This window comes from Rhinolophus ferrumequinum, chromosome X (genome assembly GCF_004115265.2).
Source record: "Rhinolophus ferrumequinum isolate MPI-CBG mRhiFer1 chromosome X, mRhiFer1_v1.p, whole genome shotgun sequence".
Lineage (NCBI taxonomy): Eukaryota > Metazoa > Chordata > Mammalia > Chiroptera > Rhinolophidae > Rhinolophus > Rhinolophus ferrumequinum.
In genome coordinates this window covers 13,474,438-13,546,526 of record NC_046284.1, presented here as the reverse complement: position 1 = coordinate 13,546,526, position 72,089 = coordinate 13,474,438, and the positions used below count along the sequence as shown (strand labels likewise).

The window sequence follows — 72,089 nt, the reverse complement described above, 5'->3', positions numbered from 1 at the left end:
TCATGGCTGAGATGAAGGGTGCACCTTTTCTCAATAATACCAGATTTCCATGCCATTTATGAGGGTAAATTAATTTGAAGATGTCCAATCACTATTTGTTGAGTTTTAGAGAGTGATGTTTTCAGATTTCGTTCCAAAGTTCTAGGGATAAGTTTTTGTTTGCAGGCATTCTATGTCCTATATACTGATAACCATCTTCAAGGGTGCTGCCAATAATTTGTGATATAATTTTGTGGTTTCTGTTCTTGTAAAGCTAAGATAAGAAATAAGAACATTTAAATCATAGAAGGAAAGAATCTAGTAAATAAGTGTATTGATTTTCATCCCATGTTAGCTCCAATGAGGTCACACTTGAGATGATGTCTGCTTCAGTGATAGCGAGGAAGTGATTATAATGATGAGGAGATCTCAAGGCAGAAATTATTCCACATCTCCATTATGCCATAAAACGGAGAAATGATATTTTGGGATAGAACTAACCTTGGAGAAACTACAGGAAGGTACAACCTCTCCCCCTAATTATAAGTAAATGTAAGAATGTATTATGCACCAGAAAAGAATGAGCTGAAATATAAATGCTTTCTTTTCCTCGGGGAAGTCATTAGGAATAAAAGCTAATAGTCAGGTCATTGTGACTTGGCACCAAATTTCATGGCTGTTTGGGAAAAAAGCAGAACCTTTATTTTCTTATAAAGACCAACTGAGATGGAACTGAGCATGATCCATATAGAGTGGATATGGCTTAGGCCTAGAAAAAAGGAAAATAAAAAATACACACACACACACACACACACACACACACACACACACACCAATTTTGCACTTGGGTTCTACAGCATGTCACAAAATCAGGAAATCATAGAATACAAGAGTTGGAAGACTAGGCTGACTTGTATCAATACCATCTATAAGAACTTCCGTAAGTGATTATTAAATATTTTCATGAATGAACTAATGAGATAATGAGATACTCTCTTTCATCACTATAGAACTTATATTGGACATTTTGGAGGCTTCATATTATGATAAAAAGAGTACAGATTTTGGAAGCAGAATAGACTAGGTTCAACTCTGACTCTTCTACTTATAGCTGTATCAGCCAGGATTGGCTGAGGTATGCTACAGTAACAAGTAACTCCAAAGTCCCAGTGACAAAAAACAATTTATATAACAAAAAACTTACAGCTTAAACCAACAATATAGAATAAGGAGATATATACCTAGGATGCCAAAAAATGCATACACATGACTTGTAATCATCTTTTGTTATCTGTATATATAGTGCATATTATAATTTTAATACAGTTTTATCCTTTCTTTAAATGTGTATACATATTTTTGGCACCTTCTGTATATCAGTCCTCTCTTGAGTCTTCATGGCCAGTGCGAAAGGTTTATTTCTCACTTATGTCACATATCCAATCCAGATTGGCAGGGGACCTCTGATTCAGCTTGTCATATGTTTCTCTTATCACCACTACAGGGAGGAGGGAATATGGTGAATCACATAGAGACTTTTAAAAATTCCACCAAGAGGTCACATATCCACCCTTAGCTTCAAGTAAGGTTGAAACCTACCTACACTGTGTCTAGAAGGAGGTGAAATGGAATATTTGTGAACAGCCTTAATCACTAGCACAGTATCCATATGACAAGGGAAAATTTCCCCTTTCTGGGCCTATTTCTTCACCTGTAAAATGGGTCAATAATACCTATTTTGCCTAGAACAGTCCCTGGTGTCATAGGTGCTCAAGCACCTCTGTGTATTATACATTTCTTCCTTTTCCTAGCATCCTAAACAACAAGCTTGATATGCCTTCCACAGGACAGCCTTTTGAATATTTAAAGATAACATTCCTGCCTGAACACAATTTTTCTCTCCAAGCGAAACATTCTCAGTTCCTTCAACCATTCTTTATATGGTATGTTTCAATATTTTTGTCATCTTGGTATCTCCCCTCTGACCTTGTTCCAGTTTGTCTCTGCTTCCTCTTACAGTAATGGTCATACTGAGCACAGTGTCACACTCAATTCTAGTCTCATAGCATAGCCCTTAGCTGAGATCATAACCGGCCTCATCCTGGATACCATGCTTCTCTTCATGCAGAAAGGACAGCTTGAGAAGTCATGTCACACTCATGAAATCAAAGGGTATCATGGCTGGAAAGAATTAAAATCGTTTAAACCAGTGGTCCCTAAGTATATAACAGTGTCAGAACATCAGATTCACTTGTAGAGCTTTCCATAAGGAGACATTTACAAGCCCCATTCCTCTAGATTCCAAGGTCTTGGGTAGAACTCTCAAAACTGGTACACGGACAAGTTTGAGAACTCCTCTTTAGTACCCCCCAGGCTTTTTTTTTCTTCAATTTATTTATTTTGTTTTAGAAATGGGTTTATCTTTTTATTATTATTATTATTATTATTAGTTTTAGGTGTACAAAGTAACATAGTGATTAGACATTTATGCACCTCACAAAGTGATCACCCCAAGTCTACTATCCATCATACATATCGTTATTACAATACCATTGACGATATTACCTATGTTGTACTTTATATCCCCTAACTACATATATATTTTCAATTATAGTTGACATTGAATGCAGGCTTTCTTGACTCTATATGTTATGTTCTTTCCAAATGTTCACATGTAGGCCAAACATACACTTCAGAACACCTGCAGCACTTGTTAAAAATTGTTTCCAGAGCCTTCCCCCAAAATATAGAATCAGAATTCCTGGGTGTTGGGTGCAGAAATTTGCATTTATAAGAAGCACCTTAGTTGAAGCTGGTGGTCAGCTAGATTTGGGAACCTATGGTCCAGTTCAACCTTCCAGCTAACGCTTGAATTATCAATAATCCTGTCAAGAAGTTTTACAGCAAATATCACCTTGAGCTCAATTAATGTCTTACACAGTAGAACACTTACAGATTAATTAGGCCAAGAACATAGGATTAAATATGTATACACATAGCAGCCTTCTGTTGGGTCTTCACGGCCCGTAATAGAATCATGAAATCATACATCCTCAGTTAGAAGGCACTTGAGATTCCCATTCGTCAGGATTTCTCAAAGTATGTTTCATGGTATATGACGTTTAAAGAGGAAATTGCAAGTTAAATTAGATTGAGAAACACAGAACACTACCACATGTCTTAGAGTGTTAAAATGCACATTAGCCCAATAAACACACTGAGAAGTACTGCACTAAACAAACCTGTTCAGCTTCAATAAAATCAACATTCTCCAAAATTATTTGAGCATAGTCTTTGAAAAAAAACAAACCACCCATTAGCCTAAATAATCAGTGTCCTGTGGAACAATTTTGGAAAACACTTACCTAGGGCATTGTTCATCTAATGTATGAATGTCCTATCCAACTTAGTAGCAGGAACTCACTAAAATTGGAGGCTAGTAATTCTATTTCTGACATCTTTAATTGTTCACACATGCATTAGCATATTGTCTTCTGTCTCTTTGAAACCTAAGCTCGGACTATATCCTTCATATCTAGAGACAACATAACATAATAAAATGCACGTGAAATTTACTGTCAGAAGTCCTGGATTTGAATCTCAGGTCTACCAGCTACTAATTATTTGACGTTGGGCACTATTTAGGCTTTCTGAACACCAGTTTTGTCTCATATACAAAACAATAATACTCACCTTACAAAGTGTTGTGAGAATTAAATGAGATAATGCATGTGAAAATTATAGCACAGTGCCCGGAACAGAGTAAGCACTCAAATAATAGTAGTATCCATCCCGTGTGGTATGTTGAGTGACTAAAGTGCTTAGTTTCAATACAAAAGGAAGGAAATTCCGTCGTGGTCTCACCTCTATTACTCCACCCCATATACAAATCTCCTTTCCTCAGTGCTCTCCCTCCAGATTTGTGTGACCTATAGAGTCATATCAGTCTGCAATTAACATCCTGATCAATTTCATTGTAATAAAAACAATAATCAATAATGTTGTAAAGATTATGTAGGGTGCCAGATGGGCACTGGATTTATTAGGGAGACCACTTCATAGGCTGTGTAGATGCCTGACCACTGCACTGTACACCTGAAGCTGAATAATATTGAATGTCAACTCTAGTTATATATATATATGTATATATATACACACACACACATATATATATACACACACATACATATATACATATATATATGTATATATATGTATATATGTGTATATATATATATTATATATATATATATGGAGAGAGAGAGAGAGAGAGAGAGAGAGAGTTATGGTGCGTGGAGTACAGCATATGGAACGTAGTCATGGACTTGTAACAGCTACGTACATACAATGTCAGATGGGTAGTAGATTGGGGGGACTTTCACTTTGTGAAGGGTTTACATGTCTAATTATTACATTGTTTTGTACACCTGAAACTAATAAAAAAAATAACCAATTCTATTGACGCCATTATTCCCTAGTATGTTCTTTTCAGAACCCCAACTAATGGAATACAATGTGAGCATATTAATCTGCCAAGAAGCCATGCTAGATGAAGAAACACTGGGACAAAATTAACTTTGTGCGACTAGTGGGGAGGTGATGAAGATGCTATTATAGGAAACAGTGTGTTCGGTGAAGAGACTTTCCTTGGAATTATTTCGTGGTGACTCCAGTGGGATTACTTACTCATTAACACACTACAAATTTATAGGAAAGCCAAGTTAATAGGACATTCCACATACTAAAGCATATGACTGCCTTACGATGAAGTAAAGAGTGTGGTAGGCATTTTATGGCTGGATCTATATATTAGCAAAGCAAAGATAAAAATGGCTATTGTTGAAAAAACAGTGCAGCTGCTTCCGTTAAAAAAAAAACCAAGGAGATGTTAAAATTCCAGCTCTTGTCATTACCAGCTCAAACATGACTTAAGTTATTTAAATTCTTTGAGACTTGATTTCCTCCTCCATAAAATGGACAATGCAGGACATTTGGGTTTTTTATTTTTTATTTTAATCTGGAGTCAAAATTCTGAAAGCTTCCAAACAATGGGATTGATTTCAGATACTTTTAAAAATGATAACGAATTTTAAAAACCACTCAATTGGCAAGAACATGAACAGGCAGTTAATATAAGAGGAAGTATAAATAGCTTATAAGCATAGGAAGAGATGCTTAGCTTTAATCATAATTAAACATATGCAAATTAAAACAGTAATAAAATACTATTTTTCACATATTGGAATGGTAAATATGTAAAACAAAATGAATCGTTCACAGAGTTTGTGGGTTTGGGAAACTGGCACTTTCATACAATGCCGATGGGAGAATAAATTGGTATGACTTACTGGAGGTCAATTCGCCATTATAGAGCTTTATTTTAGGTGCATATCCCCTTTAACCTAGCAATTCCTCTTTTCAAAAATTATCATAATAGGTTCATGTGTGTGCAAATGTAGTACGGGCAAGGATTTTCCTTGCAGTAATGTTTTTATAGTAAAAACTTGGAAACAACATCAATGTTCATAAGTAGGGGACTGATTATATAAATTTTGGTTCAAAGTAATAATATATGGCCACTAAAGAATGGTGGTAGATAGGGAAGCTGCTCACAGGGCTAGATCCTCTATATACCTTACATGCAAAGAAATAAAGAAGAGGTTGACTAACTTGCATTTAATGATCACTTACTGAGTGACTGATGCTGGCCCTTTATTAACTCACTCAGTCTTTACATCAAACTCTATGAAGTAGTGTCTATTATCATCCCAATATTATAGATGAGGAACTGGAACAGAAGAACGGTCAAGTTCAAATAGCTGGTATGTGACAGAACCCAGATGGAAATCCAGGTAGTCTGGCTTCCAAGACCTCACTGTATTAATCCGCTGTGCTTTTCTGCCTCTCCCTATATAGAGTCCTCTGTATTTTTCCATTTGAAGAAAACACAAAAGAAACTAGGTACAGATGCCTGGATATGACTAAAACAGTCGTGGAAAGATACCCAAGAAACTCTTAGCTGCAATTGACTATGGGGCAGGGAGAGGCTGAGGTTCCTGATAAGATGAAGACTTGCTCTGGGTCATATGAATCCCTTTGTTTTTGTTTGTTGGTGTTTGTTTTATCTTTTGCATGAATTACTTTTTATTGAGTGATAACTACAAAAGCAACTATCTTTTTAGGGTAAAGAAAAAAAAGAATACCTTCATTCAACAGATTGGGAAACTAAGACTGAAAGAGGAGAAGGGACCCACTGAGTTCATGGAGCTAATTAATACATGAGGAAGAACTACAATCCACGTCTGAGTTTCCTTTCTTTCTTATCCCTTTTATCCATACCCTTAGAGATTCTGTGGGTCAGAGATAAGAGAGAGTTCGGTTGCATTGTTAATCTTTTTTTTATTTTTTAAAACATTGTATATATTTTAATTAAATAAATCCTTTGTTTAAAATGTCATCGTAATACTAGCAAACAGAATTCAACAGCACATTAAAAGGATCAGTTATACTATGACCCAGTGGGATTTATTCCAGGGATGCAAAGATGATTCAACATACGAAAATCAATTAATGTGATATACCACATTAACTGAAGGATAAAAATCACACGATCATCTTAACAGATGTAGAAAAAGTGCTTTGAATAAATCCAATGCCCTTTCATGATAAAAACTCTCAATAAACTAGAAATAGAAGGAAATTTCCTCAACATAATAATGCTATATATGGCAAGCCTCAGCCAGCATCATTCTCAACTGTGAAAAGCAGAAAATTTTTCCTCTAACATAAGAAATGAGGGAAGGATGTCAACTATTACCACTGCCACTCCTATTCAACGTAGTACTGGAAGTCTTAGCCAGAGCAATTAGGCAAGAAAAAGACATAAAAGGCAACCAAATAGGAAAGGAAGAAGGAAAAATGTCTTTGTTTGCAGATCAGATGATTTTATATGTAATAAACCCTAAAGACTGCACCACAAAACTGTTAGAACTAATAAACAAATTCAGTAAAGTTGCAGGATAAAAAATCGACATACAAAAATTTATAGCATTTCTATATACTAACAATGAACTATCTGAAAAGGAAATTTGGAAAACAACCCCATTTACAATAACATAAAAAAGAATAAAATACTTAGGAATAAACTTAACTAAGAAGATAAAAGACTTATATACTGAAAACTACAAAACACTGATGGAGGAAATTAAAGAAGACACGAACAAATGGAAAGCCATCCTGTGTTCATGGATTGGAAGACTTAATATTGTTAAAATGTCCATACTACCCAAGGTATGGATTAAATGCAATCTCTATGAAAATCCCAATGGTACTTCTTACAGAAATAGAAAAAAACAATTCTAAAAGTCATATGGCATCACAAAAGACCCCAAATAGCCAAAATAATCTTGAGAAAGAAGAATAAAGCTGGAAGCATCACACGTCCTTATTTCAAAATATATTACAAAGCTACAATAATTAAAACAATATGGTACTGGCCTAAAGACAGACATAGACCAATGCAGCTGAATACAGAGCTCAGAAATAAATCCATGCATTTGCGATCAACTGATCTTTAACAAGGGTACCAAGACTAGTGTTAGGAAAACTGGTACCCACATGCAAAAGAATGAAATTGGACCCTTATCTTAACATAAACCATAAACAAAAAATCAACTAAAAATGATTAAAGGTAAGACCTGAAAGTATAAAACCCCTAGGAGAAAAAATGGGGGAAAAGCTTCATGATATTAGTCTTGGCAATGATTTCATGGGTATAATACCAAAGGCACAGGCAACCAAAACAAAAATAGACAAATGGGACTACATCAAACTGAAAAGTTTCTGTAAAGTAAAGGATCCAATCAACAGAATAAAAAGGCATCCTATCAAATGGGAGAAAGTATTTGCAAACCATACATCTAATACGGGGTCGATTTCCAAAAAATATGAGGAATTCTTAGAACTCAATAGCACAAAAACTAGTAACCACGTTAAAAAATGGGCTAAGGACTTGAACAGACATTTCTCCAAAGACAAATAGCCAACAGGTACACAAAAAGATTCTCTATGTCAGTAATCATCAGGGAAATGCAAATCAAAACTACAATGAGATATTACCTCACACATGTTAGGATGGCTATTATTTAAAAAACATAAGACAACAAGTGTTGGTGAGGAGGTAGAAAAATTGGAACCCTATACACTACTGGTGGAAATGCATAATGATATAACCACTTTGGAAAAAAGTATTGAGGTTCCTCAAAAAATTTGAACTTGAACTACCATTTGCTACAGCAGTCCTACTTCTGAATATTTATCCAAATGAATTGAAATCAAGATATTGAAGAGATATTTGCACTCCCATGTTCATTGCAGTATTATTCACAATAGCCAAGAGGTGGATACAACCAAAATGTCCATGATCAGATGAATGGATAAGGAAAATGTGGTCTATCCATACAACAAAATATTACTCAGCCTTAAAAACGAAGGAAATCCTGTCACGTGCTATACCATGGACGAACCTTGAGGACATTATGGTAAGTGAAATAGGCCAGTCACAGAAACACGAATATTACATGATTTCTCTCATATGAAGCATGTAAAATAGAGTGAAACTCAGAAGCAGAGAGGAAAATGGTGGTTGCCATGGGCTGCGAGAAAATGCGGAGGGGCTATTCGACATGTATAAAGTTCAGTTATACAAGATCAGTAAGTTCTAGAGATCCGCTGTACAACCTAGTGCCGACTTGGCTTCTAGTGTCACGGAATTTATAGAATCCTTGGTGCCAGAGCTACGTAGCTTCTGCAAAGTATCCCAATAGACTAGACTTTTCTAAAGTTGCTGATATTCTCTTCCACCTTGAACTATCAGCGCTGATAAGATTGCTTATTTTGCTCAGGCATGGGAATTTGCCAAGAAATGATTAGCCACTTTGATATGCAGGGATTTCCTTGAGTTGGACAGTGTAGAGTATTTAATCTCCCTTGTTTTTCAGCAGCACTCCTATGGAGAGACAGCAAAAAGGAGGGGAATAAAAGATACATCACCAGATGGAGAAAGACATTAGCCACACTTGACCTTTCAAAGGTTGTGTTATTGTCTTCCAGGCCCACATCGGGAATATCTCCATTAAGTAGACGACAGCAGCTCTGGGTGAAGACAGACTGCATGTATCCAATAGTGAAAGCTAAAAGAGAACCCAAATAAACAAGCAACAGCGTCTGAGCATATTAGGTCACAAAGAAAACATGAAGTGGTTTTTAGTGTATTTATATGGAAGCTGAGGGCAGAAGATGAGAAAAGAAGAGGAGAAAAAAAATCAGTTCCATTTTAAAAATAAAAACAAAGCAGAGGAAAGGTCCTCTTAAAATTCTTACTCAACTATTCTATGACGATGAGTCCTTTGACTTTGTTTAATTCAACTCATTTATAGTCAGTCTCTTTCCAAATTAATTTTGCTCCCTTTTCTAACCTTTCCACTGGAGGAAAAACTAAATTCAGCGCCCCATGAAATGTCTCAATCTTTGCTATATAAATGAGTAATGATGTCCAATGCTGGAAAATGCCATTAGGTCTCATCTTTCTACCTGCTCCAAAAAGTTTGCAGCCCCATTCTGGGCTGCTATGTAGGAGATCACTGTGACTGTAAAATAATTTTTAGCCCTGCCATTAGTGACAGGCAAATCGACATATACAAGGAAGTAAGAAGGAGGGACCATCATGGCTGACCATAACATGACAATTGATGGAATGCTTTTAAAAAGTTTTCGTTGACAATTATGCAACTCTTTTTAAATTCACATGACGAAAGGCAAAGCGATGATTTCTCATCCCTCCATTCCAAAAGAGAAAAAAAAAGAGAAAATAAATATAGAACTTCAGAGGAGTGAAACCATGGAGCTTCAACAAACGTGCCCAGAGCTCCCCCACTCACTTATCATGACAGTCTGAGATCCTAGACCAGGCGGCTTCCTTACCTCCACTTGGCGAATGGAAGCACCATGGAAAGGAAGAAGAATGGGGTAGATAGTGAGTGTTCTTTAACAAAAGCGGCTGTTTGGGCCAGCTTTATTTTGGTACCACTGGAGACAGAAATGGAAACTCAGCTTCAAGTTAGAGAGAGTGGGCTCCTCTTCAAGCTGTTGATATTTGATCCCCGGGGTTCTAATTATTGAGACCCTAGTGCAACTGAGTAGACTACCCAGCCTGCTGCTTTATTTCCAAGACGAACAATGGAGTCACACTCCAAATGTGAGCTCTGCTCGCAGAAAGGTGACAGCTCACCCAGACTCTCCTCCCTCAAACAGCAGAGTAGACACACACACCAAAAGAAAATGAAAACTGACTTTTCCTTACATCGAACAAGGAAAAACCAGAGGGGTTATCACTTTGTGAGGGCTATATATGTCTAATCATTATGTTGTTTTGAAACCGATAATAAAATTACATTAAATTTTTTAGAAAAGGAAGTTGCTATGAGAGTAGATCTTAAATGTTCTCAACTCCAAAAAAGAAATGGGAATTATGTGAGAGGATGGAGATGTTAACTAATTCTATTGCGATAATCATTTTGCAATATATAAATATATCATATGATCACATCGCACACCTTAAATTCACATAATGTTATATGCGAATTATATCTCGATAAAGCTGGAAAAATGAAGAAACAAAAAAAAGAAAAAGGAAAAACAAGAAAGGTAGGCAAAGAAAGAAAAGAAACAACACCCTCTCCTATCACCTGAAACCAGAGACTAGGGCAAACTGGAAAACATAAAGACCCCATGTAGAAATTGCTAGGAGGGTGCGGACTTTACCTTGAATGGAATAGTTGAGAGCTGTTTATGAAAATCTGCAACACTCATTTCTTTCATCGCTGAGATGCCTGCAAAGAATTAGAACAACACAAATCCCAGCCACAAAAGCTTCGGTGGAGCTCAGCAGAGCACACCCAACAATAGAAGTAGGAGTAACGCACCCCCTGCCCAGCTTTCAAGGTTTTAAAAACAATAACCCACAAACTCCCTCAAGGGCTTTGCTGAGCTAAAAGGAAATACAAACTCCTGCACTCTATTGAGAAAACACCTTGACTTCAGTCCTTTCTTATTGAGATTGGAGATAAATAGCCAGGAATCCAGGCGAATATGTGATTTGGCCTAATTCTGTAACATAACTACAAAGTGAGATTTTTGCCTAAACAATGCCAAATTTCTGTGTTAAAAGAAACACTGCTGGAGGGAACTATCTGAGCTGCAGGATCTTTGAAGGAAGGAATACGTCTTATTCTCCTTTGTCTTTCCAAGCATATGCCTCAGCACCTGGCATGTATTATTTATTCATTCTTGTGTTCATTCAGCTAATATATAACAATGCCTACCCAGGCGAGCCTGGTGCTGGGTACTGGGGGTACAGCGCTAGCTGAGTCATACGTGGTCCTGTCCTTAAGAAAAGTGAAATCTAGTGGAGCATACCCAACAAAACAACAAATCTGAACTTAGGTAAGGAGAGAATTTATTAGAAATAATGATTGCATGTAGGGGCAAAGGGACAATTACAATAAAGAAAGGGAAACTATTGCAATAGAGTGAAGGCTTTGATCATGAGATCTGCAAGTGTCTCAGTGGTCAAGCATGGAAGGGCTTTGCTTTTACAGGGGAAGGTAAACAAGGGTGGCATGATGGGAAGGGAGGTCAGAGAATGCTTTACCTTCAAGAGCAGGATTTAGAGGATCTGTGTGCTGCTTCCGGCTGAAGGTGAGTCCAAATTCAGAGGCCTGAGGAAAGAAGAGAAGGCTGACAAAATTCGGTCAAGTCCAGTTAGTTAGTGGGCATTTTGTTCTGATTTTTCAGTGGGGACAAACATTTCAGCTAATCATTTATGAGACTAAGATGGGAATTTGGAGGATCCGTGTCTGGCCTTGTCATGGGTATGCAAGGGGCTCACGAGACTGAGCTAAGTCTTATGGGGAAGAGTGGTTCTTTGTAGTAAGTCATTTCAGGGAACACAAAAAGTGTTGGGGAGTTATTTCTTAACCATCACTCTTTTCCAGGAGCACATGGCTCAGGAAGTTCAACACTGTCAAAGGATAAGACCTGTATGCAGACAATTGACACTGAACCCAAATCCATGCTCTCATGAAGGACTCTTCACAGGAACTTTCCAATAGGAAGAAGAACGCCACTAACTGGCAATCGGGCAGGTAACGCAGGGGAGGTGACAGCGGAGCTGAGCCTTGGGAAATGACTGTTTTGTCTGCCAGAGGAGCACCTCCTTTCTCCTAGCTCTTTTTCTTCCCCTATCCCAAGGCCCTTATCCACATAGCCTTCAACCATGAAGTTCAAGTGAGAAGTGTCATCTTTTTATAGTTGCATTCACTCATTCAACAAAATTATTAAATACCTACTTCGTGCCAGGTACTGATCTAGGTACTAGGAATAGACAGTAAACAAGACACATGAACATTCCCGCTCTTGTGGACTTTATGTCCTAGAGGGGGAAGATGTGCAATATTAAACATAATAAATTCTGCAGTGTACTAGAAGGTGATAGATACACGAGGTCAGACAGTTAAGTTCGCAAACTCACGTTAGAAAAAGTGCTACATACCTCATTGCTGAATATCACTACGATCACCTTTGAAGTACTCCCCTTGGGAAGCTATGCACCGACACCAGTGCCTAGTCCACCCTTCAAAGCAATTTTGAAACTCTTTCTCTGGAATGGCCATCAGAGCTGTCGTCGTACTACCCTGGATATCCTGAATGTCATCCAAATGTCTTCCTTTCAATATTTCCTTTATCTTCCGGTAAAGAAAGAAGTCATTGGGGGCCAGATCAGGTGAGTAGGGAGAGCATTCCAATACAGTTATTTGTTTACTGGCTAAAAACTCCCTCACAGACAGTGCCGTGTGAGCTGGTGCATTGTTGTGATGCAAGAGCCATGAATTGTTGGAGAAAAGTTCAGGTCATTTTCATCTAACTTTTTCACGCAGCCTTTTCAGCACTTCCAAATGGTAAACTTGGTGAACTGTTTGTCCAGTTGGTACAAATTCATAACGAATAATCCCTCTGATATCAAAAAAGGTTAGCAACATCGTTCCTACAAGTTCGCGAACTTCATTGTTAGACCAACTCGTATATCACTGCGGTTGGTGGGGTGTGCAGATCAGGGTAGGGAAGAGATACAGAGTGCAGGGGTCAGGTTGCAATTTCAAATTGGGTGGTCATGGTAGGCTTCATTGAGAAGGTAACTTTTCAGTTAAGACCTCAGGAAGTTAAGGAGAGAGTTATGTATGAGGCTCTCTGGAGAAGAGTGTGTCAAGAAAAAGAAATGACAAAGACCAGAAAGTGAGACTGTATCTGCCAGGTTAGGAGAACAAGGAGGCCGGTATAACCACAACAGAATGAGAGAGAAAGTAATAGGTGATGAGGTCAGAACAGTAATTGAGGTGAAATTGTGTTAGACTTTACAGCCCATTATAAGAACTTTTGTCTTTTCTTTTTCATTCTGAGAGAAATGGGGAACCAAGGAGAGTTTTGAAAAGAAAAGTGACATGATCTGGTATACACTGTTTTAAAGGATCTCTTTGCCTATCACGTTGATAACAGACTGAAGGGGTACAGGGGGAGAAGCAGGGAGACCAGTTTGAAAGGTATTGCAGTATCTAGGTGAGAGATAATGACGACCTTGTTTATAGCTGTGGGATGCTGGGAAGGCGAGAGATATACGTTGAAGGTAGCATCAACAGAATTTGTGAAGAGATTGCTTTGAGAGAGAAGGGGAGCAACAGAGGAAAAACTTAGAGACAAGTAGAGATGTGAGTTGCAGAGAAATACCTGTAGCATCCTGTGGTTAGTTACCTCATGGAGAGCTGTACTTTATCCCTGCCCTTCTCATGGTTTTCTGAGATATCTTAGAATCCGTCCTAGAAATCTCCTTTTGGTCTAAGCTAATTCAGGCTGGTTTTCTGTCTTTTGCTATCAAAAGAGGCCTGAAGAATATACCTATATGCCCAATAACCCTTCATGTATGGTGCTGCATGTGCTTTCCAGATACTTCTACCTCTGTGGCTTTGCTTAGGCTTTACCCTCTCCACCATTTACCCAAATCCCACCTACTCTTTAGGGGTCAGATTTGTCACTACCTCCTCCATGATTGCTCTCTACAGGTGGAATTAAGCTCTCACCATTTCTTCTTCTCTCTATGTCACTTACCTTTCTCCACCCTATAGTACTTATTTGGATGCATGTTGCATGTGTACAAGTCTTGTGTTCATGAGACTGTAAGATCTGTGTGGACAGGAATCACATCTTATTCATTTCTGTGATGAAGGCACTTAAACACACTAGATGTGTCCTGAGTACATCTTGAATGAATGAATTCCTTCCTCCCACACTCTATCTTCATTTAAGCTATCACTTAAATGTTATTGATCATTTGGTCTCTAATACTTTGGGTCATTACTCTTCTTTCTCCCTGCTCTGCATTCAATTACCCGTCTTTCTGTGTGTTCCTCCTCTCATCTTCTAGCCCCATCCATCATGCACAGCCATGCTTCTCAAGCTTTTGTTCCATCCCACTCGACCTCTAGGTTATGATACTTCTATTAATAACACTAGCTCATATTAGTAATGGTTCTGAATGCAGGGGTGGAGAAGTAAGCTTTTGAAAAAAAATACATGTGATTACCCTTCCTTAAAATTTTGTTTCAGATTTCAAGGCAGGGCATGCCTCCTGACTCCCCAGTTGAAAACCACTGATGTAGACTACAGCCAGGGTAGCGGTGGTAGGTTATTATATTGTTCAGCAAATAGTCACTCCCTCCCTTCCAACCTCCATGGGAGGAGCGTTTTCCCATGCCTCTTTGATGTTGGGCTCGCCTTGTGTACTTGCTTTGGTCAACGACATGATGTAAGTACAGCTTTAATATGTACTTTGTGTGGCTGGGCTTGCTGTTTGTGCTTCTGACACTGCTGTGACAAGAGCTTCTCCTGGGTGGCCAGCCAGGCCCAGAAGAATGAGAGCCACATGAAGAAGATAGAACTGAACCTGCAGACTGGAGAGAAGCCAGCCTAGATCAGCCAATCCACACGCCTGCCACCATCGCCAACCCGTGATGTACACTGCTGAGTGTCGAGGTAGTTCTTTTACGCAGCAAAAACTGACTGATATCTTCAGTTTCTTAGTAACGCCCTCATTATCTTCTGGCCTTCCAAATGACCTCTTCAATCTCCAGAGCATCAAAGTCCTCCTCCTAGAATAAGAAGTTCGGATCATGTCTCTCTCTTTTCAAAAATCTTCAACGGCTCCCCATTGCCTGTAGAATAAAAGAAAAGTGTTTTTGCATGGAATCCAAAGCCCTTAATAATCTGACTCCAAATGACCTCTTTCAGACTTCATCTGCTGTCATACCAGTTACTATAGATATTGATTCAATAAATATCTGTTCCCCACCTACTAGGTACCAGCTACTACACGAGGCACTGAGGGTAGAAGATGAACAGAGTATGGATCCCACACTCCAGGAGCCTACATGTTAATTGGAGAGACAGATAAGAAAACATGCCGTTTTGATTCCAGGTGCAAGTGTTAATACAGGGGTTAGCACAGGGCACTATGGGGATGTATAGGAAGGGCTTCCTGACGGAAGCAGTGAGTAAGCTGAGATCTAAGATGAGAATAGAAGTCAACATAGCAAAGAGAGGAGTAGAGGATGGTTTAGGCAGAGGAATGCAGCTGTACATTCAAAGGTCTGAGAATAAGAGAGCACAGCACGTTCACATAATTGCAGACATTTAGTTCAGCATAGAATATTGAGGGAGAGAAGGTAACAACGGCATGAGGTGATGCTAGAGAAAACAAGCAGAGGTCCAGCCATGCTGGGTACATAGACCACGCATGGTAAAGACTTTCCATGTTGTAGGAGCCATGCATTATAGACAAAAGTCTGAGATCTATAACCAGAATGCCTGGGTCTTTTCTCCAGTGCTGGTACTTCCTAGTGTGTAACCTTGGGCAAGTTTTAAAAATCTCTCATTGTCTGCATTTCTTCATCTGTAAATTGGGGACAGGTCGGGGGAATTCTCCAAGACTTCCCTATTTGTTCCTCATCTTGATGGGGCAAAACCACTTCGCATAAAGCCTCTCAAAAAGTGCTGGCGTTTGGTGACCTTCCATCACAGCCCACCCTGATGCCCTCTGGTGCTGGCTCTCGATGCTCACTGTGAACTCCTGCCCCGGATATGACCCTACTGATGGCTTGGCTTTTTCCATGCCTCTTCTCTAAAGTCCCGAACGCTTCCTTGAATTGACTTTTTGCTTCCAATCCAATGTGTCCAGTATTCTGGTCTTGGTTCTTCATTTTTTTTTTCTAATTTGATATTACCATTAGCTTCTGATGTATAAAACAACATAGACATTTACACCCCTCACAAAATGATAACTCCCCCAATCTACTACCCCTCTGACATCGTACATAGCTATCACAATACCACTGACTCTATTACCCAGGCTATACTTTACCTCCCGTGACTATATACATATATATTTAATTATAGTTGACATTCAATATTATTTTATTTGAATAAATAAAGTGGTGCAGTGGTTAGGCTTCTGGTCCTGATTCTCGTCTCATTTCTTAGACCATCTTCATCTGTGGAGTTTCTGTCTGCGATTCTGTCTTCTGTTAGGGTATGGAGTCCCACAGCTATTCCGACGTGTGTCTTGAATGCAATCCAAGTAGGACTGGTACCAAAAAAGTCTGGTGAGATAGCACTGATGTCTCGCAGTAGCACCCTCCATCCTTCTCGTAGCACTTTTTTCTCATTGCTCCCCGGATCCCACAGCCTCTTGGTTTTCCCTCCGTCTGGTTTTGATTTCTCGTTTTTGCGGGCGCTTTGTCTTCTAAGTTACTTCAACAGCAGAGAGTCTCACAATGTAACATAAATAATAAGCTGGGGAGCTATAAAATGCCCATTCCTGGGCCTTGCCCACAGATATTCTGATTCGGAAGGGGCCTGAGAGTCTGGATTTGAACAAGTACCTTAGCTGATTCTGATACAAAGGGTGCACAGATAACACTGAGAAACAAAGCTCAGACACACCTGCACTTACTGCTAGGCCTTGCTTTCTCATTCGGTGATCTCCTCCCATGGCCTTCAGTGTCAAGGATGATGATTCGCAATTCTGTCTCTGGCCTAAGCTGCTCCTCAGAGCTCCTGTTGGACAAAGTAAGCCACCTATCTGGAAGACTTCCAGCCATTTCAAATTGAACATTTCCAACATGGAATTCTATTCTCTTGAGGTCTATCCACAACCTCCTCTCCCCTAGGGTTCCCCATTTCAGTGAATGGTATCTTCATCAGCCCATTGGCTCGAGGCAGGGGATTCTGAGAATCCTCCTTGACTTCCTGTCACCCTTGACCTTCATATCCAGTCCACTGGCAAGGCCTGCAGAGTGCACCTTCAAAATATAGCTCAGAATCCTATCTGTCCTTCATCTTTGACAGCTTAGATAACCTTCGTTTTTTCCCAGGACTAATGCAAGAGCTTCCTTTCTGGGTTCCCCCACTTATACTCTGCTCTTCTTTCCCTCTACTTCAACCTCAGTATAACAGTCAGAAGTCTGTCCTAAATAATCCTGTCCGCTAGCTGCTTCCTAAAACCTTCATTGACTTCTCAACGCACCTGGAAGTCAGAATCCTACCAAGCCCTTCACGATCTAGCCTAGAGGTCACTCAGCACTGATGGCGTATGGGCCAAATCCATCTCACTGTTTTGTTAATAAAGTTTTATAGAAACACAGCCACAGCCATTGGTTTACTTCTTGTCTATGGCTACTTTCATGCTACAATGGCAGAACTGACCAGTTGTAACAAGGACCCTATGGCCCACAGAGCCTCAAGTATTTGCTATGTGGTCCTTTGCAGAACAAGTCAGCCAGTCCCTGTTCTAGCCCCTGCAGACCTCACCAGTAGTACATAATGAGCTCATTCCCACTTTGGGGCCTTAGCCCGTGTTGTTTCCTGAACTTCACATGCCCTTCTCCAACCTCATTCGTTAACACCTGATTTGAACTCACCCTTCAGGGCTTTCATCTTAATGTCATTTCCACAGGGAGCCTTAGCTACCAGATCCCCCTTCTTCCCTGCTCCAATACGAATAAGGTTGAGTGAAGGAAAGCCAGAGGAACTAATGTGGGTCTTTAGGAGAGTAGGTTTCAGTCAGTCTCCTAGTTCCAATTGATCTGAGCTGCGCCAGCTTTATACATGGCATGACCGAAGGCTACCAGGGCGGCCTCCTAGTCGACTGTTTATTACACGCCTGAAATGCCACCATTTGTTCTACTAAGTGTCCTCCTCTACCCCTGGAGATTCTCTCTTAAAAATGCAAATACCTCTGAGAGTACTGACATACTAATGCGTATGTGAACGAACTACGTGGGAATTTGATATCTGAATGCAAGTCAGGGAGAAAGAACAGAATCAGCATTTTCGTGGGGGTGAGGGGGTCATTCTTGGAGCATATGGCTCCAAGAGAGGATGTCATGAGGAATTAAGGGGCTGCACAGGCAGCAGGTAGGGCGGTGTGGCAGCCAGCGGTGGGCACACAGAGGAAGAGAGAGGGGAGGACAGACGGTCAATATGCCTTGCTCTAACAGACATCTTCACATGTCAGCAACAAGTCAAACTATTTTTCTTTCTTTCTATTCTTCTCTACTTAAACATAAAAGTAATTAGGCTGAGGTTATTTATACATTTAACACTGGGACTATTTAGAAGTGAAGTATGATTCCGAAGTGTAAAACTGCTAATTTTGAATGAGTTACTAAGTAGTACCTAAAGGAATACTCTTTTTGATTAAATGGGTCAGTGAATGCACAGTAGTCACTTTTGAGAGGGCTCTAGGTAATGGTATTGAATGAAGACAAACTGACAATTGCATTTCAGAGTGATCTTGGATGTATTTGGAACCTTTAAAAACTAACCACACCCGAAATGAACAACCCAAAACCCTTGGAGTCTGAAGGCTTTTTTTTTTTTTTTTAATTGGGGAAGGGGAACAGGACTTTATTGGGGAACACTGTGTACTTCCAGGACTTTATTCCAAGTCAAGTTGTTGTCCTTTCAATCTTAGTTGTGGAGGGTGCCGTTCAGCTTCAAGTTGTTGTCCTTTCAGTCTTAGTTGTGGAGGGCGCAGCTCAGCTCCAGGTCCAGTTGCCGTTGCTAGTTGCAGGGGGCACAGCCCACCATCCCTTGCGGGAGTCAAACCGGCAACCTTGTGGTTGAGAGGATGCGCTCCAACCAACTGAGCCATCCGGGAGCTCAGCGGCAGCTCAGCTCAAGGTGCCGTGTTCAGTCTTAGTTGCAGGGGGCGGAGCCCACCATCCCTTGCGGGACTCGAGGAGTTGAACTGGCAACCTTGTGGTTGAGAGCCCACTGGCCCATGTGGGAATCGAACCGGCAGCCTTCGGAGTTAGGAGCATGGAGCTCTAACCGCCTGAGCCACCGGGCCAGCCCCTGAAGGCTTTTTTTAATTTTCTTTTTCTTAACAGAAACTTCTGTCCCCATGGGATACAATTCAAATAAGAATTTCTGAGAGTATTTTTTAACAGTTCAAATAATTTGTAGTTGCTATTGTTAATATAGTCTGTTGAGCTATAACCTGAACAAAAATTCTTTGGAATAAATTCTAATTATATCTAATTGAGGGTAAATAATAAAAAAATAGACCCAATTCCAATTAGAGAAGATGATATAACAATAAACTAACCTTTTTGTTCCGTTAGCCTATATCAAGAAGTAACCTCCAAATTGAAATGTAGGATTAAAATAATAAATATAAGCACGCCTTATCATTTCTAGTGTGAGTTTGTTACTACAGTGCCATCTTCAGTGCAATGTACAAAGGAAGTTGTTTTTTTTCCTTTGTACAAAATTAAACATTAGAGACTATTCTTTTTGGAATGCTGACACAAAATGTAAACTCTAAATACTAGAGAGAACTGTATGTCTCTTCTAAAACGATGCTTAATATGTAACTGGTACTTTGGATTATTGCTTTGTTATTCTAGTATCTAGTAGGTATCATCTATTAGTAATTAAACTACTATAGATTGAGTATTTGAATGTTTGGGACAAAATACATATATGATAGTTCTGACTTGCTTGATAAAAGAATTTAGTGTATCAACCAGAGACTCATAGGAGCTTAGAGTTAAAAGTATCCTCCAAGCTCATCTAGTCCAAGCTTGCAGGCAAATACATTTTCCTGAATAACATCCATCCTCCTTGTCGGAACCATTGTAACTTTGGACACTGTATGTTTTATCTAGCTCATTCCAGTTACAAGCTGCTATACAACCTTATGGGAAAATGTTCTTATGCTACACTGAAATGTCTCCCTGAAGTCTCACCCACAGATCCTCACTCTTCCCTCTAGAACTTCCAAATAGAACAGTGTAATGGAAATTGCATTATCCTGTGAGTCAGGAGAATCAGGTTGTGGACCAGACTAGCCATAATATGTTATTTGACCTTGGGCAAGTCACCTGCATTCTCTAGCCCTAGTTGCTCTTCCAAAAGAAAAGGAATTGGGACCAAATGATGTAATTTGGAAATTCAGTGAGTATGTATACTGTCTTCCGTTGATGGTTCTTAAACATCGCGGATGACTATGCACCAACAGGCCCTTGGTTTAACACTGCTCTGATAAGCATGAAGATGGAATAAAGTTCAGTCTCACTTGGCTACAGTAAGAACGTTATGTTAGAAACCGGCCTTCTCCGATGTGTTTATATTCAAATGAGCAGCTGAAATCAGATATGCATTTGGGATTAAATCACCCAGTTAGTGCTCCCACATTCTACCCTGCAGCACAGTCTGGGCAACGAAGATGACTGCGCACAGAACAGCAATGTCTACGAACTGAGTCCTACTTCTCTTACAATGCACATATTGAAGCCTAGAAAAAGTCGACAAATTCAAAGGAAGGTGATCTACCATGATGTAATTTTAATAAAATGCCTGCATTTTGTTTCTCTTAAAAGTCCTCTTTCCCTAAGGACATGCGTTCTCTTCTTTATCCTGACGGTTTTATCCAGTTTCCAATACACATTTCTGTGTAACAGCTTAGGTACATACAGAAAAAAATGCTTTGTGAATTTTCGGGGTGAGAATTGATATGGCAGCATTTCAGCAGCTGTAGCAAATTTGAGCAAATGAATATTTCTGAAATAGAATGCGAGGAGAAAATAACAGCCATGTTTACGATAACACACGGCCAACCTGCCCACATGTCAGCAAGAATCCACTTCTTTAGCTATTGCGGGATTCTAGAGTGAAATCTCATTTCTCTGAGTTCAGTTCAGAAGGTAAAGCATAGCACTCCAATTCCAATGCAAGGGCACCTAAAACACAAGAAAAATCTTCCTAAAGTTGACTTTTTCCCTGATAACTCACTCTATCTTCCTGTAATTATTTTTGTGTCAGCAGGACTTCCTTTTAAATCAATCACTTAATGTACGAACGTTTCTATATTTGTAGGAGTTACAGCAAAAAATGGGCAGATAGAAGTGTGGTCATTCTTTTTATAAAGAATTGTGAATTTCCAGGGTGGCGGCTGCCTTCCACTTTGAAAGAGAGCTATGAATAAAACAACTAGTAGCTGTTGTGCACTGGGAGATAACTGGCAAAAAAAACCAAATACAGCAGCACAGAAAATATACACAACCGGAATGCCCTCTAGTTGCGATATTACAGTGGTAAATATATGCTTGGACATAGGATCCTAGATTTTTCGTGTGTACTGCCACCAAAGACCAAACAACAGTGGAAAATAATCTCCCAAAGCTAGCCTGTGCCATAGATGAAGTGGGCTGTTCATACCAGCAGAAGAGAAGAATTTCCAGCAGGGAGGACTTGGCAAATGTGATACATCCTGCTATGGAACAAGGGGACCCATGGCAGAGACATGGCTTCCCAGGAGTTCTTGCAGGAAATGGCTTCTGAAATATGCACTTAGTCATTTGTATTGAAATACCAGTTCTGAAAACAAACCAAGACACCTAGCAGCTTTTTACCACATTAGAAACCAAAATGTTTGTATTCATTTATTTCGCTCCCTATCAAAATTCATTATATGTAATATGCATGTTTCATCTCTTGTTCTCATTAAACACAAATACTACCATGTTTCCCCGAAAATAAGACCTAGCCGGACCATCAGCTCTAATGCGTCTTTTGGAGCAAAAATTAATATAAAACTCGGTCTTATTTTACTATAAGACCGGGTCTATAATATAATATAATATAGTATAATATAATATAATAAATATAATACCGGGACTTATATTAATTTTTGCTCCAAAAGACGCATTAGAGCTGACTGCCCGGCTAGGTCTTATTTTCGAGGAAACACGGTGCTTATTGGGTTTTTACAGCTAGAACTCCATCGGGGGCCCTGACAATCAGTCACTCTTTGATGTCTGTCATCTCAGGAAAAAATTCCCTGGGGGCCGCAAAGGTAACTAGTTGTTTTAATTGACCACTGAATTCTTAAACACATAGGAATTACTAGTATTGTGTTGATATAGCCTAGGTTTCATATAGCATATTTATGTTAAAAGAAATAAAGCAGAGAGAGAGCAAGGAAAAAGAAGTCTAAGATTTGACATACAAGTATTTTCCCATGATTCTTATTCTGTACTCAGATTCTGAGTTCTATCTGATAAGCAAATACTGTTTTCCTCTTAATACTCTTTTGCCCTTATCCTCCCCAAGCTTAACTTAGGTACAGAGCTGCTTAGTCAGCATTTTTCGATCTACATTTTCTTCTTCCCTTTCTTAACCTCTATGTTCTAATAATTTCTAATTAAATCCTCACCCCGGGGTTCTTTATTTTGGATGTAGATAACCCCTCCGTGGTTCTCTGAATAATATCTGTGAAAGGCCGCAGCAGCATTGATTTGCCTCATGGCTGGTTCCCTGGGAATTACATACTGCACGATCCATTAAGTAAGCTTATAGACTGAGGATGATGATGATGACAAATTTAACAAATAAGGAAAATTAAAACCAAATCTCAAGACAATAGACATGACTGAAATCCAAGGAAGTCCTGGGAGACAGACGGAGCCTACTTCCTACCGTGCATGAAACAGTGGTCAGGTTTCAATTTCAGGCGAAACAAAAAGCAGAACAATTATCATTTGGGGCCACAATACCTACTTTGATTTGAAAAATCGAGGTAGTCAAGGCAGGAACATTTTATTTGTTTACATCAACTAAATAATTTAACTTTGTGTATTCCTGTGTGTGTGTGTGTATGTGTGTGTGTGTGTAAGTACGTAGGTAAAGCTGGCCATTCCTGTAAACTAATAAACAACTGCATCAGCTAAAAAACAGATGATTTGCATTTCTTTCTGATGTTGAGCTTCACTCATGTGACACTAATAAACACACGGAATGGCTACAAATATGACCTATAAGAAAAGACTTTTATTAGTGAAAACAGCATTAAAATGACTGAATATTGAGTCCAGAATTTTGCCACAATGGTTCAGTTTACATGGAACAATGATTGAAATATACATTGCAATTCTTATTAGGGAGAACAGAGCTTCCTATGATTTTCAAAGGCTTCTGTGAGCAGTACCCACTGAGCTACATGGTTTCTTTAGGCTGTTAACCAGCATCACATGAAACTATCTAGTATTTGTGAAGTGGTGAGTAAGAGAAATATATTGTTCAGGAACTTCAGAAGACTATTTCCTTCCTATAGCTAATTTCAAAGTGATATTTTATATTTTTTTCATTACATATTCATATCATTTCTCTGAAGGCCTTATTCGTGAGCTTTTTAACTTAAACAAGTAATTTCTCATTTTTGATGTATTATTGAAATCCCCAGAACTTCTATTTAGCACATGTCTACAGAAGCAAACTAAGGTGGAGGGCTGAGTAATTCTTTCCTGGTTCTGGGTTCTATAGTCAGTGGATCTGGTAATTGTGATTTAATGAAAAATTTGAATCATTTTATTCTCCATAGCCACTATTTGGCTCAAAGTATTCAAGGAGTTGTCTCAGAGCCCCACTTCACTTTCCCTTTGTAGACATAGGAACAAGTAATCTTTAAAAGTTAAGAAGTCACAGTGTTTCATGGAAGATAGGCAATGCAGTTCACTTTCCACGATTTTCCCTTTCCAAATGCAATCTTATCAACCAGTGGAAACTAAAACAAAATGAAATTCAAAATTAGATTAAGGGCAGTTTTGTACAAAATAAGCTATTAAAAGTCATTTAACCCCCCATTTGCTTTTAATTTAACAAAGGACAGCTCCCCAGCAAATCCCAAATTGAGGGTTAACAATTATCAGGTGAACTTGAGGTATGTCAGCAGTTATTATTCCCAGTAAGTGAAGCCACAAACAGGATATTTTAGTTCAGTCCATCTGACTACCGTGACTAATTAAATGAGCACTGGAGATGAAGCCAAACTTTCATTTGATGCCACTTGTTTACATAATTGAATGGCTGGGACCCAAAGCCCTCTGCTCAATACTCATAAAGAACTAAAGTAAGTCACACAATCATGGGATGTATATCCTGTGTGATACATAAATCATTTAGACCAACAGTATTTGTATACGCTGCCTAGTATACTGTTCACATCTTCAGCATAGCTACAACAATCTTAATTTATTCTCTTTCCCTCGCTTCCCATAAGGAAATGCACCTCAAATCCACCTTATTGGGCAACACAGTCTGTTTATCATCTTTGCTAGCCTCAAATGAACCATAATGCAATTGGCTCATTTTTCTCAACCATACTAACCCTGGTAAAGTGATGGATTGGTGACTTTGGTCATTTCTGAAAGAAACAAATAAAAATCACAATCCAGCCCATGAGTAAGTAGGTAACCCATAACCCGTCACGCTGGCCATAGACTATGGGGGTCCTGAAATGTTTCTAAAAATATTTGAATACACAGTTAAGGTTGAAATGTTAGTATTTGCTTATCTGCAGCGTTGTCAGATTCCAACTGATTAATGGGAATGAACAAGATTCAAAGCATATTGATCCTGGCAGTCAGACTCTTCTCCAAAGAGGCTGCCAGTGGAAAGGAACATAGATTGCAAAGATGTTTGAAAAGAAAGCATCTCTTAACATAGATTTAGCAATTAAGTTGAATACAAACAGTATTCTAAAACTCTGTCTTACCCTCAAATCTAGGTGAAAAGACCAGTTTGGTTACTGCTTTATTTCTTCTGAAAAATAATGGAAAGATAAATATATTTAACAAACTGTGGCTTCAGAAATACCATTGTAGCAAACAATTTTATTAATACTTTCATAAAAATGGCATTTAATAAAGTCTCTCTAATACTTGGTGTTATTAAAAGCAAACAAAAGTCATTAAAACAGTTCCTTTGTGTGATTTACATTAGCTTTTATAGCATTACTTGATTTTTTGTCTTATAAACTAAACTAAAATACTAATAATTGAATCAGGGTAAAAACAATACAATGTGTTTTCTTTACTTTATTTCAAAATAGTGATTATAAATACATTCTTAATATATTTTTCTCCCCAGCTCTTTGGATGCGACAACAATAACAAAAAAAAATAACTCACTGTGCTCATTTCATACAATGTCAATGTACAAATCATGCAAAAGATATTATAGATTAATATTACTGCCATACATTTCTAGATGTGTTCTATTTCCGCAGTACCTGTTGACATGACTCATGAGGCCATGCCCTGTATAATTTATGCATCCTTATGGCTTAAAGAAATGAAATGTTTTTAAAGAGCAACAAATGAAAGCTGGTCTTAAATGATTTTCTAATTAATATATTTATTCAGTTTATTACGCAGAATGGAAAACTAAATATAGAATATAAATTGCCTTACAGACTTCAATCACTGTATTTTAATAGCCGCTTTCTCATAAAATTACACAAAGATTTACTTTTAAAGAATCGACTCATCTTTATTGATTTCATAAAAAAATAATTTAAAACTTGATTTATATTACACAGACATAATATATTAGCTCACCCCCTTCACTGATTTCATATGCTCTAATTTTCTTTGCTACCATTCTAACAGAGTCCAAGCACACGATACAGTGCCAAGAAGGCCATTGATGCGTCAGACCACATTAGAAATGAGCACTTCTTGGATTTTCTAGATCGGAATCAAATTCTACCAAAAATGCTATACTGACAGATATACCATTCCTCAAGGGGTTAAACTAACATCAAGGCTATAGTTGAAGCCAACGAAATGTAGATACAGTATTTTAACTGCTCTTGTACTCAACTCAAAACTTATGTCTAACTACATTATCATAAAATATACAAGTAGAACTAATGAGATACGGGTGCAAAATACTATACACTGTATAATGTAGGCACAATGACTTTAGTTAAGGAAAATATGTCAGCCTTAACCAAGGATTTGTTACTGTCTTTCACTTACAATTACATCTTCCAAATAACCACATACATTTCAATTACTTTTTAAAAAAGGTTGAAGATTTATACCTTTCAGCAGGAGAGTTTGAGATAGCCAATTTGTTACGGCAAGCTTTGAGATGGTGGCAGGTAGTCTTGCCATTGACAACTGCAGAAACCTTGAAACATCTTCAAAGCATCACCACACTGAATAAAAGGCATCATCCCAATGACCTATGATGCCCAGATCATGGGTGGAGCTTTCTGGTTCCTTCTGAAAGTATCTACTCAAGATTTTTCAATCCATCCATACTTTACTGACAGGATAAACTAAAACACTTTCTTTGAAGCCTTTCCATCTTTATCCTGTCAGTATGCATTAGAAGCCCTTTAATCCATGGATGCATGCAAGCATGGTAATGAAAAATTCTTATGATCTTGTAGAATGAAAACGAGCTATTGGGCACACATCTTCATGTCCTTTCTTTGAAGATTAGAAAGCAAGTATTTGTTTGTATTTCCTAAATATTCATATAAAGTTTTCACATTGTCATGAAAATTAAAATTACACATTAAAGTTTTAAGAGCACCAGCACATACATATGGAGACAATTTTTTTGCTATTTAAAAAAAAAAATCTCCAAATTATCGGTATGTATACATACACACAGACACACACACACACACACACACACACACACCCCTCCAAGAATGCCAAGTTTTTTGTTTGTTTGTTTGATCTTGGAACAAACATAGAAAGCCCTGAAATTACTAATCAATAAAGGGACTGCTATTACAACTTTTACCATAATATCATTTTGGAAGCTGCACCAAAACATCCGCCACTTTAAATTCATGAAGAATGTCAATGTTGTTTACCTTCTTGGTCATCTTACTGATGAATCACAGGAGTTATAAGAGATGGAGCATAAAAAAATATACATATGTAGGCAGGCCAAGAAGGCAATGTGTTTCGGGGTGTCACTTTGCTAATCAGGAGCTCCTAAAATTCTTCAAATATCCCCCATTATCAAGCACTTCCTTCCTCTGACCAAGTGTGACGGACAAGTTAACAGCACAGGCAAACACAGTGGCATACCATTTGTAGTTGCAGACTAGTGAACTCTCTGAGACCAATGAAAGCATTTTACAGTGTGGCTTTGATAGCTGAGATAACCATCATGTTTACTGTTCTACTTGATTATCTGACAGTAGTCAGAAGATGAAAGAACAGGATACTGATGCATACGACATATAACTATTAACCTTACTCATTACTTTTTAAAAATATTTGTCATGAAAACGGTTTGAATTAAGCTCATAGAATCCTGAAAAGCGAGACAACTGATGGCGAATAACACTGCCCCAGACACAATACTATAAAACTAAGGGACCTATTTTAAAATGCACAGTTGGTAACAAATCTGAAGATAATAGGCTAAATTTTCAAAAATAGCACAGAACTGGTTTTTTTTTTTTTTTGTATTTTTGTTTCTTTTTTGGTTTTTTTGTTTTGTTTTGTTTTTACATTATACCTGATCACAATGTCCAGAATATTTCTGTACACAGAAGCTTCAGTTTCAGTTTGGTATATTTTTCTCTGTCTAACTTTATACTTATTGATAAATTCCCTGTGATCAGGAAAACAAGTCAGGCATATTAAATACATATTAAGGAGTACATATTTTCCTATTTAGTATACAAAGTACTTCATAAATATGAATTATGTTACAAAAATAGCTTTGGGTGCGCTCACACGGTAAGCACTTTGCTAATTTTGGACAACCTTTAAGGATTGTGGGTATTTCACATAACTGAGAACAAACGCTAATGTTAGTTTAATTTGAGCCATGTTTAATTCTGATAAACGTCACGTATTTCTTCAGATCACAAATGCTATGGAACTCACGTTGATTTTTTTTTTCCTCTTTTAGGTTTTATGTATAGACAGGTAACGCTTAAAGTGTTCAAATTTATTTTATAGTTATGTAATGCATGGTATATTTTAAACAAATATTTGCACAATTTAACATTATAAATCCAGCGGTTTCAAGATGCAGGCCATAAAGGTTTACCGATTTACAAATACTATCGATTGTTCTCTCTTTGCATGCTTTTTTTTTTTTTTTTTTTTTTACTTTTCAGATAATCTTTACACAGAGTTGTTACAATGCCACAAATCAAAAGGATTATTCCAGTTCCACCAACTTAATCTACGTGCAAGATGAAGGACCCAGCTGAGGTGCGAACACTGGTACCAGTTTTCTTGAGTTTGCTTTACAAAGCACAAAGAGACGAAGGTTTTGCGTTGGGGTACAAAACAGATTTGCCTCTTGAGGTCAAATTCAGCGTATTATGTATATAAAGCATCCCTTTGGCAACAGAGTTTGCAGTATCCCCACAGGACTCCACAGTATAGATTTTGCAACAGAGTTTGCAGTATCCCCACAGGACTCCACAGTATAGGTTTTTTTTGTAGTAAAATCTATTAAGGAAATTCTCTTCTACGGGACACATCTTTGCAGCTACAGTTAATGAGACACCCTTGGAAACACCTGCCTCTATGCCTATTGATAATATACTATTTGGAAGTTACAAGTCAACAAAAGGCACTTTCATCATTAAATAAATGTCCTCTGTATGAAGTAAGAATGCATGACCTAGATCTTGTTCAAAGCTGTCTGCTCCTCAAGGACCTGTAGGTAGTCAGGGGAACTCTGGAGTTTTGCCTTCAGTTCAAAATACTCACTGCTCTTCCTTTGCTCCACCACAATTTTACTGTGGTTGCCGCCTATCAGTGACTTCTTGTTTTTTTTGTCTTGTTGTTTTTCTGGATAACGGATCTCAAAGCCACTGACACCTATGCTATTGTACTCCTTTTTGCTTTCCAGAAAATTCTGAATAAACACATTGGAATCCCTGCTTGGGAATAATTCATCCAGCTCATCAATTGTGCTCAGTCTCTTCCTGGTATCCACGTGTAATAAATCTTTCTCCTTGTCGGCAGCATTTCTCATGACGACTTTCTGTCCCGGGGGATCTGAAAACATGAATCCGGTTTCCGACTCTTTCAAGCCACAGGTGTGGCTCTTGCTCATCTGTTCTATGGTTTGTGGAATGAAAGCTTCTGTGCTCAGTCCGTCTTTTTTATTGGTTTTGTGGTCATGCTTCCTCAGCTGCAGCTGCATGGAGCTACACTCTGTATTCCCCAGGCCTTCGTGCTTCACGGTGGGTTTCTTGTTTCGTCGCAGCACAAAAACAAGAAGGCAAAAAGCGACAAACACAGTTAAAATGAGGACCACTAAGATACTTAAGATCAAAATCGACAGAGGCACGGGGCCACCAGGGGGACTACGAATGGGACCCAGCGGGGTGGCGAACGTGATGGCAGGTGCAGGGCTCGTGAATGGTGCCGATGGCTTGTTCAAAAGTTTGGGACATAAGATTTCATTTTTGAGGGACTTCAGTTCAATGTTGGCAAACTGAACAGGCGTCTCACATTTCAGTTCTTTCACAACAATCCCGTCGTTCAACTTCTCCAGCCACAGCTTTAGTGACACCAAGTCACAAGTGCAGTCCCACGGGTTGCCCTCCAAGTCAATCTGTGTAAGAGACTGCAGCTGATCGAGGACCCCACTGACAGGTAGGTACATGAATTTGTTGTTCCTCAGGTTCAGTCTCGCAAGAGGTGCTCCAGAAAAAATGTAAACGGGCAGGCTCTTTAAGAGATTGTTATTTAAGTACAGTAACTGCAAATTTGGCATCGAGTCAAAGGTGCCTGCTAAGATTTCTTTAATCAAATTATATTCCAAGTACAGATACTGCAGGTTATGGAGGCCTGAAAATATTTCGGGATAGAGTCTCTCAATCTGATTGCCATTGAGATACAGCCTGCGCAAATTAGTCAGATTGTGGAACACGTCTCCCTTGATCACTGTAATCTGATTGCTGCCTAAATGGAGCAAATCCAGTCCTTCAAACTCGGTGAAGTCTGAGATGTCCACATCTTTGATGCTATTGCCATTGACGTGCAACTTCTTGGCATTTAAAGGTTTCGGTATCAGTTCAGACATGGACTGTATGTTTTTCTCTTGGCAGTTGACACTCAGTCCCAAATCCGAAGGGTGTGTTTTGCAAAAGCAAGGCATTGGACAAGGGGTAAGAGGAGGCACCCTTGTTTGGTAAGACACAATCTGACTGAGACTGCGGTTGGAGAGAGCTTTGCCTGCCACGATTCCAGAGATCTTGGAAGGATTTGTAGTTTTCGGTGGTTTGGTCACTAATCTGTGTAAGGATGTTTGGGTAGTGTGACCATTGGGAGTGGTGTAGCCATTTTCCAGCTGAGATGGAGGCAGGATTCGCACATCAAAATCACTGCCTGTGCCCATGGGGCATAATTCTTGTTTGTTGGTTTCTTTTAAAAGCCTTCCATATAAGTCACTCGGAGTTTCACAGATAGCTTCTCCTATGTAAATGTTATATGGCATATTCTCCAGCCAAGCTTTTAAAGGCAACAAATCACAGCTACAGTTCCAAGGGTTATCCTCCAGTTGCAAGTCGACCACGCGACCTATGTGTTCCAGAACTCCGATATAGGGGAGCTTCTGGATCCTGTTCCCTCGTATATCCAGATGGGTCAAAGATGCGAATCGGAAAATATTATCAGGAAGGAATGAAATCAGATTGTCATTAAGAATGAGAACTTTCAGTTTGTGGAGCTTATTGAAGGCTCCTCGTTCAATATACTTGATTAAATTGTAGTCAGCCTGGAGATACTCCAAGTTCTCTATGCCAAGGAAAGTGTCAGCTCGGAGAATCTTTAATTCATTGTTGTTCAAGTGCAACTGCTTTAATGCACCGAGCCCAAGAAAAGCTCCTCCCTCAATGTTCTGCAGTTTATTATTTCCCAGCTGCAGGGATACTGCATGTGAAAAATTCAAGAATGTATTTGGATAGAGGATATTTAAAAAATTGTTTTGGAAATTGAGGTGATAAAAATTTGACCAAGGTGGTTTCAGCTGATTTGGTCTGTAGACTGAAACCTTCTCACAGTTGACATAGAGCACATTCTCCACGGACACGCAGGAGCACACATTGCAAATTTCCACCGTTATGTCAGAATCTGCATTTGTCGAAGAAATCAGGGCTGACAAGATCAGAAAGAGCCAAAGAAACATCTTCTTGCAATCAGCAAACAACTTTATGCTTCTGAATAAAGAGAAATAATCTAAAAAATAAAAAGAAAACATTTTTTCAATGATCATTACTTGAAAATTATGTGCTTATTAGTAACTGGAAATTTGGCATGCCATAGTGAACACATGGCTATAATTATTAGCTTTGTAATTTTAAGGCACCAGGAGCTCCAAGTATTCTCACTCAGTCGAACAATAACCACCAAAAATGCCATACATTTTATTTCCATACCTGTAGTTTGTACACAATTTACATGTGCAGAATACACCACAAACAACAGGAAAAAAGACTGCTGATGATGCTTAAACTTTAACAATCTGAAACGTTTTCTCTACGTGGACCACCAAACTGCACCCTGGAACAAACACAGACCTTAAGCTTCCTATTTGCAACTCTAAGGATTGATCCCAGCCCATTACGTCCACTATGTCATTAACACCACAAAGTCATTTGAATTTGTAGACGTCTACTCTCTAGGCTTCAGCTTGCTAAGAGGCTGAGCAGAGACGATATTAGACCCTGTGCTCAGTGGAGGAGGGCTGTGGGAGGATTGGGTTGCTGTGAAAGGGGACAGTCCAAAGGCCAAGGTGGAAGGAGCCCTGGAAAAAGATTTGCCCGAGCTTCAGTGCACACGAAAACACATTGCTATGAAGCAGTTCACCCCTGTACACTGCTGCCTTAAAAACAAACAAACAAACAAAAATAACCACACAGATGACCCTGTGAGGTTCTAGAAAAATAACCAAGTAGGGGATGGCCAAGTTTTAGTTGCAGGTAAACAAACGGTCCCCAGTCTCCTGTCAGTCATCTTCCAAACAGGGAAAAAAATGCATCTTGTCTTTGGGTCCCTGAAAGCAGGAGAGAAACCTGCTTGCTCCTTCCTGCATTGCCTAGCTGATGTCCAGACAGCTTTCCCACCCCCCTAAGAACTGGCTCTCCTGCCGACCTGGCCCTCTTCCATTCCTTTGTGTGCCATTTTGAACCCAGGTCCAACTGACACTTGGCTCAAATGCTTACCCTTCACTTTGACCACAGACTGCCACTGCTGAGGAAGAGTTCACACACTACATTTGTTGAGTGGCTTTATTTGCAGCGCCAAATACATGTAGTACAGAAAATGTTTGTCCTAAAATCATTTCCCAAACATTCCCTTCCCAATATCACTACCCCATGTCCCTGTCTTGAAACAAATCAAAAATCACTTTAGTGGAGTTTAATGCTTAGCAAATTAACCCATTGTAGCCAATTCCTTAAATACTGCATGCATACACAAATATATGCAATGCTTCATGGAAAAGATTAAAAGGAAGAACAGCATTGTGCATTTTATTGATGCCATTTTAGCCACGTGAGTCTTTTCCATCTTGAATGGAAAGCTGGCTGCAATTTCAATATGGTTACCACCAAATATTAATTAAATAAATTACCCAGGAACACACGATGAGGGAATGATACAAAGGAATAAGTGCCACACAGAAACTCCTTTGTTTATTTTGCCCAGGAGGAATCAGCTAGTGGTAAACTGAACATGTTTCAAGGTAGACAATCCACTAGCCATGACCCAGGAAGATTTGCATTTTAACTAATTTGGTTCAGAATACAGGCGGCACTGCTGAGATGCTCCCTGGCTGACATATAGACGGGCATTTCCCTTATTCACCGTGTGGCTTGACTGGCAGTGCAAAAAGAAGTCATAATTCTTAAGTATGACATCATTCAAACCAACTTTCATTGTAAAATCAAATTTTCACTTGATCTTTTTGCCTTGCGATAGATAGGGTTTTCAATAGCTATTCTGGTTCAGTTGACTCATTTCTGGTTACTACCCCCCCTCTCCCCCAAAGAAACCAAACAGCAACCAAACTGGAAAACAAAACAACATTTAAAAACCCCGAATAACCTAAATTCAGCACAAAAATAACAAGGAGCATCAACAGATCTGAAATTGCATAAGGAGCTGCCCTCCTCCTCCCGTAATTTCTACTTTAAGTAGCAAGGGGGAAAAAAGGCGCAAGGACGAGCTAGGAAGATCCCAAACGCAGTTCTGTAAAACAGAGGAAGCCAAGGCAGCTGGAGGACTGAGCAAGGGAGCGGGGGAGTCGATCCACCCTGGAGAGAAGAGAAAAGGGGCTGAAAGGGCAAGAGACTATGGAGAAGTAGACAGAGGAAGAAAAAGAGCTAGAAGACGGGAGGGAGCTAGAGGGGGAAGGGGCATTACATGTCAGCGAGAGAAACCTCACATTCACATAGTACTACTAAAACAGACACATTTTAAAATCGGGGCAAAACGCAAAAAAGAAAAAGAAAACACAAAGTATGAGTTGGGTACCAAAAGCTATCTGTTGGGCTGCTGCCAAGCGCGGTCTCTGTCTCTGTCTCTTGCTCTCTCTGTGCCCGGCAAGACGCTCGGCTCCCAAGACTGGCCAGGACTGCACAAACCTAGCCTTAACCACAAACCCCGAATCTAACAGAGTGCCGTGCCTGGCGCTCCGAGCTCGCGTAGAAGGAGCGGGCACGCGGGGAGCAGACGACCGGGTTGGGTGGGCTGAGATGGCACCCCTGGAGCTGTCATGGGAAACCTCCGCCGGCCCGCCTAGGGCGGGCGTAGGGGACTCCACGGAGACACGCGGTCACTGCCGCCTCCTGTGCGCTAGCTACCTCGGGTCGACAGCTAAGCGGCTGGAGGGGCGGCCGGCGATGGCGCGTACTGCAATGTTTTGCCGCATCCCGGTGCCCAGAGCCGGCACCAGCCCCCTCCCGGGTCCTGGGCCCGAGCAGCGTCCTCGTGGGCCGGACAGCGGAGGCGCGGAGCGCTTGTGCTGTCGCGGGGGCCTTCAGCCCCGCTGCGCACAAATTTCTCCGAGCGCTCGGGTCCCACAAGGGGCAGCTGCTGGAGTTTCCGTCGGCCTCTCTAGATCCAGGCGTGCGGTGGTTGAGGGAGCAGAGACGGCCAGCTCGGGCCAAGAGGGCGATGGCCACTGGGGCGTCACTGGCCCGCTTGTCACAGGCAGAGTGACCCTGTGGCTCCTTGGCCGAGAGCGGCGGCCCAAGCTCCGGTTGCCGGCCTCCCCCTCTCCCCTGGCCAACCACAAAATATCGCTCTCACCAAGCCAGAAATCAGCTCAACATTTGGGCATCTTGCAAAGTCGCGCTGCCAGCGCTTGCCCGGCTTTGCAGGGCTTTCAGAGTTACCCATAGGCTTCTCTCGCATCCCCTGTCTTGCTGGGTGCCAGCAATCTCCAACCAGCTCGCGGGCCACTGCCCGGAGCCCCAGATCCAGGTCTGCCTAGAGTGCTTGCGACGTGGGCACAAAAAACAAAGCCCAGCGCAGCGGCCCCGACAGCCCGAGCCGCCCTAGACCAGGACACTTTCCCCGCTGCCCCGGCCTCCCTGGGGGCAGCGATGCTAAGGACACAGGATTCTTTCGGTCCTCAGGGACTTGCGAGCGCTCGGGGGACTGGCAAGAGGGGCCGGAGGCGGGGGTGGGGGTAGCTACTACCGCCGCTTTGGTCACTCAGCCGGCCCCAAACCAACATGACCCAAACTAAAAATAAGCTACCTGCCCCCCTCCGCGCGCACACGCGCGCGCGCGCGCACGCGCACACACACACACACACACACACACACACACACGCTGCCGAGCCAAGCCGGGAAGAGGCAGCGCGTATCCGTGCAGCTCGCTCAGCCCCCGCTGGAAATTCACCCACCTCCGGAGCCTGGCGGCTCTCGCAGGGCCTGTGGCACTGCGATCCGTGCTGCAGTTTGCGTGATCTCGGCTCCAGCTCCTCCGCGCCCGCTAGCCCGTCAAACACACTGAGCAGCCTTGGCAAGCAAGCAGGCGGGCAGCGGCGCGGGCGCGCGCGCACCGGGCCAGACACCGCGCGCGCGCACCCAGACCCTCGCACACGGGCTGCACCTTTACATACACGCGCTGAATCCCCGCCCCCGTCCCCCCCGCCCCCCGGCACGCACACAGCCTTCCCTCCCGACACTTAAGCACCTCGACCCCCGCACATTCCTGAGCTCCCGGGTCCTCCACCCAGACACCCCCACTTGATTCCTCTTCTGCCCACACAGCGGGAAAGACAGCGCACTTTCCTCCCGGCATCCGCCCCCTCTTTATGCTTAAAACGCCCCCTAGGGAGGAGCGACCCCTTTCCTCACGCGTAGAGACCCCGGTCCCCTAACGCGAGCGCGCCAACCTCACCCCCACCCCATGCACGCACACTCCAGTCCTTTCTCCTCTCCCAGTTCCCTAAGAACGAAGGCATACACACACACACACACACACATACACACACACACACAACCCGGGCGTTCCTTTGAGAGAGCAACCAAGAACCTAGGCAAAGCCAAAGAAACATCGGAGAGCCGGGGTGAAGGGGGGTCGAGGGAGATAGACTGGGGCGTCGAGTCTACGCCGAATTGAATAATTCCAGGATCGCGGGGGGTGAGTCAAGAACAATGACATTCAAAGGGAACAATCGCACTTGGGCTTTGTGTCACGGGTACCGTACCTTTGGCTAATTGTCACCCCGCAGAACAGAGGGCTCCGGGAATACTTCTTCGGTAGCGGACGATCCAGGATGGAGCCTTCTTTGGGACCAGTTTCCTGGGATCCAGTAGTATTCGCACTCCCCCTACCTGTCTGCGCGTAAGGGGCTGGGGGCTTTAAGGCAAAAGTGTGAAGCTTTAGCCCAAAGTGAGACTATTTCGTGGATTTAGGAGGAGACGGTTAATTCTCCATACCTTAGAACTCGGCGAGCCTTCGGTGTCGAACGGGTTAAGTAGGGTGATTGTGGAGCTGGGGGTAGGGAGAGGGGATAGGGATAGAGGAAAGAGGTGTGGGACTGGGAGAGATGCCGCACTTGCGACCAAAAGAAGAAAAAAAAAATCTGCTTTGGCTACTGAGCATGCCCAGTCCTCAGCTCAAGCCCTATAAGGGAGGCATTGTGTGCGTTCCACTTCTCCGGGCTTTGGTGGTGACCGGGAGGGGACTTTGGTTGGGGAGGGTGGTGGATACATGGGAGACTTTAGGGAAGGGGGCAAGGTTTCAAGCTTTGGGGCTGGGCGGAAGGGTTTGTGAAGAGACCCACGGGATACCTCGGGGAGACGGAAAAGGAGACAAAATGGACTAAGAAAAGTCACTTCAGTAGCCCCCTCATTGTCATGTCTGTATCAAAGAGGCTTTAGCAGTTGCATCTCAAATATCCATCCAGAGGCTGCAAATCCCGCGTGTGGATTATCTAGGCCCCTTTCTTCTACCCATTTGTTAGTGCTTCCACAAGAGGGTAGAAATATCCTGAGGAAGATCTCATATTCAAACCAGTTTCGTGCAGATTGGTCATTTAGCTCCTAAGCTTGAGAAGAAAGCCAATGTACCTATGGGGCAGGGGACTTTGGCTCTTGTGTATGCATTTCACATACTTGGCTTTCCGAACAAGAAAAGGCTAAAAGGCTAAACCGGTCGTTTCGCTCCCCTCCCCCTAACCTTGCTGTTTGTGTAGGTGCTTGGCTAAGAAACACAACTCTTTCTCTTTACTTTGTGTCTGGAGGAATAAACTGGCTTTAGGTAAATAGCGCTAGGTCATCAGTGGGAAGTTATTTCCCTAGGATGCCATTCTTCGCCACATTTCAGGTAATACTGCAGGGCCCCTTTCTTCAGGACCTATGCTCTGCCCGATCCATTTATGCAAATTCCAGTTGCTCTAACCACTATAGGGGATAGCCAGCACCCAGAAAGGCTTTTACTTAAAAATGAAAAACTCTTTAAGCTGAAACTAGCAGTAGCTTTGAAACCCGAATTTGGCTGTCTGCCTGAACTCCTACAGTTAAACATTTACCATAACTGGTTGATGTTTAAGGGCCTCAAATCTAGGCAAAAAAATCCAGTGAGCAAAGGATTGATCACATCATTTAAATATTCTGTCCTACCTTAGATATTATCTGTAGTATCTATTCGTATCTGAGTTTAATTTTTTTTCATTTTTGTCACTTCCTGAGGCTGACTTTAGGTTATATTCATGCAAATGTTTGCTGGACACAGCATGTATACAGAGATGCACATTCAATATTTAAATGAATATTTAAACAGGTATGTGTATATAGGCATATTTCTTTATGACCTTGGTAAATAATGCATCTTTCATAAAGAACCCTTTCTCCACCCCTACTCCTAATTGGCCTTAAAAATTTCATCTTCTTTTAAAATCAACCTAGAGGCAGAAGTCGAGTGAGCAGCAATGGTAAGATTTGCTATGTTCAATGTGAAATCCATTATGAAACAGCATTGCTTAAGAAAATACTAAAGGATCCATCCATAACAACATAGATACTTGTGCAGCACCTCTTAGTAAGGCGAAATTTGTTTCCTCCATAGGTAACAGCTGCAGTATGTTGGAAAATCCCTCCACTATTGTACATTTGAACAAAACAGATCCTGCTAATTAAGAACTCACATTTGCATTATATTGTACAATGCAATTTGAAAGTGGTAATGGATACCAAAACAAGTTGGCATTTATTCTAAATTCAAAGGTTTCAGGGAGCTCCAATATAATATATTTTATCAGGATAGGTGAATTGTTTGTCCTTTACTATAAATGTTAAAAGATTCAATAGGACGAGGAAAAAATTTTTACCTGGAACCATAATACACATTCCAAGGACTATGATAGCTGAAAAGGCCAGATTTGGACAGTAAATATCAGATGACTTAAATGCTTATCTTTATTCAACTTTAGAAACTGTTCTGAGAGTTGACTATATGTGACTGCAATAACTGTGGAATATGCTTTTTCCTATGGGTATGGAGACAGAAATCTGAACACAAGTACAGCGAAAACATCAATAAATTACAATTAATAACAGTGCTAAGAACGTGTTGATTAGTATCCAAATCATTAAAATGAAAGCTTTAATATAAAGTATTTTTCTGCTTAAAACTGATAAAGTGGATACTCATAAGAATAACATAGAAGTAACAGTTTCCATGCTTTCTATTTTTTTCTTTTCTTTTCTTTTCTTTTTTTTTTTTTTTTGCTTTCAAGGCAATTTAGAAACCCAATCCTTTAGTCCTGCAGTCTTTTTTCTGTCTCTTAGAACTAACTACTCGTGCTATCCACATAGAACAATAGTAAACTAAGGGAAATTGCTAGCTTAAAGAAAAAAAAAAGGAAGTAAATATAAAATAAATAGTTAAGAAAACTCCAGCACTATTTATGGCAATTGAAAGTGAAACAAAGTTGAGGTTCTTCCTAAAATATATGAACGCAACTCTTTTGAGATGGATTTGTAATAGCCTCAGAGTTTTGCTATGCGTTCCACTGTACTTAAGCTTGGCTTTACTATTAGAACTGGAATCATAGCCCTTATGCTGCCATGTCGTGTCTCCCTCTCCCCTGGCAAATAAACAACTGCAACAGGAATTTTCCCAAGCTCCTGGGTATCTTTAATTCCCAAGGTAGTTTTAGTCAATGAAACACCACCAACAAAAAAAGTGATTATCGGGGAGGCAGGTTAGCTCAGTTGGTTAGAGCGTGGTGCTGGTAGCATCAAGGTTGCCAGTTCGATCCCCACATGGGCCACTGTGAGCTGCGCCCTCCTTGAAAATACAAAAAGAAAAAGTGATTATACCACTAACAAAACTTGGCCCTAGTCAGTGGTCTTTCACTGTCATTGTATCCCTCATTTATTCTGCTGTGTCTTGCTGCTGTTTAAAATCAAATCAGACTTAATTTTGGTATACAGGTACACAGACCATTCAGAATATCTTAATTTAAAAAATTGATTTATACTCTAGCATTTAAAATACGATCTTGGCACATCTCTACGTGGAATATAAGGAAGGTCTTAGGATATTAATATATCTCGCGGAAGAGACGTTTCTCTGATCAAATGAGTTTGGAAGACCCTGATTCCATAAAGCTAAACAATTTTTTTTAAACAATTTTTTTAACCTGGGGAATTCTAAGCAAATTCAATTATATTGGAAATGAATTTTGACGTACAAGGGGAAAGGGATAGCGCATGCACCATTTCTCACATTTATTTGACGATGTAATCCTTTTTTAAAGAATCGTACACACTTTCAGAAACCTGGTTCTAATTGCTCATCTTTGCAAATTTTATGGAATTTAGAAGCTGAAAGGTAGCTTTCAAATCATAATCTAATTCATACCGTAGTAACCACTATCTATCTACCACTATCTTGTTAGCCATGTTGCCACCAAACATTCTTTCATGTAGTTCTCTGAACGGTACCACAAGGGAGAAATGAATCTTCCTTAAAAAACAAGGTTCAGGGAAGTTAAGTGATTTGCCCAAGGTCACACAGTGAGTAAGTGACAGTCAAGATTTGACCCCAGGTTTTTGAAGCCTTCCTGAAACTGCACACTTCCTTGCCCAAAGAGGAATCAAGGCACTTTTAATTTTGAAAGCATAATAGATTCCCCTCTCCCCCAAAGATAAACACTTGGGACATAGATATTGGCAATATTAAAGTATTAACATTCGACATTAGAAAAAACCAATAAAGGACATGAAAACCAGTTCACATCAACTGCGTGACAGGGTCTCTTAAATCAGCTGATTTTACCCTTTGCCAAGACAGGGCTTGTTCCATCCATCCTGATCTTTCAACTTGTATAACTGAGTTGATTCTGAACCTCTGATGATGTCTCAATTGTCCCTTATTAAAGACAATTGCCTCTGCTACTGCCAAATGGAGCTGTGTAAAGCAGTAGTGTTCATCCCTGCACTTACTCCAGCGTTAATGACAAAAGAAATGTTATCCAATAGGGCACTGAGTGAATTGGAAGAGGTGAGATTAGTTGATTAATTGATTAGGTTATATCAACTAACCTAACCTTCCATTTTTCCCAGGCTACCTCTTTATACAACTGGTAACCTGTATTTTATTTGGTTTGGTTTACAGAACCTAAGCTGTCAGCTGTTAATGTATTAAGGTCTGAGTACTCCAAGCATTGGCTGATTTTTCACAGGACACTTCATTCACAAATTATTTCTGGAGGATTAATAAAGAAGAATGTGTTGTTTTAAAGGATCTTTGTAAATTTGGCTCCTAATGAGTACTTGTTCATATGGCTCACTAGTACCACTTATATTCTTTAGAATGGCATTTTTCTAAGCCACAGATGTGGATTGCGATAGTGTCTGTTCTGTTTACCCATTTTCTTTCGGAGTATTCTCTAACTTGAACAAATCTCATCTTTCTCACTGACTGTCAAAGATTAGGTCCCAGACACAAGCTCAAGTGCCCTCAGACAACTCAAAGATAATAAAGATCATGAAATAAAAAAAATAGGGCGTTAATAGCCAAACAATCTACTGTGAGAATTACTCCCATGGGTTGCACAAGTTCCATAACACTAACCAGAGCCTTGTCAGGAAGACAGAAAGTTGATGAGAATCCTTCCATTTTTACCATGTTCAATTCTATCTGGAGAACCAGAGTGCTGTGCCCAGCCAGCAAAACATGTTTTTATTTTGCAAAATTATTGGGGTTATTTTTTCCAATGCCTTTATGCTTTTATTAGAGTATTGTTTTTCCTTAGAAATTTAAACTTCAAAATTTCAAAATTTTTAAACCTTTATGCTTTTATTAGATTATTATTTTTCCTTAGAAATTTAAACTTCAAAATTTCAAAATTTTTAAACCTCAAAATTGATCTTGTTTCCAGCCCCCTTCTCTTTTGTTTTAGAGATCCCTTTTAGACAATTCAAAAGGTGGCTCAAAATCAGGGGCACAAAATAAGGCAGAAAAGGCATAATATGAAGATATGAGTTATGGTGTGACTGTGTCGCAATTACTATATCAAAAATAAAATTTATCCCTTTCTGAGGCTCAAATGGTGAGTCAGAGGGAAGCAGAACATCTGTGTAAGTCACTGTCATGTATCTGTGATTAACTACCTTCTTTTTCAGTTCAAAATTGGAGCTTCTATTTCCCCAATCTGACTCAAATTGAGTAACGTCTACCCACATAAGGTCTTCATGCAAAAATGGTCCTCAGTCTCGTGCTAAAGGATCATGGTATAGGACAAATTGTCACTGCAGAGAATTCCTGCTCTATTTGTTCCGTGCACAGTATTGTCATTACTCCTAGAGTTTCGGGGTTTGAAGGGACCTTCAAATTCTCAAGGTTTAACAACTCCCAGTCAAGCTGAAATCTTCAGCAGGTGAACACTCAATGCTTGACCATACCCAGTGGTGGGGAGCTCCCTGGGGCTAGATGCTTCAGTGAATCTTCTAGAAAATTAATTACAGAGTTTGTGAAATTACTGTGTTGTAAATGTGAAAGGAAGATAAAATTAGACCAAGGAGGATTTTAAAACTATGAAATCTGGAACCAGATGGACTTGAGGTGAAATTCTTGCTTCCCTGTTTCATAGTTTCATGATTTAGGTCAGGTAACTTTTCTGAGCATTCACTGCCGCCTCTATAAAACGGGTCTGACAAACTCAATCTCCCTGAGTGTTATCAGGATTAACTAAGATAATGTTTACAAAAACCTAGAACGAACGGTGCCTTTCTGGCACAGAGAATTATTATCTCTTACTCATAAGCAGAATCAACCACATCGACGAAAAGCAAAGTATACAGACTGTGCATTCGTTTCCTACCTGAGTGGATTCTAAGGATGATGAGTAGAAGAGAGTGATGGGATTATTGGTTGTTTTATCTATTTTTAGTTATTTCAAAAGCTAGAAACCAGTATGCTAAAATAAATCCATGGGTGCTTATACTTCCTGGTATCTTTTAGTTACTCTTCTATTTCCATCAATTATTAGTTTTTTAAACATTAATTTCAACAACAACCTCTGTAGAGCTGAGCAATATGAACACCATCATTATTTTTTTAAGAGTCTTGCTTGCTCTCCAGACCCACAAGAAGTGGGAAATATCATTATTTAAACTAAGTTCCTCATAACGGCGCTGGAGAGAATATTAAAAATATGTTTTCCTGAAGCGTATCACTGAATATCTTTTTGGGAAAACAAACAGAAAGGGAGGAAGAAAAGGAGGAAAAGGAACCAAAGTATATATCGCTGTTATTTGTGCAGTGTTATTTGTAGCATTATTTGGAACATGTGCAAAAAAAAGTTTAAGGACTCAGGGGCACTAACCTTGATCATTTTTATCTATAGAAAACAGGTATTTTTTAGAAACTTGATGACTTAAAGAACTAGCTTTCTTCTATCCATGAGATTATTTTGTCATAAGAGTGGCATATGTTGTTTTTAGAGAAAAGAAAGACAGATTTGACAAGACGTGATGTAATTATAACTAAGCTCACATTTGTATGATCAATTAGGTATAAATTAATTCAATCTCAACCATCCAATAACTATTCACACAGATATTGTGTCTATAGCCATGTATCTGTGCTGCTGTTAATTGGCTTTTCTTAGAATATTCATTATTGGAATGTTGAACTCTAAATTATATTATCTGGATTCTATTTGTATTTCCCTATAGTACAAATATTCTAACGTAAAGAATGTTCAAAGTATGACCCCTAACCAATGTATTCTTCACAGAATAAACATTGTTGGGCATTTTACTTCTTATAGCTGAAGCTGTTCTATAAAATATAATTTCTATTATCTTTATGGATGAAAAAATATCCAGAAAATCAAAACTGTAGGATCCAAGTTCTCGTAACAATGAGAAAAAAAACTACAAATAGACCATATAATGATGGCTCCTCTCATTTCTCTGTCTGTGATTCAAGCAATGTGAGTTTCCTGAGCCTGGAAGGGAGAAGAGTCTCACTGACAGCCACTTTGATTTCTCCTTGAGAATCAGTCCTATATGACAAATGGCAGAGCATCCCCGTAACGAGGCAGTGAGTGGTCTTGGGAGCCTGATCTTCATGCCTACCCCTCCATGCACACTTAAAGAAGACTTCTGGTCAATAGTACAGGAAATGTCATTCTCTGGTTTGAAATCTGGAGAATAGTCAGACTTGTGTTGGTCCGTTGGCCAGTTATGTCCTGCGAACCCAAAGACCTATAGCATAGGTTGAATATCTCTAAGGTGGCACAAACATTTACAGGTGAAATTACATATATTGACAAGAGCTTCTATTTTGTTAAGAAATGTTTGTAAAAAGTAGAACTTTATAAGAGAAATTTCTAAAGCGGGGGGATATCTTGCTGTAAAAGAATTTAAATTTGGGAAACATATTGGAAACTCCATAAGGTGATAATGTCATGTTATTTCCATAGTAACAAAGGACTGGCAAGAACTGGTGATTAAGTATATCTGAGCTCAAAAGGCAAATATTTTTTGGGTCTCTTTTTCAGCTAATTATTAAAAATTATTATATAAGGTATCTCCAATTCACTAGAGATTCTGCTTTTATCATTTATTAAGACTAACGGCAAGAACAGATTTCCCTAGAGGGGAAGAATGGATAAAGGAGAAACAAATGACATTTTAGCATAGCCATCCATGCATATGGTTTATAAATTACACATAACAAGTATTTTCTTCCCTCATTCAAATCGTTATTCACTACAAGTAATTATAGTAAGTCCTCACTTAACATCATCAATAGGTCTTGGAAACTGGGACTTTTAGCAAAATGATATATAATGAAACCAGTTTTACCATAGGCTAATTGATATAAACAAGAGATAAGTTCCTATGGCATATTTTTGGTCGGAAAACATCACCAAACTTCTAAATCAAGACCCAAAACACTTCTAATATCAAACATTGAAATAAACATGAGCTATTCATCCATTTAAGAAAGATGAATAAAAACAAGTAATAGAATTCTTTTACGACCCAGTTATTCCAGTTCAGGGTCCCGGGTGGCTGGAGCCTCTCCTGGCAGCTCGGGGAGCAAGGCGGGAACCCACCCTAGATGGGGCGTCCTTCCATCACAGGGCCACTCACACATACCCACACTCACTCAGACTGGGACAATTCAGACACACCAGTTCATCTCACATGCACAGCTTTGCGATGTGGGAGAAAACCCTTGCATCCGTGGGGGAGAACATGCAAAGTTCACACAGATAGTGGTTCCCAGTGGGAATCGATTTTTTTTTTCTCATCAACCTTATAACATTGAACAAAATGATGTTCCTTATTTAAGGACCTGCCATACTTTGTTTTAAACCACTTTCCCACTGACTGTAAATTCTGTATTACACACATGTGCACTCAGACCTTTTCCGGAAACGGCAAGTTTAATCCTCAAAAGTTTGTGGAGAGCCGTTGCACCTATACCACATACATGTACCTAGACATAAACTCTCCAAAATTAAAACAAACCAGTAACACGCCTAACCCCATCCCAAGTGTTGATTTGGTAGCTGCACATTGGAAGAGTCAAGATGTATGTTGAAAAGAAATGAGCATGTTTCACTCTTATCTGTCCTAGGAATCAAAAATTGCCTTTCCTTTCAGACTCAAAGAACTCTTATGGATTCAAGAACATATGCCGTTTAGTTAAGATAGCCTGACTACAAGTAATCTGGTCAATCACAAAATGCAGTTCGTTTTGAATCTACTAAATACCTGTTACACATCAAGCTTTGAATATCAAGGTGAAAAGCACTGCCTCTCTCCTCCATGATCGCTGAGTTCAGTAATAAAGCAGATGAGACTATGGTGTAATAAGCAATATTCTATAATGTATTGAATGGAAATGCCCTTGAACCACTGAATGCTCATTTTTAAACTTTACCAAATTTCTCACTTTTATTACACACTGTGAAATACTATAGTTGAAGACAATAACGGTAGGCTTCCATGGCACATATTCAAAGAAATTAAGAAAATCAGAACATTATCTTCCATCACATGGCAAGGTCAACAACGTCTATGTCCTTCCGTAGATGACACAGTCCAAAACTTTGGTATTCCTCCAGAATACAGAGTCAAAATGTACCGTGTGCCAGGCATATTTAGAAAGGACATTAACAGGAAATGTTCTATAAAATAAGAAATCAAATCATTTGGAAGGGCCAGAAAGTGAAATAACCAACCTAACCCAAAGAAAGAAGATACCAAAACAGTAAGAACCTTTTCAACTTTGATGTCCAAATCATGAAAGCTTCAGGAAGGGTGACATAAAAAGGAGGAGAGCTATATAAAATTATATAGGTTTTCAGGGTGTCAACACTATATAGGTGTGTTAGGGATTTGACTCCTTTAGTGGAACTGAGAGTGAAATATAATAACAAGTATCTTGTCTACCTAATGTGTGTGTATATATATATATATGGTTGTCTAGTGATCAAGAAACAACAACCAAAAAACTTCAACTTATTCTCAGGAAGTAAGAGCTGCTTGCAATAATATCCTAAATATAAGCAAACCTAGTTTTCTATTATTACTTTTTTTTTTTACTGATATACACATATGTTTTACTGATATACACAATATTTAAATGGGTCATTTGAAAAATATTTCAAGAGAGAGGAATCTTACTGAAATGATTTTACCAAGACTGAAAAGTGGGATCTTTTACATTTTTGGACTGTTTTAGTAGGTCAAAACAGAGTGTGGATTTACTTCTTGAGCTGTTTAGCCTTGGGACTCCTGCCTCAGCCTGACAGTGATGCCTTCTAATTGTTGTTTATGGATGTCAAGAGACTTAACACCTTTTTCGTTTTTTTTTCTTTTTTTGCTTTGCTCTGATTCTTTTTTTTCTAACATGGCATTTAGTTTGTGCTTTTGCTCAATCCACCACCAATAAGCAATTCTTGAGGGAATGTTGCATTTGAATTTGAACAGAGATTCCATTAGAACTTCAGTAGTCGGGATTTGCCCTTAGTCTTCTCAGTTCCATTGCTTTATGGCAAAAACTACTCCCCAACCCTTACTTGCCTCCTCTTCCAAAAAGGAAGAAATATAGAAGGAAATCCAGAAAAGCAGCCATCCCAAAACATTTGGTGTTCAACATCCGACACTCAAATCCTTTCTTGCCATTCAATCTACTTGATGTTTAATTTTTTTTCTTTACAAAATTATTTGGGAAGAAAAAAATAACCCACATTTCCCTCCTCGCCCCCGTTGCTGTTGTAGTATTATTGGACTGATTTTCAGTTCATTAGTCATTCATCGGGATTGGTGCCAGTATATTTTCCCAAAGGTTTGGAATATGGAAAATTATTTCTTTGGCCATATTAAATCTCAGCTCAAAATTATCTTTTTCCACATCTAAGAAGCTCACTAGTTATTTTCTTATTATTGCTCACAACACTCTTGTAGAGTGTTAAAAAGACATCATAACACAGTTTATAATATAAGAAATAGACTAAAGCTAACTTGATTAAGGTTACATTGCTTGATAAGTTAGGAGCTAGGGAAGAACAAACATAAACAATTTTAAAAATCCTGGGGCTCCTGGTTCTCAGTCTGATGCACTAAAATATTCTTTTATGACTCTATACGGCAGATAACTATCATATAGTCATCATGGATGAACAGAGAAATGGTTTCGGGATGCTGGAAGAAGCTGTAAACTGGAATCAAATGCTACTGCCAGGATAAATGGTGTGGCTGGGGCACTGCTGACAGGATCAGCAAGTAATCGGGTAGGAGAAGGTCCCACCTTTCTCCTCCAAACATGCGGTCTCCTTCTAGCTCTCCAGTTGGCAAAGCTTAACAGGCAGCCAGTTAGCAAAGGAGAATGTGGTTTGCAGAGTCCCAGAGCCAGGGTCACAGACCAGTATGTAGAAGCATGTGCATGTACAGTAGTACCTCGGTTTTGGAACATCTCCGTTGACAAACATTTCGGTTTACGAACGCCATAAACTCGGAAGTAAATGCTTCATTTTCCCGAACACGCCTCGGAAGTAAAACATGTCATATGGCTTCCGCTGAGTACAAGACCCTGAGGCCTGGCTGTCTGCTGTTTTCCAACGTTTCAGAACTTGAACGGTCTTCTGGAATGGATTACGTTCGAAAACCGAGGTACCACTGTATTTGGATCTGAGAGGCCAACTCTTCAGTTACTTTGTGTCTATCCATCCTTCTACACATATTTAATTTCCATACAACAAAACTCTGTGCTTTCTATTCTTCCTCCAAATAAAGATGCTTCTCCCTTCCCCCCAAGCAAAGTCCCAACAGTCATGAGGTCCATCTCTAGCTAGTATTAAATGCTCTTTTAAGTCCACTTAAACATTAGAAAATTTAAAGACTAACTTGTAAAGTTAACTGCCAGCAACAATCCATATATACAATAACACGGGGAAAAGAGGAGGGAGGAAAAAATAAACGGTGTGTGTGAAATATAATGTGTGTATATATATATATATATAATAGGTACTATGCAATGTTTGTTTGTGTATGTGTATACACAGTCAACAAGCAAGGGAGGAAACAGGCATCGCTGCTCCAGTATTTTTTCTTTCATGAGGCTGTAGTTAATTATACTAGGTTGGTGCAAAAGTAATTGTGGTTTTTGCAATTATTTTTAACCTTTTAAATAGCGCTTACTTGATTACTTTTGCACTCACCTAATAACTACCTTCTTCCTCTACCTCTCCCGGGTTTCCTTTGCCTTAAGTCAGGACTCAACTACTCATTCTTTCCCTGATACAGCGACTCAAACCTTCTTTCTCAAAACTTTTGAAGGCACTTCCAAACATACCGTGTTTCCCCGAAAATAAGACCTGGCCGGACCATCAGCTCTAATGTATGTCTTTTGGAGCAAAAATTAATATAAGACCCGGTCTTATTTTAATATAAGACCGGGTCTTATAAGATAATATAATACCTGGTATAATATAATATATAATATAATACGGGTCTTATATTAATTTTTGCTCCAAAAGAAACATTAGAGCTGGGGAAACACGGTAATCCTTTCTACTTATGTTGTATAACAGCAACCGAAAGTATCCTTGGTAATCAGGATTAATCTCCTGAGATGGAAAAACTATAGGTTGCAGGCGACTTTCATTGGCATATTGTTCAATGATATCATAGTTTATTAAATTACAACTGGTATTGACGCCAACCTTCTAGATCTCTCGGACTGTTATGGCCATAGCAGGCAACATGGGCTGTATCCTGAAGAATGGCACCGTGGAAAGACTAGTAGGCAGTAGCACACACTGTCCTGGGCAGCCTGGTGGAAAATGTGGATAACTCAGCACATTAATGTTGGTTAGACTTTTTGGATTAAAATTGAAAGTAACTGTAGTGATTTCCAAGATGGCATTCGCCTTTCGTTCATGATAGTAAAAAACAAAGGCTACGTCTAGTTGATCACAGGACGACAGGTACAATTGACAATTCAGTGATGGATCCGTTTAGAACTACACTGACCTTCCACAAGTTAAATACCTTTGGTCCAAGCGAGCTCTCCGAACCTTCCTTTTTTATTCCTTTACACAGGCTTCACACATTATCTTGTGTTTCTCTCATCTTTAGTATTTTTGCCATACATTATAGCCCCAAGCGGTCCTCTTCACTATAAGACTGGCTGCAGAATAATATTTAGCAGTTTCTCTCTTTGTCTTCCCAAATGTTCTTAATTAAAGCATTTTCTTATTAATCACCATGAGAAAAAAATAGGCAAACAGAAATACCATTGCTTCATTCATCCAAAAAATAATTTCTTAAATTTTATTAAATTTATTCAGTGACACTGGTTAATAAAATTATATAGGTTTCAAGTATATAATTCTATACTATTAGACTGGTACAAAAGTAATTGCAGTTTTTGCAATTTTTTTAAACTGTTAACCCGCAATTACTTTTGCGCCAACCTAATATATCATCTATGTATTGCATTGTGTTCACTACCCAAAGTCAAGTCACCTATCACCATATATTTGACCCCATTTATCCTTTTCTGCCTCTCTCCATCCCCCTTTCCCTCCTTCTGCACAGCAAAAGAAACTATCAACAAAACAAAAGGGCAACTAACCAAATGGGAGAAGATAATTGCAAACAACCCGTCCGAAAGGGGCTAATATTCAAAATCCATAAAGAACACATACAACTCAAAAGAAAAAAAATACAATTAAAGAATGGGCAGAGGACCTGAACAGACACCTCTTCCATCAAATCACTTTTCGAACATTTTATTTGTGCCAGACACTATGCTAAGCAGTAGGGTTTTAGCAGTGGACCTAATAGTCTCTGCCCTAATTGAAATTACAGTTTTAGGAAATCATGTGATGGTGGTATACAGATCTCAGGCATCCTTCAGTTATTGCAGTCATGGTCCCTTGTCTATAATTTCTTGCTCTCTTGCTAGATTAGGATAGTATCTGTGTTTTCTAAAGAAAAATCACCCCCCCCCAATCTGATATTAAGAAATAATCTGAAATCAGAATCGTTTCAGCAAAACTGCCATCTGTGGTATTGGATGCTAGACTTCACTGCTTAGAATCTACTCCAAAGTAGATTCTGGCTTGTATCATCATTATACTTGGGAAATTTGGTTATAATAATTTTGAATTTGTAGAAATTTCTTTCTCTTCCAGGATCATTTTCATAATCTCTAAGTGTGTCCCTCTTTGCCACTTAAAGTTTACTTTTATGATCTTGCAAGAGGCCAGTGTCTTCCTGCCTGTCTTCAGTTCTTCCATCTCTCCTGGGAAGTCTCCAAATCCAAGAAGTCTTACTCTCTTTCCTGTTTCTGGCCTGTGCCTTGAATGAATGATCCCCCCCCTACACACACACACCCCAAACATGGACTAACCCAATTTTAAGATTGGTTCTGTATTCACATAAACTGATTTTTTTTTCACCTATTATTGTTCTAGTTTAGTGAACTTTCATTTATGGGCCTGATCTCTCTCTGCATCTCATTCATTAATCACCATTGGACTTGCTTTGTGTCAGGTGCTGTTTTAGGTGGTTTTATGTCTAATTCTTTTTTTGTATTTACCTCTTATCTCATCCAGTATCATACAGGTTATATATCCCAGGACCAGGTGTAGTCTACATGCTTACATGTCAGTTGAACTGAATCCTCATTAACAACTCTATGAAGAAGGCAACTTTATTATCTCCCTTTTCTAGAAGAGGGAATTCAGGTCAGAGATGGTGAGGTAACTTACTTGAGGCCACCTGGAAGCCGTGTGATCCTAGTGGTTGGTGTATTTCTTTTCAAGGTCATGCTCCTAACACCTTGCTAAAATGACCCCCATAGCTGTAATATATGGGTTCCTTGTAAGATTTAACTGGGTGCCAGAGTAATGTGAGCCAATGGCGCATATGGAAATAGGCTTCATTAATAAAGGTGTGGTGTTTGTAATAAAGAAGGTGATAATTTGTTCTGTTCTCTATTGGAAATGCCGTATCTGGAGTAGCGTATTCTATTTTCAGTACCATGTTTCATCAGTAATGTTAAATCTAGAAAGTATCCAGGGGGAAACCTTTAGGTTTGGAAACCATGTCAGATGAGAAAGCACTGAAGGGACTGATGGCATTTCACCTGTAAAATTGGAAGCTTAGCTGTCTTGAGTCACTTAGAGAGATATCTTATAGACAAGAGATCAAACTTCTATACATTTACAGAGGGTAGACCTATGCACATTGAATGCATAGTAGATAAAGGGATATTTGAACTCACATTAAAGGAGAATCTTATGATTAGAATGCCCAAAAGTGCAATGGGCTACTGCAGCAGAGTGGAAGTTGCCTATTTCTTGCAGGATTCAACTGGCTGAGAAATCACTTTGGGAGAATGCTGGAGATCCAGTATCGAGTTAGTCATATCCAATGCGATGCACTGATACATGAAAACACCTAGCACATAGACGTGCAACAAATGTCACAGTCCATACCCACTATTTCCAAAAAGCAGATTCCACACCTTAACCAGTTCTCATCTTTACTTGCTACCTGAACCTTTCCTTACTCTTTGGCCACACCTGACCACTCCCTATGATCTTTTTCTGCTGTGCTTCTAGGTATTCGCCTCTACTGTTCCCCTTGCCTGGAAGCCTTACCTAGTCCCATCCATGGCTACAGGAGTCCTGGGAAGAGACTTCCAGCTGGATCCCAAATGCCAGCCCCTCAACAAAGCCTGTAATTGAGCTTTCCAACCAATTGCGCTTCCTCAAAACAGTGTAAGTACCTCAGTATCTTTTAGAGTCATTCGTACCTAACATTCCTCCCATCGAATTGTAGACTTCTCAGGGAACTATTGTCTTAATCCATTTTTGTATTTACCTCTTATCTCATCCAGTATCATACAGGTTATATATCCCAGGACCAGGTGTAGTCTACATGCTTACATGTCAGTTGAACTGAATGGAATGGAAGGATAGGTAGTTGGGTTACAATGTTAAAGATAAAACAATACGTGGACCTGACTCAGTGGTAACTGACCAGAAATCCTTAGACTCTGCGTATTTAGATAGCTGAGGACTTCTCTTTAGAAAATCTGTCTCAAGAGACTTACATAAAGGTTCAGTAAAAGAAGTGGGAAATGAAGAGAAACAAATTGGAGCTAGTTTAGGCTTTCACACCTAAACTGCTTGCTCCTCTAAGCAAGGGCTGCTTTCTCTTCATTTGGATTTATTTGCCGGTGGCTGGTGGCCTGCAATGAGTTTTTCTCTTGTCCCCTTTGCCAGTTGGTGAATAATTAACAGCTTCCATGCCCCATACTAAATGAAGGCACCTCACAAAGCAGGCTAAACCACTGTTTCCTGGATAACTTCTCTTACTTGCCAGTGAATTATAGTGACAATAGCATCAGAATTTTAAATGATTTATGTCGTCCCTTAAAATAAATCCCATTGTAATTCCATGCAAATTATTGTAGAAGGTTTCTGGTGGTAAATTCAAAGTACTTTAATCATCTTTTCTTTAAATAATTTTTAATCAGCCAACATTATACAATCTTGCATGCAATTAAAAATGTCATAGATGGTGGTTGAGGAATCTTTATGTTTCAGCAGTTTAAAAATATATTTTTGGCTTACAGTTTTTTTATTTCATCTCCATGCTTTTGTTGTATCATCTATTTCAAGTTTATGACAGACGTCAGGGCAACACCAGTTGAGAAGATTACCAAAATGTTATAAGGAGGATAGCAAAGTTAAGGCCGTAACTTTTTATGTTCATTTGCATCTACCTGTTTTAGCCACTTTAAAATGACAACTTCATTCAGTCAAGTTTTATTCACAATGATCAGTTGCATCGTGAAGCTCAAAATACTCTTTTCTTGTATTTGCAACATGTTCCATTTCATTCTTTACTCTCTATTTTTCCCTCATGTACATTAAATGCTTTTGGCTATCCTAGTCCATTAAATACATTTGAAGTTGCACAGTTTCTGCAGTTTTCCCAGATTGCTTAGAGAAGAGCCATTCCCATTTGGTCATAGACCTTCCTCCTATGTTTCATCATCTGCCTAACGGTGAACTTTTCCCAAATGCTGCTGGATGGTGTTTTCTTTGTATTTCTTTCAACTCTGTACATGTCTTGGTTTGATGGTTTGATTCCATTTTTGTGTTTTTCTTTTTTTTTTTTATTGTCTGATATAGGTTGCTAAGATCCCAGAAACAATCTGTGAGATTCGCTTTGTAGAAGGCCATGCAAAAAATGAAAAGGCTCCCAATAATTTTTAATGATGAACATAACATATTCTTTTAAAAGGCAAACAGTAACTATGCTTCATTCCATTTAATATCTGTTGGTTGATAGAAGAGGTTTGCTTCATTGTTCTATAATGGATTTGACTGAATTAATATTTGTTCTGTTATGACTTGCTACTATGTGTTTTCGAAAAAGGAAAGAAAATGATCTCCATAGATTTACTGAATTGTTTGTTCTGTGGCTGACTTAATATTAGGAAGCTTGCACTTTAGTGGTATTGATGTCATAGCAGTGCTATAATGTACTTAAAACATGCCTTACAGGTGTTTTGGTAATAAAAACCAGATTCTGGACCAACGATATATAATAATCAGGTAGAAAAGCATGTCATCCTTTAGTATTAGGTTGGTGCATCAGTAATTGCAGTTTTTTTGCATTTTTAACCCTTGAAACTGCAATTACATTTGCACCAACCTAACAACTATGCTCAGATGTTAGGTAAAGCTAACATCTTCAAGGTGTAATCCAATATGTACACGGTGTCACGAGCAGCCATGCTAATAGTGTCTGGTACAGGTGCAAGAGGACTTTCCGTAAATATTATCAGATAGTTGTGCACTTATTATAGAGTGTGCCACATAACTTTTAAATATACATAGATGGTAAAATAAGCCTAACACCTCAATTTGGGTGTGTTGTGATCATCCACGCCAAGAAGGAAAACAAAGTTTATAAAAAGTTCCTTTTCACGTGTTCTGTTTGAAATCTGCTGGCACCTTCAATTTTGACTAACTATTTAAATACAGCTTCCTCCATCACAGCTGGTTGCCTGTGAATGAGAAACACTGAAATATACTGCTAAATTTTCTAAATGGAATTTTTAGAAATTCCACATTATGCATCTGCATCTGCAATTTCAGCTAAATTATAATACAGCATAGTAGTAATATATTTCTTACTTTGCTAATTACTTTATTAGCTAATTAGTATTAAGCCAGATTGCCAGAATACCTAATATGATTTCTTAACTGCTGCTTAGTGTTAAAGACTAAAACTGCTACTGCTGGAAATTCGCTGAGAGATTTTTAAATGTTTTTGTCATAGTAATAATAATTATAAATGAGTCGAAGTTAGATTCCTACACTATTAGAGCAGGGTGGTGGTAAAGGCCTCATGACCTTTATGACAATAAATGACTGTCATATTTAACCTCCCTAACAAGTTACCTGTCATGAATTTAATGAGCCTAGGACAGCTAGGAAACTCTCAAGCAAGATCAGTAGGTCAGATAGTATAAATTCAAGAGGCCATGTTTTTTTATTTTGTTTTGTTTTATGTTTTGTTAGTTTGTATACCTCCTTTGCACCTAGCATAGTTGATTGCATTTAACACGTAGTCAATTAAGGTTTCCTCAAGGAGTGAATGGTTCTATTAAGGTTCCAATATCTGTCCCCAGCTGGCGTAGGGTACAATAGACAGTAAGCACTTACCTTTTTCTCTATCCCTTGGAAAACATGAGCTTTTGGGTGGCTTGTGTACATTTCTACATCAGCCCAAACCAAGGCAACTGTGTCTCAAGCATGCACTGTGTCTTTAAAAAGCCATATTTAACGACAGTGATAAAATATAAAGAGCATTTTAAAGAATGTGGTCGTTTGAGTAACACACATGTATCTTCATGCTGATTTATATATGCACATATATAATGAAATATATCTGTAATAAGAATATTCAGGTTGGAAATCTTTAGCAGATAGCTTCAAGAAAGAAATACCCAAAAGTTTCAACATCAGCTTCACATTTGACCTCCACATGTTGAATTCCTCGGCCATCTTCCAGCTATATGGGTATCACAACGTCTCTCCCCTCAAAGCTATCATATAACCCTTGGAACAGTAGAAAAGGAACTAATTTGGAAGTCATACAGACCAGGGTTTTAATCTTGGCCATTCCTTTTACTTGCTGTGTGGTCTCTTTGGGGTTCAAATAGCTTTACATATGAAATAACATAATAATAGCCTCCATACTGTAGGCTTATAGTAATAACTAAGTGAAGTCAGATATGTAAAGCACCTACCACATTATAGTTTTTTTGAGGCACGCTAGTTTCCTTGCACCTGCTTACCACAAAATGCCAACATGTGCAGCTGGGAGAGTTTCTTATTCAAGCCCATGCATCTTTATCTCTGTAGCATTTTTTGTTTGTTTTCCAAAATCACTTGAAAAATCTATTTACATTCTTAAACATCTGATGTCTTTCTGATGTTCAGAAGCTCTCTAGTTTTTTTTTTTCCTTAAAAATTAAATTAAATTAAAAATAAAAATTGTGTATAATTAAGGTGTACAACGTGATGATTTGGTAAATATAGACACTTATATAGTGAAATGATTAGTACAGTTAAGCTAATTAACATATCAACTCACATAGTTACCATTATTTTTGTGTGTGATGAGAACACCTGAAATCTATTCTCAGCAAACTTCCGCTATACGATACAGTATTATTAACTATAGTTACGATACTGCACATTAGATCACTAGATTTACTCATCCCACGTAAGTACAACTTCATACCTTCTGATCAACATCTATGTCCCCCACCTCTCCAACCTTGGTAACCATTGTTCTCTCGGCTTCTATGTATTTGATCTTTTTATAGAGAATTTCCTTGTTGTGAATCAGGACATTATTTGTCAGCTAGCGATCGTATCACCCAACAGTAGGCATTATCACAATTTATCACAATGTAAATGTGATAATGTATTTACAAATGTAATACATTTAAATTGTGAATCTATTTTATGTAGCCACTTGAACATAATGGAACAACCAAGGGACATTCAACTAAGGCAAGTTTTCAGATAGTATGGACCAAGATGCCATTTCCACTACTCATGGGTTGGTCTCATAAGCTACAGCCAACTGAATTTTCTAAGTCTCTTGATCACCTTTGGAAGCCATTACACTGTTACCTTTGGTAAATGCATTTTCTTAGGTAACCTCCAGTCATTCATCATTGAACACAATAGAAGAATAAGACACAGTCAGCCTTTGGATCCCGCAGGCAGTTTGTAGCACAGGCTTGACTGAGATCTGAGAAAGGGGCTAGAGTTAACTCAGTTCAGCTAAGCATACATTTAAAAATTGCATTGTGTAGGTAGTGACTCTTTCAGACATTGTATTTGGTAGGCTTTGTGATACTCTCATGGAAGGGAAGTGTCTGGTGCACTAGGACTAAAACTAGGTGAGGAGGCATAATCCCCATTAAAGGACTTTGGCGGGTTTGTGGTTGGTTAGTAGGTTAGTGAAAGATTACTGATTGGCTAGGGGCATAGGAGATAATGCACATGGCCAGCTCGAGGAGAAAACACAGCTGGCTAATCAGAATAAGGGGACAAATAGAAAATAAAATGGGGCAGTGTGTCTAGACTGTAAGCCACTGCAGGGAAATTCCATGGCTACAAACGGATGATCAAGTTGTTGTAATAGGTATATACTGGTATGAATGAATGAGAGATGAATCTGTTTTGATCAGATAGGAGTGGAAGTGAGGAATGTGAGAAATGGAAGTCCAATCACTGCATAAAGTAAGATGTTTCCTTTGCTATGATGAATCAGGAGGTTAAGAAAACATTGCTACATATCAAAAGCAGGTTTTCATATATTGTTCTGAGTCCCTTGCAGAAATAGAAAATAATCCTAAAATTCATATGGAACCTCAAGGGACTTGGGGAATTGCAAAAACAATGTTGAAAAAGAAGAAAAAGTTGGAGGCCTTACACTTCCTGATTTCAAAACATAGTACAATGCTACAGTAATCAAAACAGTGTGGTACTAGCAGAGGACAGACACATAGACCAATGCAACAGAAAATCTAGAAATAAGCTCTCACATATATGACCAAATGATCTTCAAAAAAATGCCAGGATCACACAATGGGAAAACAACTATCTCTTCAACAAATGGTTGAAAACTGGATATTCATACGCAAGCGTGAACTCGGACCCTTACCTTACAGCACATACAAAAAATAACTCAAAATGAATTAAAGAAATAAACATAAGACTTAACACTCCTGGAAGAAAACAGAGGGGGACATCTTCATGACTGACACCAAAAGCATGGGCAACAAAAGCAGAAATTGATAAATGGGACTTCATAAAACTCAAAAACTTCTGCACATTAGAGGAAACAAAAGTCAACCTATGAAATTAGAGAAAATAATTGCAAATCATGTCTGATAAATGGTTAATATCCAGAATATATAAAGAACTCTCAGAACTGAACAACAAAAAACTAACCTGATTTAAAAAAATAGGCAAAAGACCTGAATAGACATTTCTCTGATGAAGATATACAAATGGTTAACAAGCTCATAAAAAGATGCTCAAATCAAAGCCCCAGTGAGACATCACCTCACACACATTAGGATGGCTGCTATCAAAAAACCAGAAAATAACAAGCATTGGTAAAGATGTGGAAAAAATGAAACCCATGTGCACTGCTGGTGGGAATGTAAAATGGTGCAGACACTATGGAAAATAGTATGGCGGTTTCTCAAAAAATTAAAAATAGAACTACCATATGACCCAGCAATGCCACATCTGGATATATATCCAAAATAATTGAAATCAAGATCTCAAAGAGATATTTGCATACTCATGTTCATTGCAGCATTATTCATAATATCCAAGAGGTAGAGCCAGCCCAAATGTCCTTGTCTGATGAATGGATAAACAAAACGTGGTCTGTCCATACAATGGAATATTATCCAGCCTTAAAAAGGGAAGGAAATCACATACTACGACATGGATGAACCTTGAGGACGTTACGATGAGTGAAATAAACCAGTTGCAAAAAGACAAATACTGTATGATTCCATGTATACCAGGAAACAGAACGCAGAATGGGTGGTTGTCAGGGGCTACAGGTAAGAAGGAACGGAGAGTTGTTTGATGGGTTTAGTTTTGCAAGATTAAAAGGTTCTAGGGATTGATTACACAACAATATGCATATAGTTAACACTACTGAAGTTTATACTTAAAAATTGGTAAGAGGGTCAAGTTTATTTTATGTGTCTTTTACTACTATAAAAAATAAAAAATAAGAAAGTGAAAAAAATTCTTCTGAGCCTCTGTGGCCACAATTATAGCCAGAGCAAACAAAATCCATCCCCCTACAACCTTAAAAAGAAAGGCTTGCATATGTGACTTACATCAGTGAATCAGGTGGCTTAAAATTTTCCAAAGGTCAGATAACCGGTTGGTTGCGAGCTAGAAGCCAGATCTGATTGTCAATCATGGCATCTGGCACATAGGGACTACTCTAATAGTAGTCGTAGTCCTCTAATAATAGGGACTACTCTGGAAGAAATGAATGCCTTTCACATTGTTCAATCACTTCCCTCCTTTGTTAGTTGAAGGTAAATATTCCCTAGATGTGTGCCAGACCAAGAAATGCTGCATGTCAATAATTTGACTCCTGCTAAATAAAATGTATATAACATAATAGCACTAAAATAGTTCGATATACAAAACAATTCTGGAAAGAGATTAAATATAATGAAAATGGAGTCTTGCCAGTATATGTCTCCATTTGACGCAGCGTCTGTTGAATGTCATTTGGAACCTGTAAGATTTCCCACTGTGGTGTGCCTTGCTCTCCAAAATATATTTGCTATTGATTTAGAAACACATTCAAAGTGATATTTTGGAATCTGGTTTTACCATAGAGTATTTTCAAAATCTATTACGTTATATATTTCTTTCAGCCACCAGGTGGCATGCGTTTTGCTGCTGAAATATACAATGAAAATGTGTAACAAAAATGTATTCTGAAGAGAGAAATTACATCAAGTCTTACACATCCGACAAAAAGATAATGATAGTATTTTTTTTTTTTATCATGAATTCAAGCAATGAAAACCTGCACGCTAATAGATTTGATAGTTATAAATTTGTCACATAAAATCCTTAGGAGCTTTAGGGCAGGTATTTATCCTAGCAAAGAGCTCACAAGTAAAATTTATAATGGATTAAAAATAGCGAAGTAGAATTATTTAAAATTATACTTTATTAACCTAAGGCATTAATTTCTTTAACGACCTGGTCTTGTAAGATGGAGGTAAAAAAAATCTATTTTGTCAATTATATTATAATGAGTAACCCAGCTCATCAAAGATAAATCCACACACTATTACCTAGGTATCAGACCAAATAAAGGTAAAGATATCCTTCACTTTAAGAAAATTCTCAAATATTAAGAAAAATTAGAAGATAATTATTCATCCCCACACCCCCCCCCAAAAAATCATTCTACAGAAGGATTCACAGCAGCATTGCCTAAAAGAGTAAATTTCTTTATTTAATGTCGCATCATTGATATCACGAAAAATGGAAGAACGGCCACCCAGGTGCTTATGAAGTTGTACCAGCCCCCTGGGGCTGGAGGAGTTTTTGGAAATGTGGCAAGATAACATCAACCATCGTTCACCCTCTCAGTCATTTATTTTCCTTTCTACCTCCAATCCCAAATCCAAGTCGCTAAGCCTTTTTTGTGTTCAGCATCAGACCCATCTGACAAGGCACAAAGCAGAGAATGGAGTTTTCTTAGCTTTGGTTTCCCAAAACTTATACTCTTAGGGAATGGATAAAACTACTGACATAGAAAAAAAGATGAGTGGAAAACAGCATTGCATGAGGGTGGGGGAGGGGGTTGAGGAAACAGGTTTTTTCCAGAGGCTGAAAAAGATCTCTATGAGTAGAGAGGAGTGAGGTATCTGCAGATTCCAGAAGAAGGGTATCCGTACTCTCCTTTTCAGGTAGAGCCCAGGAGAATGAATGGCTGTGTGGTTATTTCTATGAGTAGACACATGGGGCCTCAGAGACAGCCTTATAGAGATGTGTCTGCCTCAGAGTAGCAGGGAGGCAGCAGAGACAGTCCCGTGTGCCAAAGCATGGCATGTAAGTACAGAGGACCTCAAGGGGCCACATGGGTGGAGCAAGAGTGCTCTCAGAGGCAGCATACCTGAATTGTGACCAAGGGCCACATGAGGCCACAAACGGCTCCAGGGCTGTCTGCATGGAAAAATGCCATCAAGGATCAGAATACCTTGGCTAGATGTCGGCACTCCAGAACTTAGATGTAACCCATGGCACGGAGGGAAACCCCAACATTCCCAAGATGGTTTATTTAAGGGAAAGGAACTGAGAGCTTAAAGTTGAAATGGGGCGGCCGTTTGGCTCAGTGATTAGAGCGCAATGCTCATAACACCCAGGTCTCCGGTTCGATTCCCACATGGGCCAGTGAGCTGAGCCCTCCGTAACTAGATTGAAGACAATAAGCTGCTGCTGAGCTTCTGGAGGGGCTGCTGGATGGCTCAGTTGGTTAGAGAGCGAGCTCTCAACAACAAGGTTGCCAGTTCAATTCCCGCATGGGATGGTGGGCTGCGCCCCCTGCAACTAAAGATTGAAAACGGCAACTGGGCTTGGAGCCTAGCTGTGCCCTCCACAACTAGAGTGAAATCAACAGCTTGACTTGGAGCTGATGGGTCCTGGAAAATCACACTGTTCCCCAATATTCCCCAATAAAAATTAAAAGGAAAAATTGAAATTGTGTCGAGTCCTAGAAAAATCATTAAGGTTGTATTGTGCAGTAGCTTCAGATATTTGATGCTGTTAGTATTTTCTAAGCTTAGTTCCCTGAACTTAATTCTCTTTTGTTCTTCTGTAGGATCTGGTACATTTCTTTTTGAAATATCGGCCTTTGTCAATTCTACAGTGAGGCAATGAAGAAGAAAGGTTTTGCTTCCACAGTTGAACAGTAGTTTTATAAGAAGGGTAGAGCAAGGTCCTTATGAGGCCAAACTTGCCATTGATGTGGTCCCTAAGAGAACCCCAAAGGAAGGTGAATTCCAGGATAGATGTCCCCCCACCTGATGATTCTCCTGTCTTTTCTTTCACCCTCATCGTGTGAACACCTGTAGCATTACACATCAGTATATTGGCTAGAGTTATAGGAGACAAACAATACTCTTCCCTGACATGAAATACTTACATTCTAAAGGATGAAACAGATGTGTCAATCAACATGCACAGAACTTATTATTATTGAGTCTGAGAAGTGCCCAGCTCAAGAATAGCACACACTATTGCTAAAACCTGAAAAGAAACAAGGAGAGTATGTAACACACCCAGGCAGATATAAGCCTCATGTATATAGGCGTAATTGTGTGTAATTGTCAGGACATGTGTGGGCGTGTTCTTGTTTATGTGGAGTAATCTACATAGTTTTGTGATTTCTGGTACCAGATTTTTGAATGTAACCAGTAGGGCTCCTTCAGCCCAGATATTTATCTATAATAATACCTTAAGGGGTTCTTTAACTTGAAGCTTCATGAGAATGTGAAGAAGGTCTGTTGAGAATAATGGTGCCCACACTCTGGAATGAGAATCTTGTGTCTACATAATTATCTGTAATAAACTCTGCAGGGGGTGCAGAGGGCTGATCCTGGTTTCCAGTATGGTGAGGGGAAGGGTTCTCATCCTTTCTAAATCGATTCTTCTGTCTCATGAATCCTGGTTTGTGTTGGAATATCCACTTCTTAATTGGGCTGCCCTAATTACTGCTCTTGGAGAATTCTTGACCTCTGCTCACCAACAGCAGGGAGGGCTACATAACGCTGTGTGTCTCTCCGTGTCACTAACCTGAGTACTTCAGGACTGGTGGCCCTTTTCTCTGAGAGCTGCAATACTAGAAAGGGCTGTCTAACGTTCGTTGCGTGCATACTATGTATGAGAACCTCTTCTAGGCATCATACACGTGTGAATTATTTTAATACTCATCATATAGCACACGTGTTCTCTTACATGAAGTTTCCTTTAACCTCATCTGAAAGTGACAGATCCCTGGTCTTGTTCTGTCATGACATTTCATGGTTAATGCCATTAAAAGCTCCCACAGGCAAGCATAGTTCGGGACTTGACTGTGTTCTCACTTCATGCTCAAACTCATGAGGATAACACCAGGATTGGCCAATCCTGGAGGTGTCAGAGGAGGTTTCAGTTATCTACCCCAAAAATCTGAAAACATTTATTCATAAAGATGTATGTGCTTCAATGTTTACTGAAGCTTTATTTACAGTGGCCAAGACTTGGAAACCACCAAAGTGTCCTTCGATAAATGATTGGATAAAGAAGACGTGGTATATATACACAATGGAATACTATTCTGCCATAAGAAAAGATGAAACAGTGCCATTTGCAACAACATGGGTGGATCTTGAGATTATGCTAAGCGAAATAAGTCAGACAGAAAAAGTCGAGAACCATATTATTTCACTGATGTGTTACTGAAAACAACAAAGGAACAAGACAAACAAATGAAGAAACAAAAACTCATAGACACAGACAACAGTTTAGTGGTTACCAGAGGGTAAGGGGGGCGGGGGGTGGGAGATGAGGGTAAGGGGGATCAAATATATGGTGATGGAAGGAGAACTGACTCTGGGTGGTGAACACACAATGTCATGTATAGATGATGTATTACACAATTGTACACCTGAAACCTATGCAAGTTTACTAACAATTGTCATCCCAATAAACTTTAATTAAAAAAAAAAAAACAGTCAAGCTTGGGTTTGAATTATAAGGTGACTAGCACCCTTGATGTGAGGGGTGGCGGTGAGAATAGCCCAGCAGAGGGAGCAGTATGTATAAAGAAAGTTCCTATTTTGAACTCTCTGAGGAACCTTATGACCCAACAATTCCATTCCGGGGTATTTAACCAAGGAAATCCAAAACACTAATTCGAAAAAATATATGCACCCCTATGCTTACTGCAGCAGTATCCACAATATGGAAACAACTGAAATGCCCATCAGTAGATGATTGGATAGAGAAATTGTGGTACGTACATTTATTCAATGGAGTATCACTCTGCTATAAAACAGAATGAAATCTTACCATTTGCAAAACCATGGATGGACCTAGAGAACATTATGCTAAGTGAAATAAGTCAGACTGAGAAAGTCAAACACCATATGATCTCACTTATATGTGGAATCAAAAGAACAGAATGAACAAGCGAACAAAATAGACTCAGAGACACAGAGAAAAAACTGATGGTTGCTAGATGGGAGGGCGGGTTGGGGCATGGGGGAAGAAAGGTAAAGGGATTAAGAAGTACAAATCGGTAGTCACAAAATAGTGAAATACAGTTTGGGGAATATAATCAATAATGTTGTAAAGATTATGTACGGTGCCAGATGGGTACTGGACTTATCAGGGGGGATCACCTGATAGACTGTGTAGATGCCTGACCACTGCACTCTACGCCTAAAACTGAAGTAGATTAGTATTGAAGGTCAACGATAATATATGTGTGTATGCATATGTATGTATATGTACATATATATAAATAGCCATGGGATGTAAAGTACAGCATAAGGAATATAGTCAGTGGTATTGTAGCAGCTATGTACAATATGAGATGGGTAGTAGACTAGGTAAGGGGTGTGAATGTTGTTTTTTTAAACTTGAAACTAATATAAAAAAAATAAAATTTAGAAAAAAAGAAAAGAAAGGTTCCTAGGACAAGAGGGCTTGGCTTATTTTAGGAATGGCAAAAATTTGGTCATTACATAGAGTGAAGGGGATTTTGTCGCAGAAGCATGCATTTGACACTTGCACACCCTGAGGACGGTGACCCAAAGCAAGTCACTTAGTGAGTGAGCCTAGATGGCTGTCCAGCCTCTCCACTCAACCTGCTGGCTCCCTCCTTGTTGTTACTTATACAGTAAGTCTCAAAAAGGGGTGAAAATAAAGTTTGTCTGTGGGGAAAAAAAAGCTATAAAAGAAAGCCAAACACTAGAGCTGGTGATAGAAATGTAGAGTCCAATAAAGTTATGTTTTTTAGTAGTCCAAAAATAGAAAATTTGAGCAAAATACGTCATGGTATGTGGAATTCAGTAGCAATTTGAACTCATGGCATGAACAGATCCACTAAATGCTCAATATGGCAACAAGTAAGAGCAAATCAAGAAACTACTCATCAAGCCTCCAGTTAACAACTCAGTGAAATTTGAAAAATATGGTATTTAATTCCCGATTAGATGTTTTAGCTATTCTTCACTGCATTTTAAGAGGGAAATTAGTTACTATAATGGCTTGCAAAGTTGGAATATTTTAAGTCTTAGACCTGATTCCTCAGAAATGTAATCAGTCTACTACAATCCAATTGTATGTTTCACTGTGCCTCTCAAAATATTAACTTTAAGTTATTTCCCAAGCTTTCCCATCATCCTCAGATGTACTCCTAATGATACCTGCTGAATATTCTGTTATATCAATGCAATTCTTGCAACAGACAACAATCCTTTGGCTAATCATTTTAATTGTTTACGTTTTTTTTTTTAAATAACATGGTGATCATAGACATTTTAATAAAACAAACTTATATAACTTTGTTGTTTTGATTAGTCACTTAGAGTAAATTTCCATGTGTGGAATCGTTGGGCAAAGGGTATGATTATTTGATGTCTCGGTAGGCATCACTACATTATCCACTGCAAAGGCTGCATCAACATATGAACAGCACTAGCCATAAATAAGCCAGTCTCTCCTCACAGTCTCTCCAGCATTGGGAGCTATTATTTTATTTATTTTTACCTCTTTACTACACAAAATTTGCATCTCATTTGCATTAAAATGTGTACTTCTTTAACTTCTACACCAAGTTAAACTTATTTTTCATGTACATTAGCATTTGCATTTCTTGGGAGAACTGATATGTCAGGCCAATTGACAACTTACTGCCTGGGATTTTGATGGCATGTCTACCTTTCTTCATTCATGTGATTCTCAACTAAGTAGTTACCACAGTTACCCATTACACTTCACACTCACAGACACAGTTTGAAGGCATAACTCTTCTCCACTGGCTACTTTACCCATTAAGTGAGCTATCCCTGAAACAGAAAAGTAAGCAGAAGTGGGGTGGAAGGACAAATAGCATATAGACTTTTAAAAAATGTCATCATTAAGGAAGTTCCTAAGTGATGAATAATAACTGCCACTCTTTTGTGATTCAAAGAAATGAAGGAATATTATGGTAACAGTGTAAATAATTATGATATTACCATAACAACTGTGATGGACTACTTTAGAGTTGAATATCCAGATGCAGTTTCCATAAATATTCAAATATTCAATTTCCTGTTTGAAACTTAGCTCAAATGAAAATTTCTTTCCACAATTTCTATGCATGCTCTCTGTAAGTGGTTTTAGAGTGATATAGGTACAAGTGAAAACATGTATGTTTCATAACATACATGTCAATATTTCATAAACAGAGTTTTCTCAGCTATTTTGGCAATTGGTTGTATGGGATCAGTTAAAATTTAAAATAATGTTAATACTCATGGATTTTGCAGACTAACCAGGTTATTTTATAAAATGTACAAGAACTGGGGGTTCTTTCATATAGAATATCCTATACTATTGACAATAGTAATAATATGTCAGAGACATTGGGTCACGATTGTGTTAACTAAAATATTTTAATTACATAGAAAGTATACGTTATTAATGATAAGTAAACAACTTAAGATGCTTAAATATACTATTCAGTATGATGAACACTTTTTGTCTAACATTTGATGAGCACATACTATGTGAGAGAAATCTCTTCTAGGCCTCATACATGTATTAATTCTTTTAATACTCATCATGACACTTCAAGATGGTGTAGGGGAGAAAAAATAACTGTACCTCTACCCTTTTGAGTTTGTGGCTGACAGTCCCTGTAATAAACAACAGATTAACAAAGAAAAACAAACAGAAGTTATTAACATGTGTACCTCACGTACAAGGTCGGACAATTAAGTTTGCGAACTCATCCTAGAAAAACTGCTGCATCCCTCATTGCTGAATATCACTACAGTCACCTTCGAAAGACTCCCCTTCGGAAACTAAGCACCAATGCCCGCTCCTAGTCCACCCTTCAAAGCAATTTTGGAACTCTTTTCCTGGAATGGCCATCAGAGCTGTCGTCGTTTTCCCCTTGATGTCCTCAATGTCGTCAAAATGTCTTCCTTATTTCCTTTCTCTTTGGGTAAAGAAAGAAGTCACTGGGGGCCAGATTGGGTGAGTAGGGAGGGTGTTCCAATACAGTTATTTGTTTACTGGCTAAAAACTCTCTCACAGACAGTGCCGTGTGAGCTGGTGCATAGTCGTGATGCAAGAGCCATGAATTGTTGGTGAAAAGTTCACGTCGTTTAATTTTTTCACGCAGCCTTTTCAGCACTTCCAAATAGTAAACTTGGTTACCTGTTTGCCCAGTTGGTACAAATTCATAATGAACAATCCATTTGATATCCAAAAATGTTAGCAACACCATTGCAACAAGTTCGCAAAATTACTTGTCAGACCTTGTATACACGGGAGAGACCCAGGAATAATGAATAACTCAAAGAGATGGATTTAGAATTCAGAATTAATAGCATCTTACTAGGGAAAGGGGAGAGGGTCGATAGGTCTTTCATAGAAGAGTAAATGATTTTTAGGAAAAATGACTAGGACCTTAGAAGAATAGATGGGATGTACAATGGTTTGTGACAAAGTGTGCCTGCATGTAGAGTTGATTTCCAGTCTCCTCTCCTGTGACAGGAGTCAATCTTCCCTGGTTAATGAAACTCCCCTGGAGAAGATTTATGACAACTGAGTTTGTTTTGGAGGGTCTGTCTTCGGGCAGATAAGGGGAGTTCAGAGAAAGCCTCTCTCTACATTTACTGTTTTCAGGTGCCTAAAGCCCCAAATAATCAATATGCCAAAGTGGCATATTTTGCGGTGGCATATTTTACTACCCTTCAGTAGGTAGTGTTATTACTCCATTTTATAGGTGAAGAAACAGAGGCATGTAAAGCTTAAACTTGAGCAAAAAGGTTACGATCAATGTATTTAGAGTGGGGATACGCTCCTATTTTTCATTTTTGTATTTTTTTCAAATTTTCCATGGTAAATTTCATTCCTTTTATACTGGCAAAAATAGGGTATGCTTTCGAAAACTTTTGCATCTGTCGTGGGGACCAGGACACACGTTCAGCTTCAGACCTGCTTAAATAGAAGAAAAGTGTCCGCTTCAGCAGTCCGGATGGCCATTTTAGTAGTCACTCTCTGTGTGTTCAGTTTTTACCCACAGGGCACAAAGACAGAACAGCCAACATGAGAAAAAGATGTCCCTTCCCTTTATGAAATAATAAAGAATGAAACAGATGTAAGACATGATCGATCTCACAAGAGGGTCGTGCAAACAAACAGCCTCCTGGTGAAACCAACAAGAAAATTGTGGTTCGGTAGAATTTTTCTTGGGAGAAAAGGAAAACAATAGTTTGCTGCAAACCCCAGCTGAAAATATAGGATGTCGCAAAGATTTTTTTAGACCTTATGATGATATCAACAGCAGTGGAAATACGCCCCCCTTCCATTCTCAAACGTGAAGGCTTTGAATTCAGAGGCTTTCTTACAACACAGTTAAATCTAGCAAAAGGAAAAGTGGTTACCTAAAAAGGCACCCCACTAATGTAATCGAAAGCAGTTCAATTTCATTCATCCTGACAAGCATTTATTGAATGCATAACATGTATTGGGCCAGGCAGGGCTAGGTGCTAAGGATATAAAGATAAATAAAACATGCTCTTTGGCTCATCAGAGGTTTCATCTATTGGGTATGCAGGCATGAAAACGGTTAATTTCAGTACAATGGGGTAAGTGTAAGAGATGCTTTCAAAGAGCTGCTGTATCTGTGACATGCAGGGAAAATGGGATAAATATATACCCTCAAAGGGCTGGAGTTGCTACTAGGCACAAGGACCTCCTTTATGTGCCAGGCATGTGCCTTGTCTGTAAACTCTGTGAAGGCAAGGACCAGGGCTACTTTGCTCTTATTGGGTAACTGCAGCTTTGGTTCAGTTCCTGCCCTTAAGTAACAGGAAGAACAACTTTGCCCGGATGTTTCTGCTAGAATAGGGGTTGGGGAACTATGGACCAAATCCTGCCCTGTTTCTGTATGGGTCGCAAGTTAGAATTTTTTTTTTTTTAATTTTGAATGGTGATATAATGCCCACATTTCACTTCTTAACTCACAAAACTTGACATATTTACTATCTGGCCCCTTACAGAAATCCTTTGCCGACCTCTGTGTTAGAGCTTAGAGAGCAGAGATAGTGACCAGGTTGTAAACAGCTCCTCTCCACATTGCCAGTCCTTGGTACAGAAAGGAAATTCAACCTGTGGTATATGAGTTCTGACAATTACATTCGTGAACTTGTTGCAATGATGTCGCTTACCTTTTTTGATATCAGAGGGATTATTCCTTATGAATTTGGACCAACTGGACAAACAGTGAACCAAGTTTACTATTTGGAAGTGCTGAAAGGGCTGTGTGGAAAAGTGAGACGACCTGAACATTTCGCCAACAATTCATGGCTCTTGCATCACGACAATGCACCAGCTCACACGGCACTGTCTGTGAGGGAGTTTTTAGCCAGTAAACAAATAACTGTATTGGAATACCCTTCCTACTCCCCCGATCTGGCCCCCAATGACGTCTTTCTTTACCCGAAGATAAAGGAAATATTGAAAGGAAGACATTTGGATGACATTCAGGACATCAAGGGTAGTATGACGACAGCTCTGATGGCCATTCCAGAAAAAGAGTTCCCAAATTGCTTTGAAGGGTGGACTAGGCGCTGCTGTCAGTGCATAGTTTTCCAAGGGGAGTACGTCAAAGGTGACTGTAGTGATTGATATTCAGCAATGAGGCACGTAGCACGTTTTCTAGGATGAGTTCGCAAACTTAATTGTCAGACCTTGTATTTAGGGTGATCTCTACCAACTGTTAAAGGAATTAATAAGACCAATATTAACTATGGTAAGTGCAAGAAAGGGCGTGAGGTATTTTTTGTCTGTCATGCTCCCTACCCAGGATAGGGTCTGACACATCGTAGACACTCAGTACATTTTTGATGAATGGATGAATCAATGAATCACAGAGGAGAAGACCACTTTACATTTCAATTTAGGCTACACTGAAGTAAACCACACAGCTTTATTAATTCCAAAGCAAAAAAATTTTTGTTCTACAGATTTCATTCCAACCTGGTATCACTAGTTGTGGCAACTCATAAACCCTCCCTCCCCCCACATATTTCCCCCATGTGTTCGTCTCTATTGCGTCCATGGGCATCTGACTTTTATCTCTTGTGTGTCTCATGCAACTTGAATCGAAACTGTGTTAGTCTGTCTGGTTTGAATTCTGATTTTCTCCACTTGTCTTTGAGACCTGAAATTCCCATTTCAGCACCTATGATCCTATGATTTTTTTCATTATATATATATAATGTATATATATATTAATATATATATTATATATGTATATATTATATATATCATGTATATCATATACATTATGTATGTCATTATATATATGTATACATATATATATGTATATGTAACCCCCCCCCCAAGAAAGATACTTTTTAAGTTAACTGGATTACAATATATCACCTATATTTCTAGGCCCTATGGAGATGTTATATGTGACAGGATCTGGGTGTGATTTAAATGGGTATTTTATTGATTTTAATTTAAATTGACAAAAGGGAAATGTGCTAAATCGTTTCAAAAATTCCAGCAATTCACAAGTAGAGTTAACAGTTAAAGTGCCCTTCCACTGTCCTGGATTCCTCGCCCCCCAGCTCTGCTCTTCCACTCTTTCCCCCACCCTCTTCAACACAGGAAACTTTTTTGCTAACCAGGCATACCTTGCACAATTTTGTAATGCGTTCACACACACAAAGGGGTTTTTGTGTTTTATGTTGAGTAAATGACATAAAAAGTCATAGAATATATAGATTTTCAGCATATTCCCCCCCAAACCTTTTTCCATATTAATATCTCACCCTATTGAACTTCCAGAGATTTCAATATTACGCATGGATTATCATTTACTTAACTATTTAATTGATTTGTAAGAATGAATAATCATGTCATTCAGAGCACTGGAGACATTCAAGTGGGTTTTTCATGCCCCATTGCCTAGCTACTTATTTTATCTTTGTCCATTCCCCCTTTTATCCGTTAAATAATGTCAGAACTTCAGGTAGGAGACGTCCTAAAATAGTAGCAATCTTTTTGGAATGGAGTGCCTCATATATCCGTAAACTGAAGCCTTACTGTCTCCCAAGAATATATTTAAGATGTCTTGACTTTGCGCGTAATGTTTTGATTATTTCTCTAACCATTTTCTGGACCCGGACCATGTTCTTGTCAGTTGTCCGACAATACTAATGTGAGACTGTTGGTCTATCTTTACTGTTTTCCTGAATTAAGTAAACAGCAAATAGAAGCAGAAGCGCATTCAAATGTAGGACTGTTTTTCAGCTGACCACATGATATAAACAGCCAGAAGGAAATGAAAAACATTTCTGTCCCCAGCCGAGAGGGGTGGCTCAGACAGCAATACATTTAAGTGCAGTAGGAGAGGGCATAACTAAGTGCTGTGGGATTGCAGAGGAGGACACCTTGATTCTGCTTGGGGCAGTCAGGGAAGGCTTCAGCGAGGAGGTAACAATGTAGCTGAATCCTAAAGAAAGCGTTTTCCATGTGGGTGGGAGGAGAAAGGTATGTGAAGGAGAAGAGAGAGTTTCTACAGGAATGGCAGCCTGTGGTGTGTTCAGAAAGTTCAAGGAGTTCAGCGCTTCTTGAAAGGAGAGTGTACATGGAGGTCATGTTGATAAATGCCAAGTGACAGGCAGGGTCGAATGATGGAGTGAAGGCTTTATCCTGAGAGCGATGAGGAGCCATGGAAGGATTTTCAGAAGGGACTTAAAAAGATGAAATTTGTATTTCAGAACAGGGGCCAGGAATCTTTTCTGTAAAGGGCCAGATAATAAACATGTAAGGCTTTGCGGGCCATAGATGGTCTCTGTTGCATATTCTTCTTTGTTTCTCTTCCTTATCCTTCTTTTCCTCTTCTCCCTTCTCCTGTACCCCATCTTCCTCCTTCTTTCACAAGCCTTTTGAAAATGTACAAACCATTCTTACCACAAGGGCCGTACACAAACAGGCAAAAGGCTTGATTTTGACCTTGGGGCACCGTTTGAGGACTTCCATTTTAGAAGAGAGTGGTTTGACAGCTTTAAGTCATTCATTGTTCAATATTTGCCTCCTTGGCCTTTTGGGGGTGGGGCCCCTTGAGACAGTGGGTCTGATTGACAGCGTTCTCCCCTCAGAAGCCTGGACAGGGTTGGGGGTGAGGGCATTGCAGCCTTATTTGGCGCATGGGTTGCTAAGAGGACACTTAGAGCAAAAGCAGCTTTCTGGCGGTCTACAGGCCAGCTCCACTATCAACGCTACAGAGATAGGCTGAGCTGACAGGAAGTGGGTCAAAGAGCACAGAAGGAAAAATGAGGCTGGAGGCTTACAGGAGTTCCACGGGGTATTCAAGGAAGCTTTTTATATGAAACCCACGGCCTCAGTGTGGGTGAGCTGGCAGCAGTGAAAAGGGCAGATGCAGAGCAGAAAGTTACAGAAACACATCATTAAGCAGCCAATTAACTAGAATCACATAAGAAGCCAGGCTTAAGGAGCTGTTTTTAAAAAAACACCCCTATCTTCCTATGACTTCAAAATTATTTTATATTCACAATGTATGTTTAAACACTATTACATTGAATGAGAACCCACAACGTGCCAGGCATCATTTGAAGTGCACTGCACGTTTTCTTCAAACCTCATCGTAACCCCGTGAAGCAGGCATTATTATCACACCCATTTTACAGATGAAGACACTGAGGCAGAGAGGTAATTTGTTTAAGGCGATACCCCTTTTGACACTGTTT

At 39.3% G+C, this 72,089-nt stretch overlaps 1 protein-coding gene across 5 annotated transcripts; it reads right to left on the bottom strand.

The window, feature by feature from the left end:
- Positions 1–28,581: 28,581 nt before the first annotated feature.
- On the bottom strand, positions 28,582–36,505 carry SLITRK4 (SLIT and NTRK like family member 4). Of its 5 annotated transcripts, none has more exons than XM_033116010.1 (2): positions 36,157–36,505; positions 28,582–31,670 (listed from the first exon to the last, which is right to left on the bottom strand). In XM_033116010.1, exon 2 carries the CDS (start codon positions 31,618–31,620, stop codon positions 29,104–29,106), a length of 2,517 nt encoding a protein of 838 aa, XP_032971901.1. In that variant the 5' UTR covers positions 31,621–31,670; positions 36,157–36,505; the 3' UTR covers positions 28,582–29,103. The 5 variants fall into 5 exon arrangements, with proteins under 5 accessions (XP_032971901.1, XP_032971905.1, XP_032971902.1 ...); XM_033116014.1 differs by having other exon boundaries at positions 36,389–36,504; XM_033116011.1 differs by lacking the exon at positions 36,157–36,505 and adding an exon at positions 35,347–35,536.
- Between the last annotated feature and the right edge of the window lie 35,584 nt (positions 36,506–72,089).

Coding starts and splice junctions, on each gene's coding strand:
- SLITRK4 (XM_033116010.1), bottom strand. CDS start 31,620: ATGTTTCTTTGGCTCTTTCTGATCTTGTCAGCCCTGATTTCTTCGACA.